The sequence below is a fragment of the Rutidosis leptorrhynchoides genome, chromosome 2 (genome assembly GCF_046630445.1).
Source record: "Rutidosis leptorrhynchoides isolate AG116_Rl617_1_P2 chromosome 2, CSIRO_AGI_Rlap_v1, whole genome shotgun sequence".
Taxonomy (NCBI): Eukaryota; Viridiplantae; Streptophyta; class Magnoliopsida; order Asterales; family Asteraceae; genus Rutidosis; species Rutidosis leptorrhynchoides.
Genome location: NC_092334.1, coordinates 471573079 through 471645167, shown reverse-complemented (window position 1 = coordinate 471645167; position 72089 = coordinate 471573079). Strand labels below are relative to the sequence as shown.

Here is a 72089-nt window from a genome sequence, read left to right as displayed (position 1 = left end):
AGTTTACTTGTCCCGTATATTACCTTTCAGTAAACTACCGTCCGGTTGTAAAGGAAAGCGTTGAACAAGCAACTGTTAAGGCAATGTCTCCTGACATGCTTTTAATTATGGTTTATAACGTGTCGGACGCAATTACTATGCTTGGTAGGAGCAATAGTAAAGCTCACCCTTATGATTTTTTGGTCTGGCACAAGGTCCTGTCTTTGACCACTATGCAACCACCGTTCTTACGGTTGACACCCGATTTAGTTCAGGTGACCTAATGAATTCCAGGTGAATTCCTAGAATTTTACGTTCAAAGGTAATGAACGCATTGAAAATGGGTTTTCAGAAAACAAATCGGTTTATAATTTTGATCAAAATATTTTCTCGTTCAAGCTCGAGTTTAGATATCATTGAATTCCATGAGTTTGTAATTCTCAATCTTTAAGGTCAATCTCAAGGATTGAGTAATATCAGGCTTAAAAGCTGATTTTTGATCTTTTAAGGAGATTATCCTTTCTGGGGATCTGATTTATTAGTCTTATCCAGCTAATTTGCATGGTGCCCCCCCATTTTACGAGATAAATCCTTCTCATAGTTAGGATAAATCTGACCACTTGGCGACCCTGTTTAATGCTGAGGTCCGTGGATTTCCTGCTGATTTTAGTGATGACTTTTCTAGATTTTTCATCAACCTACAGCTGGTCTGGACGACAACTTCTTGACCTAAATCAAGAAGCGCGTGTCTTTTTCGGAAGACTTTACTTCCTTTTAATGATGGAATTGATTCATCGTGTAGATCCGTCTCTTCTTTTCTTTCATCGGGTAAAACAGTTTAGTTTAGTCCAAAGCAAAAGTATTTTCAGTTATTTGTACAAAAATATGTGATATATGTTTTGAATAACTTGGAGAATTTTCTCACACTTGGCTTTTATTTTCCTTTTTATTGTCCTCTATTCCATTTTAAATGAATTTTAACATTTTGGTTTGTTTCTCAATTTATGTCCTTTCCGAGGTTACAATAATTTCGGTGTTAAAACCTAGTTTTATCGTTCATAAATATGTATAAACATGATTTTGAGTTCAATTAATTGAAAATTTTGAAAAATTTTACTAGAATTGGGTAGTCAGTATATAAGACTAGGGCTGTTCTTTATTATCAGAGAGCACTAGATTCTAATACAACTACTGCTTTACTAGTATTTTTAATGGTAACCCAGTGTTTAAAGTAAAAATTTTAAAATCCGAAAGAATTTAACCCCTTCCCACACTTAAGATCTTGCAATGCCCTCATTTGCAAGAAATCAGTAACAATTTAAATTATTGAGGGTGATTTGTGTGAAAATGATTAAATTTTTACCAAAGTTTCCAAACATATTGGCGTTTGTTTGCTGAATGATAAATGGTGCACATCATTTGTTCATTCCGTCTTGTTGTTATTTCACATATATTTTGCATCTTGTCGTCAAAATTAGTTGCTTTTGCTGAACTTAATGCCAGTCTTTGAAAATGCGTTGTTTTACCCTGTTGTGGACATAAGATAAACTGCAAACATATATACATATTTTTGAAGTTTGGTATATTACCCCACATTCAAAATTATTTAAATCTAAGAATAAAAGTTAGAAAATTATAAAAACTATTACAATATTAACATAAGTATTAAACATATCAACATTACAAATTACAAAATAAATAAAACTAAGTAGACTAGGGATGATACTGATACCAATAGGGGTTCCAAGCATAACCATAGGTGCTATAGAATGCTTCGGCAGGGTTATACATAGGATACGGTGGTTGCATCTCTATAGACCAGGGAGGGAATATGGGTTTTGGTGTAGGAATATAGTTTCTACCTATATGTTGGCAATGAGCTATGATTTGGTTTTGATGAACTTGCCAATCTTCAAATGCTCTCTGTCTAGCATTTTCGTACTCCTGTGAAGCTATAAACCTTTGCATTTTCTTGCATTTCATTTCCCCCTCCTACATTACCTTGCTGTTGGTTTCTCTCAACCTGTGGATGTCTACCATGGTATTGTACTGCGGCGTTATTTCGCCTCTTCAAAACTTTCGCACCATGGTATACATTTAAACCTATAGTATCGCGGGGTTCTGGTTCTTCGACTAATAATCCCCCCCCCCCCCGACTTATATCCACACCGAGATATTCAGCAATCAAAGTAATAAAAATACCACCTCCTATTATGCTATGCGGTCTCATCCCCCTAACCATAGCTAATAAATAATAACCCACACAATACGGTATACTTACAGCGCTTTGTGGGTCTCGAATACACATATGGTAAAACAAATCCTGTTCATTTACCTTTTCCTTGTTCTTACCTCTTTGTGTAATCGAATTAGCTAAAAACCTATGAATCACTCTTAATTCAGCTCTATCTATATCCAAATAAGAGTAATTCCCCCCTTTGAATCGGTGATGGCTAGTCATTTGACTCCATACACCATGTGTATCAAAATTTTCATCTATCTTTCTACCGTTTAGTATCAACCCTCTACAATCGGCAGATGCTAACACCTCAGACGTATATATACGTAAAGCCTGAGCCATGTCTAGTAAAGACATGTGGCGCATCGAACCTCCTAACAAAAATCTAATAAAAGATCGATCGGTTAAACTAGCTACCCGATCATTTAATTCTATACTACACAACAATTCTTCACACCATACTTTATATACAGGTCTACGCATGGTGAATAAACGTACCCAGTCATTAAAAGTAGAATTACATACCTCTGTGCAAGTAATTCCCTAATTGGCCCGGCCAATTATACAGCTTCTAATGGTATTTTGGACCCTAGGTACCTCAACAACTTTAGAATGAAGAGTATGCAAACCCCTTTGGTATTTTGGATAATCTATCCAAAGTCTGTCAAATCTCAGGTTCGGATGCAAATCTTCCAAGTGCATATCAGAAAATGTCATGACTGGATGAGGTATATCTTGCTTGTAGTAGTTATCCACCTCCTGTTGTTCCGCATTCTCAGCAGGAGCATTGCGAGCTTGGGATGAAGATTCACCCCTTTCAGTCTGCAAAACACATCAAACACAATTTTTGTGCATCCAAATATGCATTAGTGTCAGCAAAATCATCAATCAAAATAATTACAATGACATGATCAATTTATATCAAACTTAAGCTCATTTTCACATTTTTATCAAATCTACACTTTTTCAAATAAGCATATATGAAAATGTTCGCCAAGTTCATAAGCATTCAACTCAAATAACATGTCAAAATAATCATTACTAGCAATTAAACAAGTTTCAAATGGCATTATCTCTCAAAAATCAAGTTCATGAATTTTTAGACTTGAAAAAGTCCACTTTAATTCTCAAAATCATGTTTATGCTTAAAGTTTGGATCATTTAACTACCTAAACATGTTACACTACTTAATTTAGCAACAATTCATGACAAAAATCGGTCATAACCTGTTTATATCAAAAAGCCCCAAATTTGCTCAAGAACACAAACCCTAGATTACTCAAAATTTGAAGTTTAAGGCTTCTAATCATGTTAAATAGCATCAATCTAGGTTATACAAGCATAATACATAAACAATTTAAGCATAATTACACTAAAAAGCATCAAAATCAAATTGGGGAAAAAATTGCTCAAGAACACTAATTTTCGGATTAAATGGTGTTTAGGTGTAGAAATTTACCGTTTTTCTTGATTAATTCCTTGATAGCATCCTTCTCAACATGATTTTAGTAAAAGATTTGATGATTAACGGTTAAAAATTGTGATTTTGGGGGTGTATTTTCGACTTTTTTCGCAGTATTTTCGCTGTGTTTTTGAGTTTTGTGGTGTACAACTGATTAGTTCTGCGTTTTATTTTTTTCTGATTTTTTTTCTCCCGCCACTCGCGGTGTTTAAAGCTTCAAACTCCGCTAGTCGCGGAGTTTGTTTTTTTTTTATAACATCTTATACTAATTAAAACAATTAATTAATTAATTTAAAATTTTGTTTCCTTTGTTAATTAGGACGAGGTCGTTTCGGATCGATGTCCTAGTCCGTCCCTCGACAAAATTTTAAAATTTGTCTTTTTGTAGCGATTGTTTTAAAAGTTAAGATTTTTGGGTTTTTAATGTTTTTGACATACTTTAATTCAATAAGATTAAAAATAATGATAATAAAAGTTCTCGTCCCTCCCTTGGGTAAAGCAATTTCGGTTCAAAGACCTAGTCTTCAACTTACGACGAATTTTAAAAATCATATTTTTAACTTAATGAGATAAAGTAAATTTTTGTTTTTAAATTCACACAATTTAAATATAAAATTCAAAATTAATATTAAAAATTCACACCAAACTTAAAATTTAAAATGCATAAAAATAAAATTCATATTTTAAAAATAAAAAATTTACACCAAACTTAATTTAAAAATTCATATTATAAATTCACACCAAACTTATATTAATTTTTCAAATATTTACAACTTTAAATATATTGTTTTTACAAAGTTTACAATATCAATTTAAGATTTATATATTAATTTAAAAAAACATGGTAAAAATAAAATTAAAAATCTTTTTGGCTTTTTATCCCACTTTAATCAATCAAATATTATCAAAAATATGCGCCCCTCTTTTCGGTAAAGTAATTTCGGTTCCAAGACCTAATTTAACTCATGACGAATTTTTGAAATATTTTGGGTTGATTGATTAAAGATATTTATACCTTAAGAATAAACGTTAAATTTCGCGGTGATGTAATAAATTTTTGAATGATATCAATAATTTCGGTAGCCAAACCTAATTTTATTCAATACCAATTTAATACTTTATAGCGAACAAATTAGCGTTTATTATCAAAAGGTTAAAAATAAAAAAATAAAAACTGTACAAACATACATGTGAAATAGATTTCTTAGTTATATGATCTATCCCATTCATAAGATAGTCGGTTTAATTGGTTTTTCATGGCTACATAGGCGTAACCTCGAGCATTCAGTGTCTTTTCTTCTAAACATATGAACGATCCGTCTCTGCATAAAGTAACAAATTCGGTATTTGAATAGGTTTGATTATTTGAACATTTACCTCCATGTGACCATTTTCCGCATTTGTGACATCTTTCTAGGTGTCGTGCTCTTCTTTTTGCTGCGGATTTTGATTTTCCTTTACCAAATTGTAACTTATTATCTTCGCATCTGGATTCTTTTCTAACTCCGTTCATTCTTTCTCTGATTACTGATACTATTTCACTCGGTAGTGTGTCATTATTACGTTTAGTGATCAAAGCGTGTAGCATTAGACCATGGTTTAGTTCACAGGCAGTCTTCATTTTGTAAAAACCTAAAAAAAATAAAAATTCAGAATGGGGGGCGAAGACTAGTTCTTTAGGGTCTGCTAGGGAAAGACCATTCGGGTTCCATTTTCGAGAACTACACGAAAACAGACAATCTAACTCTAACAGAAATACATATTATCCTTTAAAGACTTGATTCTCTCCACACTTAGTTAGCTATGGTGTCGAAATTGTGATTAACTTCGTTGTCGACTTCCATCGGACTATCTATGTAGTGTTTAACTCTGTGACCATTAACTTTAAATTCAATTCCATTTGAATTTATCAATTCTACTGTTCCGTATGGGAAAACTCTTTTGACTATGAATGGTCCAGACCATCTTGATTTCAATTTTCCAGGAAATAGCTTGAATCGTGAATTGAAAAGAAGGACTCTGTCTCCTTCCTTAAATTCTTTTGAACTTCTGATTCTTTTATCATGCCATTTCTTCGTTCTTTCTTTATAGATTAACGAATTATCGTATGCTTCATGTCTTAATTCTTCTAATTCGTTTAGTTGACTTAATCGTAGACGTCCAGCTTCATGTAAATCAAGATTACATGTCTTCAAAGCCCAAAATGTTTGTGTTCAATTTCTACTGGAAGATGACATGCTTTTCCATAAACAAGTCTAAAAGGTGTGGTTCCAATTGGAGTTTTGTAGGCTGTTCTAAAAGCCCAGAGTGCATCCTCCAATTTAATGGACCATTCCTTCGGATTTGATCCTACGGTTTTCTCTAGAGTACGTTTTAAAGCTCGGTTGGTATTTTCAACTTGTCCACTTGTTTGTGGATGATATGCGGTGGAGATTTTATGAGTTACTCCATATCTTTTAAGAACTTTCTCAAGTTGATTATTACAGAAATGAGTACCCCGATCACTTATTAAAGCTTTCGGTGTTCCAAACCTTGCAAAAAGACGTTTTAAAAAGTTGACTACAACTCATGCATCGTTAGTTGGGAGAGCTTGTGCTTCCGCCCATTTAGATACATAATCAATGGCTACGAGTATATATAGATTATTATGAGATTTTGGAAATGGACTCATAAAGTCAATACCCCAAATGTCAAATATTTCACATACTTGGATGACATTTTGTGGCATTTCATCATGTTGACTTATTTTTCCGGGTCTTTGACAAGCATCACAGGATTTGCAAAGAAGGTGTGCGTCTTTGTAAATTGTAGGCCAATAGAATCCAGCGTCATAAACTTTTCTTGCTGTTAGTTGAGGCCCATAATGCCCTCCAGTTGGTCCTGTGTGACAATGGTTTAAAATTTTACTAGCTTCATCTCCAAATACACATCAGCGTATTATTCCATCTGGACAACTTTTAAACAGGTGTGGATCTTCCCAAAAATAGTGTTTTATATCACTGAAGAATTTCTTTCGTCTTTGGTACGATAATCCTTTTTCAAGGAATCCACAAACTAAGTAGTTTGCATAGTCTGCAAACCATGGAATTTCTTTATAATCTATCTTCAATTCATTTAAAACTTCTAATTCGGGATTTTCAAGACTATACAAGACAACTTTCCTGATGAATATCTATTGAAGATAGATTATAAAGAAATTCCATGGTTTGCAGACTATGCAAACTACTTAGTTTGTGGATTCCTTGAAAAAGGATTATCGTACCAAAGACGAAAGAAATTCTTCAGTGATATAAAACACTATTTTTGGGAAGATCCACATCTGTTTAAAAGTTGTCCCGATGGAATAATACGCCGATGTGTATTTGGAGATGAAGCTAGTAAAATATTAAACCATTGTCACACAGGACCAACAGGAGGGCATTATGGGCCTCAACTAACAGCAAGAAAAGTTTATGATGCTGGATTCTATTGGCCTACAATTTACAAAGACGCACACCTTCTTTGCAAATCCTGTGATGCTTGTCAAAGGGCCGGAAAAATAAGTCAACGTGATGAAATGCCACAAAATGTCATCCAAGTATGTGAAGTATTTGACATTTGGGGTATTGACTTTATGGGTCCATTTCCAAAATCTCATAATAATCTATATATACTCGTAGCCATTGATTATGTATCTAAATGGGCGGAAGCACAAGCTCTCCCAACTAACGATGCACGAGTTGTAGTCAACTTTTTAAAACGTCTTTTTGCAAGGTTTGGAACTCCAAAAGCTTTAATAAGTGATCGGGGTACTCATTTCTGTAATAATCAACTTGAGAAAGTTCTTAAAAGATATGGAGTAACTCATAAAATCTCCACCGCATATCATCCACAAACAAGTGGACAAGTTGAAAATACCAACCGAGCTTTAAAACGTATTCTAGAGAAAACCGTAGGATCAAATCCGAAGGAATGGTCCATTAAATTGGAGAATGCACTCTGGGCTTTTAGAACAGCCTACAAAACTCCAATTGGAACCACACCTTTTAGACTTGTTTATGGAAAAGCATGTCATCTTCCAGTAGAAATTGAACACAAAGCGTTTTGGGCTTTGAAGACATGTAATCTTGATTTACATGAAGCCGGACGTCTACGATTAAGTCAACTAAACGAATTAGAAGAATTAAGACATGAAGCATACGATAATTCATTAATTTATAAAGAAAGAACGAAGAAATGGCATGATAAAAGAATCAGAAGTTCAAAAGAATTTAAAGAAGGAGACAGAGTTCTTCTTTTCAATTCACGATTCAAGCTATTTCCTGGAAAATTGAAATCAAGATGGTCTGGACCATTCATAGTCAAAAGAGTTTTCCCATACGGAACGATAGAATTAATAAATTAAAATGGGATTGAATTTAAAGTTAATGGTCACAGAGTTAAACATTACATACATGGTCCGATGGAAGTTGACAATGAAGTTAATCACAATTTCGATACCACAGCTAACTAAGTGTGGGGAGAATCAAGGGGTCTATGTATTTCTGTTAGAGTTAGATTGTCTGTTTTCGTGTAGTTCTCGAAAATGGAACCCGAATGGTCTTTCCTTAGCAGACCCTAAAGAACTAGTCTTCTCCCCCCATTCTGAATTTTTATTTTTTTTTTAGATTTTTACGAAATGAAGACTACCTGTGAACTAAACCATGGTCTAATGCTACACGCTTTGATCACTAAACGTAATAATGACACACTATCGAGTGAAATAGTATCAGTAATCAGAGAAAGAATGGACGGAGTTAGAAAAGAATCCAGATACGAAGATAATAAGTTACAATTTGGTAAAGGAAAATCAAAATCCGCAGTGAAAAGAAGAGCAAGACACCTAGAAAGATGTCACAAATGCGGAAAATGGTCACATGGAGGTAAATGTTCAAATAATCAAACCTATTCAAACACCGAATTTGTTACTTTATGCAGAGACGGACCGTTCATATGTTTAGAAGAAAAGACACTGAATGCTCGAGGTTACGCCTATGTAGCCATGGAAAACTAATTAAACCGACTATCTTATGAATGGGATAGATCATATAACTAAGAAATCTATTTCACAGGTATGTTTGTACAGTTTTTATTTTATTTTTTTTTTATTTTTAACCTTTTGATAATAAACGCTAATTAGTTCGCTAAAAAGTATTAAATTGGTATTAAATAAAATTAGGTTTGGCGACCGAAATTATTGATATCATTCAAAAATTTATTACAACACTGCGAAATTTAACGTTTATTCTTAAGGTATAAATATCTTTAATCAATCAACCCAAAATATTTCAAAAATTCGTCATGAGTTAAATTAGGTCTTGGAACCGAAATTACTTTACCGAAAAGAGGGGCGCATATTTTTGATAATATTTGATTGATTAAAGTGGGATAAAAAGCCAAAAAAAGATTTTTAATTTTATTTTACCATGTTTTTAAAATTAATATTTAAATCTTAAATTAATATTGTAAACTTTGTAAAATCAATATATTTAAAATTGTAAATATTAGAAAAATTAATATAAGTTTGGTGTGAATTTATAATATGAATTTTTAAATTATGTTTGGTGTGAATTTTTGATTATTAAAATATGAATTTTTAATTTTATGCATTTCAAATTTTAAAGTTTGGTGTGAATTTTTAATATTAATTTTGAATTTTATATTTAAATTGTGTGAATTTAAAAACAAAAATTTACTTTATCTCATTAAGTTAAAAATATGATTTTTAAAATTTGTCGTAAGTTGAAGACTAGGTCTTTGAACCGAAATTGCTTTACCCGAGGGAGGGACGAGAACTTTTATTATCATTATTTTTAATCTTATTGAATTAAAGTATGCCAAAAAAATTAAAAAACCCAAAAATCTTAGCTTTTAAAACAATCGCTACAAAAAGACAAATTTTAAAATTTTGTCGAAGGACGGACTAGGACATCGATCCGAAACGACCTCGTCCTAAATAACAAGGAAACAAAATTTTAAAATTAATTACTTAATTGTTTTAATTAGTATAAGATATATATATATAAAAAAAAAAAAAAACCAAACTCCGCGACTCGCGGAGTTTGAAGGCTTAAATGCCGCGAGTCGCGGGAGGACCAAAATACAGAAAAAAAATAAAAACGCAGAACAGCTCAATTCACAACCCACAACACAAAACACAGCGAAAAAACTGCCGAAAAAACCCACAAAAACACCCCCAAAATCACAATTTTTAACCGTTAATCACCAAATCTTTTACTAAAATCATGTTGAGAAGGATGCTATCTAGGAATTACTCAAGAAAAACGGTAAATTTCTACACCTAAACACCATTTAATCCGAAATTAGTGTTCTTGAGCAATTTTTTTCCCAATTTGATTTTGATGCTTTTTAGTGTAATTAGGCTTAAATTGTTTATGTATTATGCTTGTATAACCTAGATTGATGCTATTTAACATGATTAGAAGCCTTAAACTTCAAATTTTAAGTAATCTAGGGTTTGTGTTCTTGAGCAATTTGGGGCTTTTTGATATAAACAGGTTATGGCCGATTTTTGTCATGAATTGTTGCTAAATTAAGTAGTGTAACATGTTTAGGTAGTTAAATGATCCAAACTTTGAGCCTAAACATGATTTTGAGAATTAAAGTGGACTTTTTCAAGTCTAAAATTCATGAACTTGATTTTTGAGAGATAACGCCATTTGAAACTTGTTTAATTGCTAGTAATGATTATTTTGACATGTTATTTGAGTTGAATGCTTATGAACTTGGCGAACATTTTCGTATATGCTTATTTGAAAAAGTGTAGATTTGATAAAAATGTGAAAATGAGCTTAAGTTTGATATAAATTGATCATGTCATTGTAATTATTTTGATTGATGATTTTGCTGACACTAATGCATATTTGGATGCACAAAAATTGTGTTTGATGTGTTTTGCAGACTGAAAGGGGTGAATCTTCATCCCAAGCCCGCAATGCTCCTGCTGAGAATACGGAACAACAGGAGGTGGATAACTACTACAAGCAGGATATACCTCATCCAGTCATGACATTTTCTGATATACACTTGGAAGAGTTGCACCCGAACCTGAGATTTGACAGACTTTGGATAGATTATCCAAAGTATCAAAGGGGGTTGCATACGCTTCATTCTAAAGTTGTTGAGGTACCTAGGGTCATAGAATGGGGACCCTTAGAAGCTGTAGAATTGGCCGGGCCAATTAGGGAATTACTTGTACAGAGGTATGGTAATTCTACTTTTAATGACTGGGTACGTTTATTCACCATGCGTAGACCTGTATATAAAGTATGGTGTGAAGAATTGTTGTGTAGTATAGAATTAAACGATCGGGTAGCTAGTTTGACCGATCGATCTTTTATTAGATTTTTGTTAGGAGGTTCGATGCGCCACATGTCTTTACTAGACATGGCTCAGGCTTTATGTATATATACGCCTGAGGAGTTAGCATCTGCTGATTGTAGAGGGTTGATACTAAACGGTAGAAAGATAGATGAAAATTTTGATACACACGGTGTGTGGAGTCAAATGACAAGCCATCACTGATTCAAAGGGGAAAATTACTCTTATTTGGATATAGATAGAGCTGAATTAAGAGTGATTCATAGGTTTTTAGCTAATTCGATTACACAAAGAGGTAAGAACAAGGAAAAGGTAAATGAACATGATTTGTTTTACCATATGTGTATTCGAGACCCACAAAGCGCTGTAAATATACCTTATTGTATGGGTTATTATTTATCAGCTATGGTTAGGGGGATGCGACCGCATAGCATAATAGGAGGTGGTATTTTTATTACTTTGATTGCTGAATATCTCGGTGTGGATATAAGTCGGGGGGGATTATTAGTAGAAGAACCAGAACCCAGCGATACTATAGGTTTAAATGTATACCATGGTGCGAAAGTTTTGAAGAGGCGAAATAACGCCGCAGTACAATACCATGGTAGACATCCACAGGTTGAGAGAAACCAACAGCAAGGTAATGTAGGAGGGGGAAATGAGATGCAAGAAATGCAAAGGTTTATAGCTTCACAGGAGTACGAAAATGCTAGACAGAGAGCATTTGAAGATTGGCAATTTCATCAGAACCAAATCATAGCTCATTGCCAACATATAGGTAGAAACTATATTCTTACACCAAAACCCATATTCCCTCCCTGGTCTATAGAGATGCAGCCACCATATCCTACGTATAACCCTGCCGAAGCATTCTATTGCACCTATGGTTATGCTTGGAACCCCTATTGGTACCAGTATCATCCCTAGTCTACTTAGTTTTATTTATTTTGTAATTTGTAATATTGATACGTTTAATACTTATGTTAATATTGTAATAGTTGTTATAATTTTCTAACTTTTATTCTTAGATTTTAATAATTTTTGAATGTGGGGTAATATACCAAACTTCAAAAATATGTATATATGTTTGCAGTTTATCTTATATACACAACAGGGTAAAACAACGCATTTTCAAAGACTGGCATTAAGTTCAGCAAAAGCAACTAATTTTGACGACAAGATGCAAAATATATGTGAAATAACAACAAGACGGAATGAACAAATGATGTGCACCATTTATCATTCAGCAAACAAACGCCAATATATTTGGAAACTTTGGTAAAATTTAATCATTTTCACACAAATCACCCTCAATAATTTAAATTGTTACTGATTTCTTGCAAATGAGGGCATTGCAAGATCTTAAGTGTGGGAAGGGGTTAAATTCTTTCGGATTTTAAAATTTTTATCTTAAACACTTGGTTACCATTAAAAATACTAGTAAAGCAGTAGTTGTATTAGAATCTAGTGCTCTCTGATAATAAAGAACAGCCCTAGTCTTATATACTGACTACCCAATTCTAGTAAAATTTTTAAAAAATTTTCAATTAAATGAACTCAAAATCATGTTTATACATATTTATGAACAATAAAACTAGGTTTTAACACCGAAATTATTGTTACCTCAAAAAGGACATAAATTGAGAAACAAACCAAAATGTTAAAATTCATTTAAAATGGAATAGAGGACGATAAAAAGGAAAATAAAAGCCAAGTGTGGGAAAATTTACCAAGTTATCTTAAACATATGTCACATATATCTGTAACAAATAACTGAAAATACTTTTGCTTTGGACTAAACTAAACTGTTTTACCCGATGAAAAAAAAGAAGAGATGGATCTACACGATGAATCAATTCCATCATTAAAAGGAAGTAAAGTCTTCCGAAAAAGACACACGCTTCTTGATTTAGGTCATGAAGTTGTCGTCCAGACCAGCTGTAGGTTGACGAAAAATCTAGAAAAGTCATCACTAAAATCAGCAGGAAATCCACGGACCTCAGCATTAAACAGGGTCGCCAAGTGGTCAGATTTATCCTAACCATGAGAAGGATTTATCTCGTAAAATTGGGGGGCACCATGCAAATTAGCTGGATAAGACTAATGAATCAGATCCCCAGAAAGGATAATCTCCTTAAAAGATCAAAAATCAGCTTTTAAGACTGATATTACTCAATCCTTGAGATTGACCTTAAAGATTGAGAATTATAAACTCATGGAATTCAATGATATCTAAACTCGAGCTTGAACGAGAAAATATTTTGATCAAAATTACAAACCGATTTGTTTTCTGAAAACTCTATTTTCAATGCGTTCATTACCATTGAACGTAAAATCCTAGGAATTCACCTGGAATTCATTAGGTCACCTGAACCAAATCGGGTGTCAACCGTAAGAACGGTGGTTGCATAGTGGTCAAAGACAGGACCTTGTGCCAGACCGAAAAATTATAAGGGTGAGCTTTACTATTGCTCCTACCAAGGATAGTAATTGCGTCCGACACGTTATAGACCATAATTAAAAGCATGTCAAGGGACATTGCCTTAACAGTTGCTTGTTCAACGCTTTCCTTTACAACCGGACGGTAGTTTACCGAAAGGTAATATACGGGACAAGTAAACTGGACGTGTTGCTTTCCAAATACAAGGTTAGCAAGTGGGTGACACAAAACCATAAGTTTTGAGCTAAAATTTTCAAATCTGAAACCCACCAAACCCACAAAAATATTTTGCAAACACCGGTAAAGGGTTATTCCGGAAAACTTATCTAGGGTAAAAACTAGATTTAATTTTCAAAAGATCAAATGTTTTCATAAAGATCCAATTTCCTTAATGGATCTAAATTTTTATAGTCATGTGGGACTGTAAACCATATCGTTACTACCATTGTTTATACCGCCGTATGGAAATCACTGATGTACAAAGTGTGAAGAATAAAGAAGTGATTCTAGTATTTCAAGACGATATTGCTTGAGGACAAGCAACGCTCAAGTGTGGGAATATTTGATAATGCTAAAAACGAACATATATTTCATAGCATTATTCCTCAAGAAAGACAAGCTTTTAGTTGCAATTGTTCTATTTACAAGTGATATTCGTTTAAATAATAAAAGGTGAAAACAAAAGACAGATTCGACGAATTGAAGACGCAAACGACCAAAAAGCTCAAAAGTACAAAAGACAATCAAAGAGGTTCCAATTATTGATAAGAAACGTCTCGAAATTACAAGAGTACAAGATTCAAAACGCAAAGTACAAGATATTAAATTGTACGCAAGGACGTTCAAAAATCCGGAACCGGGACATGAGTCAACTCTCAACGCTCGACGCAACAGACTAAAAATTACAAGTTAATTATGTATATAAATATAATATAATATATAATTAATTATATTAATTATATATATATTATATTTATAAATAAAACCGTCGTCAAGAAAGACTCCAAAAGGGACTGAGCTGTAATTTCAATCTCCGCGACTCGCGGAGTTTGAAGGCCAAAAATGCCGCGAGTCGCGGAGCCCCAAGTTTTGAAAGTCCCTATAAAAGCAACCGAATTCTGAGCATTTTTTAATCATCATATATCTCTCTCTCTCTCTCTCAATATATCGTATATATTTATATTTATATTTTAATTTTAATTTTAATTTTAATTTTAATTCTAATAATAAGGGTATGTTAGCGAATGTTGTAAGGGTGTAAGTCGAAATTCTGTCCGTGTAACGCTACGCTATTTTTAATCATTGTAAGTTATGTTCAACCTTTTTATTTTAATGTCTCGTAGCTAAGTTATTATTATGCTTATTTAATCCAAAGTAATCATGATGTTGGGCTTATTACTAAAATTAGGTAATTGGGCTTTGTACCATAATTGGGGTTTGGACAAAAGAACGACACTTGTGGAAATTAGACTATGGGCTATTAATGGGCTTTATATTTGTTTAACTAAATGATAGTTTGTTAATGTTAATATAAAGATTTACAATTGGGCGTCCCTATAAATTACCATATACACTCGATCGGACACGATGGGCGGGGTATTTATATGTACGAATAATCGTTCATTGAACCGGACACGGGAATGGATTAATAGCCACTAGAATAATTAAAACAGGGGTGAAATTATGTACAAGGACACTTGGTATAATTGATAACAAAATATTAAAACCTTGGATTACACTCAGTCGACATCCTGGTGTAATTATTAAACAAAGTATTAAACTCTTGTTACAGTTTAAGTCCCCAATTAGTTGGAATATTTAACTTCGGGTATAAGGATAATTTGACGAGGACACTCGCACTTTATATTTATGACTGATGGACTGTTATGGACAAAAACCAGACGGACATATTAAATAATCCAGGACAAAGGACAATTAACCCATGGGCATAAATCAACACGTCAAACATCATGATTACGGAAGTTTAAATAAGCATAATTCTTTTATTTCATATTTAATTTCCTTTATTTTATATTTAATTGCACTTCTAATTATCGCATTTTTTATTGTTATTTTATTTAATTGCACTTTTAATTATCGTGCTTTTTAATTATCGCAAGTTTATTTTATCGCACTTTTATTATTCGCAATTTCATTATCGTTATTTACTTTACGCTTTAATTTAAGTCTTGTATTTATTTTTAATACTTTACATTTGGTTTTAACTGCGACTAAAGTTTTAAAATCGACAAACCGGTCATTAAACGGTAAAAACCCCCCTTTATAATAATAATATTACTTATATATATTTGTATTTTTATAAAAGTAAACTAATATAGCGTTAAGCTTTGTTTAAAAAGATTCCCTGTGGAACGAACCGGACTTACTAAAAACTACACTACTGTACGATTAGGTACACTGCCTATAAGTGTTGTAACAAGGTTTAAGTATATCCATTCTCTAAATAAATAAATATCTTGTGCAAAAATGTATCGTATTTAATAGTATTTCCTGCTAAAAATTAATAGTATTTTATATACACCTCGCGAAACATCAGGTATTTCCGGTGGTTTAAGTGTTGTACCACTTCTTGTGGTAATAGCTTTAGCTGTTTCATTCCGGGGGTTAGCATTTGTATCACTAGGTAGACTTCCCGGTTTTCTTTCACCTATTAACCTTGCTAGGTTACTTACTTCTTGTTCCAAGTTTTGAATAGAAGCTTGTTGATTTCTAAATGCTTGAGCATTTTGTTCATTGGTTTGTTTTTGAGATGTGAAAAATTACGTTTGAGTTTCAACTAGCTTCGTCATCATGTCTTCTAAATTCGGCTTTTTATCATCGGTTTGTTGTGGTGGTTTGTTTTGAAAATTAGGTCTTTGCTGATTGTAAGTATTATTGGATACTTGTTGATTGCTAGGACCTTGTTGGTTGTTGTATGGAATATTTTGGTTATAATTCTGGTTTTGATTGTAAATTGGTCTTGGCGGTTGATAATTATTCTGATAATTATTTCCAGGCCTTTGGTTTATGTATGAAATATTCTCTCTTTGTTCCATTGTTAATTCAATACTGAGACAATCTTTTGTCAAATGTGGTCCTCCACACTGCTCACAACTAATTCGTATTGAGTGAATATCTTTAGTCATCTTTTCCATTCGTCTCTCCACAGCATCTATCTTTGCGGAAATGGAATCTAAGCCATGGCTAGAATCGGCTCTAGCTGCTTTAGATGATCTAACGATATCTTTTTCTTGGTGCCACTCATGTGAGTGGGAAGCAGTGTTATCAATAATTTTGTAAGCATCAGTTTCGGTTTTCTTCATAATAGAACCACCAGCTGCTATATCTATATCTTTCCTTGTAGTGATGTCGCATCCTTGGTAGAATATTTGTACTATTTGACAGGTGTCTAAACCATGTTGCGGACATCCTCTTAATAACTTTCAAAATCTTGTCCACGCCTCATATAGAGTTTCATTCGGTTTCTGTGTGAACGTAACAATTTCTGCTTGAAGTCTTACGGCTTTAGATGCCGGAAAGAATTGTTTAAGAAAATTTTCAACTAAAACATCCCATGTATCAATCGCCCCTTCAGGTAACGATTCCAACCAATCTTTGGCTTCTCCCTTTAAAGTCCAGGGAAATAACATGAGATATATCTGTTCATCCTCCACTTCTCGGATTTTAAATAGTGTGCAGATCCTATTAAAGGTACGTAAATGTTCATTTGGATCTTCCTTCGGCGCACCACTAAATTGGCATTGATTAGTCACCATGTGTAGAATTTGTCCTTTGATTTCATAATCTGGCGCATTAATGTCTGGATGAGTAATTACGGTGACCTTGGCCAGTGTGTTTAGCTCTCATTCGGTCTTCCATACTTAAAGGTTCCAGATTCTCCATAATTGAACTTGTTGAATCGGAATCACTAGAGGATTCTGATTTAATGGTTCGTTCCTCAACAATCTCTGTTTGAATGATTGGTGGTTCCGGAGGAAAGTTTAGTGGTTCAGGATCTACGAATCGTTCCTGAATATTCTCCGGATTCTCAATTGTGAGGTCGGGTTCAAAAAATGGATTATCGGAAATTTGAACTGAAGTACTTGGTCGACTGGATGACGATTCTAAAGAGAAATCAACGGCAGTAATATTTGCTAAATGTCTTGATCTAGTTACAGGTGGTGAATGTACAAAAGGTGGTGAACGTCTTGCTCGGTGCATTCACTGAATATCCTATTAGTTTTTAAAAGGAAAGAAAAATTATAATAAGTTATCCAATCAATAGACTTTTCTGATTTTGCCCACGTTTCGAATAGCCAAAAGATGCAGCAGAGGGGCAGGATTCGTTTGGTCTCAATATAATTGAGGACTGTTTGGCTCCAATAACCCGGTCCACGTACAAATCCAACTATTACTACGAACCAGAAAATTTTGATGTCTATCAATTTAACCACTTAAAATAAATTTTCGTAATTTTAAGAAATTTAGATAAGAAGTAGAATAAAAATCTATGTCCTAAAACTAGAATAGCGAGAAATAAGAAAGAAAAAGAGTTCGTCGGAAAAAGGTCGAAAAAGAAAATTGGTTGAAAAATAAAAGGTGACGGAAAAATAAAAGAAACTTATAAAACTTAAAAATACTTGACTAACCTAACCTTATTACTACAACTAACTTAAAATTATAATCGCAAATTGAGATTACTAATTGGAATGATAATTGATACATAGGTAAAAGTCGTCTAAAAATATTAAAGTTTACAGGAAAAACTAAATCCCAAATGGAAATAACTTAAAAAAAGAAACTAAAACTTAAAAAGGCGTCGCAAAATTCTAAAGCACCTAAATCTTAGTCTAAAGAAAAAGCACTTAAGGAATTCTACGGCAAAGCCTAAAAATCTAGAAGTAAAAATAACTATGGTAAAAACTAAGTTTAAAACTAAATATGAGCTAAAAATACAAATATTACGCTAAAACAATTAAAAAGGGATAAAATATAAAAATATACAAAAAGTTGTAAAAAATACAATTTTTATAAAAATATTATTTTTATATTAATTATTTATTAAAACTATTAATTTTACAATTTAATTAAACTTAATAAACTAAATATACAAATTAATTAAAACTTAAATTAAATACTAAATTAATTAAATATTTAACCCTAATACAAATTAATTAATAATAATTAATAATACTCCGTAATTAATGCAGATTAGGGTTCTGTGTGGCCCGTGTCAGATGGCTCCACGACTTCCGGTATTCAAAGCATCAAACTCCGCGAGTCGCGGGGATCCAGAATTCAACTCAGGTACAGTTTTTTATTTGACGTTTTTTTTTTCTGTTTTTATATTTTCTGTTTTATATCAAAATATTTGTATAATAAAAACTTATATTTAAAAACTTAAATAAAAATAGAACTACTTTATAATTTTAAAAATATCTTAAAAATAGATTTATATTTAAAAATAGATTTATAAATATTTATATTTTTGTTTTTCTTTTAATATTTTTGAATATTTAAAACGTATTTTTATAAAAACGAATTTTAATAAAAGTTAACTAAAAATCCTTTTTTTTTAAATTAGCGTTGCGCTTCAGGCTTTTAAGAGTTCCCCGGCAGCGGCGCCAAAAATACTTGATGTTTTAGCAGAGTAGTATATAAAATAGCTATATTTTTACTAGGAAATACTATTAAATACGATACAATTTTACACAAGATATTTATTTATTTATAGAATGAATATACTTAAACCTTGCTACAACACTTATAGGCAGTGTACCTAATCGTACAGTAGTGTAGTTTTTAGTAAGTCCGGTTCGTTCCACAGGGAATCTTTTTAAACAAAGCTTAACGCTATATTAGTTTACTTTTATAAAAATACAAATATATATATATAAATAATATTATTATTATAAAGGGGGGTTTTTACCGTTTAATGACCGGTTTGTCGATTTTAAAACTTTAGTCGCAGTTAAAATCAAATGTAAAATAATAAATACAAGACTTAATTTAAAGAGTAAAGTAAATAACGATAATGAAATTGCGAATAATAAAAGTGCGATAAAATAAACTTGCGATAATTAAAAAGTACAATAATTAAAAGTGTAATTAAATACAATAACAATAAAAATGCGATAATTAGAAGTGCAATTAAATATAAAATAAAGGAAATTAAATATGAAATAAAAGAATTATGCTTATTTAAACTTCCGTAATCATGATGTTTGACGTGTTGATTTTAGTTTTATGCCCATGGGTTAATTGTCCTTTGTCCTGGATTATTTAATATGTCCGTCTGGTTTTTGTCCATAACAGTCCATCAGTCATAAATATAAAGTGCGAGTATCCTCGTCAAATTATCCATATACCCGAAGTTAAATATTCCAACTAATTGGGGACTTAAACTGTAACAAGATTTTAATACTTTGTTTAATAATTACACCAGGATGTCGACTGAGTGTAACCCAAGGTTTTAATATTTTGTTATCAATTATACCAAGTGTCCTTGTACATAATTTCACCCCTGTTTTAATTATTCTAGTGGCTATTAATCCATTCCCGTGTCCGGTTAAATGAACGATTATTCGTACATATAAATACCCCGCCCATCGTGTCCGATCGAGTGTATTTGGTAATTTATAGGGACGCCCAATTGTAAATCTTTATATTAACATTAACAAACTATCATTTAGTTAAACAAATATAAAGCCCATTAATAGCCCATAGTCTAATTTCCACAAGTGTCGTTCTTTTGTCCAAACCCCAATTATGGTACAAAGCCCAATTACCCAATTTTAGTAATTAGCCCAACATCATGATTACTTCGTTTTAAATAAGCATAATAATAACTTAGCTACGAGACATTAAATTAAAAAGGTTGAACATAACTTACAATGATTAAAAATAGCGTAGCGTTACACGGACAGAATTTCGACTTACACCCTTACAATATTCGCTAACATACCCTTCTTATTAGAATTAAAATTAAAATTAAAATTAAAATTAAAATATAAATATATAATACGTTTTATGAGAGAAGAAGAAAAAAGATGATGAAAATGATCAGAATTCGGTTGGCTTTATAGGGAGTTTCAAACTTTGGGTCTCCGCGACTCGCGGCCCATTTTGCCTTCAAACTCCGCGAGTCGCGGAGTTTATAAATACAGCTCACCAGCTTTTGGCTCTTTGTTTGCAGACGATTTATTTTATAAATATAATATATATATATATAATTAATATAATTAATTATATATTATATTATATTTATATATATAATTAACTTGTAATTTTTAGTCCGTTGCGTCGAGCGTTGAGAGTTGACTCTGGTCCCGGTTCTGGATTTTCGAACGTCCTTGCGTACAATTTAATATCTTGTACTTTGCGTTTTGAATCTTGTACTCTTGTAATTTCGAGACGTTTCTTATCAATAATTGGAACCTCTTTGATTGTCTTTTGTACTTTTGAGCTTTTTGGTCGTTTGCATCTTCAATTCGTCGAATCTGTCTTTTGTCTTCACCTTTTATTATTTAAACGAATATCACTTGTAAATAGAACAATTGCAACTAAAAGCTTGTCTTTCTTGAGGAATAATGCTATGAAATATATGTTCGTTTTTAGCATTATCAGGTTTGCAAAGTAAGGTTAGTACTTCGGTAGCTTGAATAAACCCAGGAAGATGTTCTAGTTTGTGTCGTATACTGTAGAACTCCATTCCTTCATTAGGAACACCCAGAATTTCACCAAACGTGCTGAGAGGAAATTCCCACCACTTTTTGTTAAGATGAAATCTTATCATCTTAGTTTCTGTGTTGAAGCTATAGTTGACATAGAACTCTCTTATCAACTCAGGATATATAAGCCCATTAATTAGAACGAACGAACCAAAATCCCTCTGAAATAGCTTGTCAATTACTTCAGGGAATGCTTCAAGACTTATGATTCTTCCTTCTGCTATTGTTCTTGTTTTGAGCCATTTCTTGTTATATGTCGTACGTTGTCTCGCATCAGTTGGAGGATTATATCTATTCTCTCCTCCTCTAGATTGAGCATCTCGGGTCCTTGCCATTTTCTACACAATGATACTTCAAATTAATTCAAAGTGTATAATTTCAATTGTAGGCAACACATTTTGCAAACTTTAATCATCATCAATACTTAGGTGTTTTAATGTTAATATATTCTTCACATTTTCACTCTTCATTAGTGTCAATGAGTTTGCAACTAGATTAAAATTTTCACAAATTTCATATGTGTTTTAGACTTTTGAGATCATCATCAACACATGTTTTGACATTCAACATTATTACACTCAATTAGCAACAATGTCATTTATATCATATGAACAATGCTTCTATGAAAATCTAACCTAGATGTATAATGAACCCTAGAATTATCCAAAGTTAAATCAATGCGTAGATATACAATAATCATTACTACAATCGTTTCTAAATTGTTCTTCAAGAACAATTTCAATTGTTTGCATCAATTTAGGTTTTGATTCATTCTAGTTAGGGTTTCTTCATAACCCTAATTCATCATACAAACACAATTGAATATTAGGAAAGTAAGGATTAATCATACCGAAAGTAGGAATTGAAATTGAGGGAATGAGCGTTCTTCTCCGTGCTGTCGATCTCCTCAGCCGTGTGTAGGTGTGTGTATTTTGAAGTGGGTTAAAAGAAATAAAAGTGAGGGTTTAATTTAATTTAAAACAGAATCAGACCATGCACGGTCGAAGCACGATCGACCGTGGTGTTAGCCGTGTATATATTTTTCCACGCACAGGACAGGAGTCTGCGGTCGAGTATACGGTCAGCCGTGGTGCTGCCGTGGATCCTTCTGATCACTTGTTTCTTCACTTCTTCTTTCTTCGAACGCATTTTGACGATTCTTAGGTTCTATAGAATACTTGAGGACAAGTTTTCTTTTCCTAACATTGAATGATTACATCCTCCCGATGTTTAATTATCAATGACACATAATATACTATATCTATATGTATATTTATATTCAATCACACATAGTATACACACAACGCATCAATCTAGTATTCAGCATGCAATACATGTTTTCACATAAACACACAATCCTAAGGAAAGTAAGCTTCCTACACTTGATCTTTTAAAATCATTTTTCAAAAACAATTTGCATTTGTAAGAAAAACCTTTCATTTATACAAAGTCTTGTGACAAGGTTATTTTCATTAGCATTTTGATCATTGATTTTGATTGATTTTAAGATTACCGAATCCTTGACTTATCCCTACCATGGAATTGCTAGCTTGATCCATTTTTCCCATGTTTTCAATTTTCGTAATAATAGACAATGGACTTTGATTACAAGATTTGTGTTTGCTAGTGTCGCGACATACATTCATTTTATGTTTTCCTCTTGATGAATCACAAATAATTATCCTTTCAAGTTTTCTTTTCAAAGAGTTATTTTCATCAATTAAAACTTTGTTAAGTTGTCTAACTTTGTGTAATTCTTTCTCCAAAAGTTTTACTTTGTCACGACTACTATCATACACAAATTTAATGGACTTGTAATCATCTAACAATTCTTCATAATTAGAAGGATAGAGTACATATACCTCATTGCAATCCATGCTTGAGACATCATCTTCTTTGAATGGAGATTCAACCTCTTCTTCACTTTGACCATCTTGATCCACAGCATTCCAAGAACTCATGAGACAAAAGTCTTCATCTTCATTCAACCCTTTTGCTTGAAAATCACCAACCTTTTTCAAACCCTTCTTTATTCCTCTACCCTTTAAACTCCCAGAGTTTAAATCTTCTTGAGAACATAGTGAGTCCCAACATTCTTTTGCACTTTCACATGAGATTATCTTTAATCTTTCTTCACTAGGAAGAATTCCATGAAGTAGTGAAATTGCATCAAATTGTTTCAAAACATCATTGTTTTAAAAAGTTGACTTCATTAGTCTTGAACTAGCTTGTGGTACAAAGTCTCCTACTTTGATTATTCTCCACAAGTAGTAATCCTTGGATTTGAGATAAGACTCAAATCTTGATTTCCACAGATCAATATTCATCTTATCAAAGATTGGTGCTTCTTTCACCAATTCTTCCAAATATCCCATAGTTTGAGTTGATCCGAGAATCGTTGACTCAAGTTTTTGCACAAAATAAATTTTGACGCTTTCGCGATCGTTTGTAGCGCAATGATTTGAGCAACCGCTCTGATACCAATTGTAAGTAACTAGAGGGGGTGAATAGTTACTTAATACGTTTTTACCAATTTTTCGATTGATCACCAAATTCGATTTTACTTTGATCAACCAACTCAACTCAAACTTGATGTGTGTAGTGTATATGTTCAAATGATAAATAAGTAATGTAAAGAACATAGAAACAAGGATTTATAGTGGTTCGGGTGGATGTTAACTAATCCACCTTAATCCACTCCCCGATTACACTAATCGGGATTTGTTGCTTCACTAAGCACTTTTCTCCAAACCCGGTGGAGATCCGATTTACAAGTCTTCAATCTTCTTTAGTAGACAACAAACCTAATCTTTCTATCCCTTTGAAAGATCAACTCCAACCTAGATCAACTTGTCTTCACCTTGGACAAGTATTAATCTCCAAATAAGATTAATCAACTTCCTAAGTCCCTTTAAGGAAGTAGATCACTAAGCTAGCCTATGCTTCCACTAATTGAAGTTACAAGCCTTATACACTCTGCAATGATGATCCTAACATAATACTAGGACACACATTACATTAAGTAAACTCACAAGATAAATGATTTTGATTAGTAAGTTTACAACAACCCAATTCTATATCTATAAGATCATAGAATCTTCTCTTGCTTGATCACATTTGAGTAGTAGTTGATGCACTTGTGATCACTGGAGATAAGCCTTTGAAATGTGCAAGAGGGTCAGCTTCAAATGCTCTTAAATGTTTGCCTTTTATAGGGGGTTCAAAAAATAGCCGTTGACACACGGTTGCCTGCATGGTCGACCGTGGTGCGACCGTGCGTGCTCCAGTCCAAAATTGGTATCCGTTGTATAGCCGTTTGACTCAGATTTGAACACCACATTTTGGCACCTTTACTCCTTCTAGCACCTGCAAAAGAAACCAAACATCCTATACAAGTACTATATTCATTAAGTGTGTGAGATTTGGTCTTATTGCATGAAAGTGACTAATCATTCCAAAAGTGGCAAACCCAACATTCTTGGAGAAGTGTCTTGATTGATATTTAGGGAAATTTCAGTTTGGTCAAGACTTAGTTAGTCACATTAATGCTCTTGGTTCAATTCTAAAGGCTAGTCACTATATCATTAACTTCCTAGTTTCAATTAATCACAAGTCATGTTTCATTTGAGTTTAGTTAGGGATTAATTGAATAATGTCTCTATAAGATAATCATGAAGTCTGTAGAGACATTAAGGTTAAGTTATTCTTGAACAAGCAATCACACTTAGTTACTTAGAATAGACCAAATAGACAATTGACTATAGTTTCATTGTGAACCATTTTACACTTAATCTATTGGAGTAGGTTAGTTATTTGAATCCTAACTAATGAGCACATGGCAAACATATTAATCAAGTTGACAAGTTTATGAGTATTAAGCATTATTAGCAAGTAGCAAGTAATACTCACATAGCAAGAGATAGTTATTCTAGGATCAATCATATATGTGACACCCCGTACAAAATTAACGTGTACGGATCATCAACAACAGGATCATTACAAGGTCAAACACTATATGCTGTTTTAAAATAAGTTTGCATTCATAAGAAAAGGTGACGTCATAACCAACGTCAAATGTTTAACATACGATAGTGTGCTTCTACGAATAGAAGGCAATAATAATAGTACGTGACCCAATGGTCATTACAAATTCATTGTTTCAAAAGTAACATAGTTTGAATGCAAAATAAATGTTTCATGCGGAGACATCTCTAATAGAAGCAGCGGGTGTCTACACAACAATACTACAACAGCGGAAGCAACCAAACCTCTAAGCACCTGAGAAAACATGCTTAAAAATGTCAACACGAATGTTGGTGAGCTATAGTTTAAGTATAACAGTAATGTAAGGTAGGCCACGAGATTTCAGTGTTTCAAAACAGTATGAAAAGTATATGTTCAACCGTGGGCACTTGGTAACTAACTTAACGTAATATCACCCCCTAAAAGTACACTTGGTGAGTGCGTAAGTTTACGAAGTATTAAACACCCGTTAAATGCTAGTGCTACTAGCCCGAGTGGGGATGTCAAACCCTATGGATCCATATCTAAGATTCGCGTTCACCGGTTCAAAGACCAATGACTAAACGTTACCGTGCTAAGGGGAAAGTTTATGCCGTTGTATAACCCACACATATATAAAGTTTAAGTACTCGTGCCTAGTATGTAAAACGTAAAACGCGCATGTAATCTCAATTCCCAAAATAGTTAAAGTAAAAAGGGATGCTATAACTCACAATGAAAAGTAGTAAAGTCGATGCGAGATAAGTAAGCAAGTAGTTGGTCCGAAAGGTCCTCAACCTAAGTCAAAAGTTAATAAGTTAGTAAATCATTCCCAAAGGTCTAAAAGTATGTAAATTAGGTCTTAAGTATCATCATCATTCATCATAAGTCAAAAAGGGTAAAGTAAGTTTCAATCAAGAATAGAGTTCAAAACAAAATCTGACTTCGTTCAGTCGTCACAACCTCTTTACAAACTAAAATGAGGTGAGACCAGTGGCCATGGCTCCGTATATGAGTCCCCTAGTTGCTGACCAATTTACAGAACCAAAATCGTCTTCGTTTGACGGTGGCGACGGTTTAAGTGCGAGTAGGTCAGAAATTTCAGCACAACGTTACAAGGGTGTAGTGACTTTCGGAAGGCTATAAATCCTAAACCGTAACTCGGATTAAGACGAGGCCTAAATGGAAAATCATATACACGAACCGAAATAACTGGAAATAAACTTTCCAGTAGCCCAGGTAGCCTGTTCAGAGCCAGAAAACTGTAAACAAAGTGCTCCGGTGGGTTCTTGGTGCTTGATGCTCATCACGATTCTCATCCTTGATGCCTATAGCTTCAAGTGTACAACTCGTTGATGTGTTTGCATCATATTAACCAAGGTTTGACCATCATGACACTAGTGTATGTCTAAGATATGTAGCACAACTCATTTAAGGGTTGTAGGAAGTTTGATGAACCAAAGTTACATCAAGATCTTAGATCCGACACATACATGAGTTCTAATGATAATGTTAAGCTATAAACTTGAAAGTAAACTAAATAAACAAGATCTTAAGTTGTAGAACCTAGATCTTAGTTAGATCTAAAAGATCCTAGACTAACAAGTCTAGATCTAGTGTTCTTAAGTTAGATCCTAAGTTATAGAACTTGGATCTTTACTTTAATAAAACCATAAGTTATGAAAATTAGATTTTCATCTTGTAAAATGTATATAAGCTTATAAGCCCTTGTTTACAACAAAATTGGAAGACCATAAGTTATAGAAACTTAGATCCAACATAAGTGTATGAAGTTATAACTAGAAAGTTAAACTTCTATGTTCTTGAACTTACAAAGTTTAACTTTTGTTTCAAGAAAAATGAGATCAAGATTAACTAGTAATACTTGACCAAATAATACATCACAAAAATAAATAAATAAAATGAAGAAATAACTAAAGTTACAAGTATTAAGTTCATGTTTGTTTCATACTTAAGAAGATTCAAGTCAAGGCTTGGATCTTAGGAAAGTAAACTTTAAGTTTACAAAACATGAACACAAGTAAGATCTTAAGGCTCATGAGCTTTAGATCTTTATAACATTTTAAGTGTAGAACTATAAGCTAACAAGCTTAGATCCTTGTTCTTGGTTCTTCATCAAACAAAGATGGAAGTAACAACATTTATGAAGATACAAACTAACAAGTTTGATCTTTTAACAACAAACAACAACTAGTAACAAGTAAATGATGATGATACATTTCGGTTTCAAGGAAGAAAAAAGAAAGAAAATAAAGTTTATTACTTACAAAGTTTGAGAGAAAAGTTGAGAGAAAAATAAAGTGGTGTAAGTATGTGTGTGTAAAATGAAGTGAAGACTAGTAAATAAGTAACAAAAAAAAAAGTTTGAACCTCCCTCACCCACCATGGATGCCGACGGTTTTGGTGGCCAAAAAGGGAGGTCAAAACTCAACTTTCATGCATGGGATAATGGTGTATGCTAGTATGAGGTATAAGGTTAAATGTATGGGAAAGAGGTCTTGCATGCTTGAACATTTTTGCCTCCTCATTAACATAATTAATCCATGTTTAACTTAATGTATCATTAGCATAAAAATGGGCTTACTAGTAGTCCATCAAGAAAAGTAGGGTGGGCTTCCAAGTCCAAAATATAAGCCCAAGTAAGTATGCAACAATTAAATAAATAAAGCCCAAGTAATTAACTACTAACATTAGTTAATTAAAAATGAGTAATAATAATTAATCATGAACGTAAATAATATTCTAAATATTATTTGAGAAAAACACGTGTGTCACAAAGACAAGTCGGGACATGGAAAGTCAAGTACGGTAACAAGTAAATGTATAAGAATACATTTATTAAAGCGTAAGTATTAATAATAAATATTAATAAATAAAAGTCAGAAAATCCAGAGTCGTTACAATATAGATACTTGCACAACTTATAATTCAAGCACTTAATAAGTTTAATGTGCAATATAACACATTACATGATTAATGTGTAAGCACACATTAATGTCTAACACATGCACAAGGGAAGAGCAATCTCTAGTTGGGGCTTGGTGACCATCCTAAATGTATCTAAGTGTGTTTTAGGATTACAAGTCATTTCTAGTTTAATCTTGAGAGCATGGTTCTTCATTTAGCCTTAATTAATCACTAAGTCATTTCTAATAGCAATTATTGTTCTAGTGATATTGGCTTAAGTGTGTTGGTACTTGATGACCATACTAAGGATATCTAGATAATAATTAAGATCACAAGTTGTTAATTAACACTTATGTGTTATGCCTAATCTTGGTTAATTTGTCATTAAGATGGCATTAGGCGTAATTAATCACAATTAGTGTTTTTATGACCAAAACACAATTGAGTATGGAGAAGGCATCTATTCTAAGAATGTTGAGAAAGGTTTCATGAATTATAGATGTCGGGAACTAGTCAAACTTTATTTGGTCAAAAATGGTGACAGAAGAAACTGCGGTCGCACTGCGGTTGATCGTGGTGGCGACCGTGCAACTTGTTTTCACAAAACTGCGTTGCAATTCAGTTTGGGGTTTCACGGTTGACTATGCGGTCGACCGTACCTCGACCGTGTGTTTTCCTAAACTTTTAATTTCATTCTTAATCCTATGTTTGACTTGGTCGTTTGCAAGATAAAGTATGGATTAGTGACCTTGCGTGTTTTATGTTAAGATGTCAGTCATCACTTATGCATATGTATGTGTCATCATCAAAACATATTCTTTGGTTAATTACACTTTGGTTAATCATACTTAAGTTTATTGTTTAGTGTATTAACCCACATTCAACCAACAAAATGGTACATAATAATTAAAACAATGTAACAAGGGCGTACATTTTCAAATAAGAAGACATCTTCTCATCTATCTCACAATCAACACATCAATCTCACCTGCACCCCTGACCCCACCTCAACACTAGTATCTCATCACTGAAGCGACCGTAGTCGAAATTTGCTCCGGTTGTCGCCATTCCATCTCATATATCTTTTTCTCCAAATCTCGTAAGTACTTCCATCACTGGATATTACATCAGACTTTATCCATCTCGATACTTTGATGCGATGTTCTTGACTTGTCACATTCAATCCTGAAATCATCGAACGGAGCTCTGACAATGCTGAGGGTCAACGGGGCATCCGCAGGGTTCGATCGATTGCCATACCTGTCTTTATCACAACATCTCACACAAAAGCTTAGTAGATAATTCATTAGTACCTATCACTAACCATAATTATCTAATCACATGGCACCTACATTCACTTATCCCTTTCTCCCACTTATATGTTTGACACAACTTGGGGTTTGGGAACATGACACTCACGTGTACATGCTGCCAAACCTATGCTCTGATACCAAGTTTTAACACCCTGATTTTTTTATTATTAAATACACAACGGGAGTTATATACATATATTAATCACATATAAAGTCATATTACAAAAAGTCACTGGTGTTACGTTATTACTACAACCATTTAAGTATATTGTTTTTTTTACAAAACATCAGAGTTATGCACTGTGTCAAACATCTTCAGCTGCCCCGCAAAACCCACCAAAAGCTGCTAATACACACCTGAAGGGCAAAACACTGTGGGGTAATCAGCATAACCCTAAGTGAATGGCAATATCTAGGTGGACATCACTACAAGCATCAAGCACAGCTTAAAGGCACTGGTCACTAATCACTAAAAGCCATACGCAAGAGGACCGGCAACCCATAGCTTATCAAGCTCGAATATACCGATAGTCCACACTACTGAGTCACTGGTATAGTCTTCCAGACGTGACACACTCGTCATTTATACTATACCACTAATTCGTAACACTTGGACCCAATACTATTACCCTAAATACACAAGGTAAATAGCATTGACCTCTTACGTCGGAATTCACCATCGACGTTCACTGGTGCGTACATAATCACATATAGTCACGATACTTGTCACAGACTCATTACACAATCTAATTATAAGCATGACACGGATCACTATATAATCATGTCCATAAAGATAGTCCCACTCACCGATACCAGCACAACTCAGTGATCTAATGTTACTGAGTCTTCACTTCCACTTTATCACCTAAAAACAATACGCACAAGTTAGTAAATCGTATTTCACTTACTAACTTTACTATAATATCAAAATCACTTAATACAATACAAGCGATACATGTTGTCTCATACACAGCACCATAGTGTATATGTATATATATATATATATATATATATATATATATATATATATATATATATATATATATATATATATATATAAATATAATGCACATACTCGAACCTTGAGCTCTAGATACCACTTGTTAAGATTTAGGAGCTAAACAAGACAAGTGATTTATACTAATTACTAACCCACGAACGAAAAATGAATAATTAAAGCAAAGCAATAAATAAATGACACAGGATTTAACGTGGTTATCTCCCAACTCCAAAATACGGAGAATGGTTTAGTCCACGGGCGCAAACCAGAGATTTTTCACTATTAATTTCATGCACACATGTTAGGTTTACAATAGGGTGTTTATATAGGCATATCTAAACAAGGAAACAATTTAAAGAGCAAGAAAACGTGTTTTTCTTCGTCAGGATACCGGATAGGCTTAAGCCACGCCGCGGCTGGAAGAGCCGCGTCGTGGCTTAAAGCATGATTTCGAAACTGACCACATTGCAACCTTCGAACCTCAATACAAATGTTGAGCCATGACGTGCCTTAATGAGCCACAACGCGCCTTAACACTAAAACGCACTTTTCTTGTTGTTTTGATATTTTTCACACATACAACAAAGACAACCAAATGTTGGGAGAACAATGACATTCGCAGAATTTTTCAAGAATCAGAAAACACTGGCAGCAACAAAACACCTCAAGCCGTTGCACACGGGATCCCGAACCACAAACAAGCCACAACTACCGGGTAAAATACCAGATCCTCAACAGGAAAATCGTCGCCTAGTTCAACAAAAAGACAAAACCTGAGATGAACAAGATCGACAATGAACCCACGGCTATGAACCCAAATACCAACATCCAAAACCCCAACAAAAACAACACCACCCAGCCGTGAAAATAGCATCCACCATAAAACCACCGCAAACGCCGGCACCACCACCACCCGAGACATACTGCGGCCACCAACAACTAGGTGGTGAACCGTCACGCCTCCGGCGAGAGAAGCCGGTAAACCACCACCAACCAACAATGCCAGGTGGACACCACCAACTTGGTGGTGAACCGCCACCCGTCGGCTAGAAACCGAAACACCACCACTAAACGAACAAAAACCAGCAACAGCACCCCACCCCTACTGCCACCATAGGACGAACACCACCAAATGGGTGGTGAACCGCCCACCGACGTCAAGAAAAGTTCGGGATACCAAGGTCCGATGAGGAAGCAGTACAACGAGGCTAAATCTAGAAACTGGGCACACAAACCTGTGAGAGTATGAGAAACCAACCACGAAGACCCAACCCTCTACAAGAACGATGACGGCCTATCCCACATCGGATAGAGTAAAAAAATATTAGTCCTTTATAAGCTTAGAGTTGTAGCTAATTAGTATCTCCCACCATGGTTTTAGTTATTAACCTGGAGATATTCGATTAGTCCACTACTTTAGCTTATGAAAGGCGATTGTCTCTCGGGTTGCGACGGGCATGCGGCTCGTGCATCTCTTGAGACCGATCCGAGGGTCGTCAGGAATTTAAGTGGGGGAGTTTGTAATACCCCATCCCACATCGGATAGAGTAAAAAAATATTGGTCCTTTATAAGCTTAGAATTGTAGCTAATTAGTATCTTCCACCATGGTTTTAGTTGTTAACCTGGAGATATCTGATTAGTCCACTACTTACGCTTATGAGGAGCGATGGTCTCTCGGGTTGCGACGGGCACTCGGCTCGTGCAGCTCCTGGGGCCGCTTTGCGGGTCGTTTCAGAGAGTACTCCAGGTTGGCGGATCAACTTCAACTCGCCGAAAGAGGTAGAACAAGAGCGTCCGAAAACCGAACAAGAGAGAAAGAAAAGGTGAGAAAGGGAGGGAAAGAAGAGTGAAGAGAGGCACAAAACCAAACCTCTGACAGGATGCCGAAGGCCTGTGATGGCACCATAGAAGTCTAGGGTTTCGGCAAGGAGGAAAGTGTAGAGAGGTAGAAAATTAAATTGACGATAAATTTAATTAAATCATTAGCATTTGGTATATTTAGTAGTGTAAAATGTTATTGAACCGTGTAAAATTGTAATCTTTATCTTCCAACTCCTATTATTAATTACTGTTACTTTTGTATTTATCGATCCTTAACTGTTCTAACTTCCAAAGTCATACTTTATGGCTTTAGATTACCTAAGTACACTTTATGGCATGTAGCTGCAGAAGTCTAACCGGAAGAAATGGGCTAAAAGCCTAAAATTGCATTTATGCTCAATTAAAAGCATACAAACATGAATAGCCATCATTCCAATATATAAACAATTTATAACTAAAAACAACATTCTAGCTTAATAAAATCACCAAGTCTTTTTAGTAGACTCTAGTCATTCACAGGGTCGTATGTGTACATACGAGACATGCCAGTTCTTCAATCCGCAACTTGTCGAGCTTTATTTGCTGAAATAACAGTAAGCAGCGCGTAACAAAATACGCATATGTAGCCCAAGATCAAAGAAGCTTCAACTTTGTTACAAAATTTCCCGAATTTGTCACAAATTGGCATCCAATTTGTGTGGCTATTCCCATACTTGCCCACTTGAGCAAAGGTAGTCGCAGCTCCACATCCACCAGCCATCAACAACGTTAACAACTAGACGAAAACATCAAATGACGGATTAAATCATAAAAATTAATTATAATTAAATTGACAGTAACAAAAAGAACTTGTTATTTCAGATTTCATTACAGATGTGATTACCTCGTTTTATTATATTAGAGACGTAGTTAATTTTTTTTTTTTTTTTTTTTTTTTTTAACTTGTAATTTTTTTGAATATCATAAATTTGTATGTGCATAAAGGTATTTTTTTTACGTCGAAAAGGAGAATATTATTAATAATAACGATAACTTCATCAAAACAATGAAGAATATCGATAACAAGTACAATGACGGATCTAGTCGTTCATGAAAGAAAACACATACAAGAGACTAAAAAGTCTAAAAGCATAAAAGGAAGGGACTTTGATCCCAAATGAACCGAAAGCTTGGAGACAATGCATCAAATTGAGAATAGAAGTCCAAAGGAAGACTTTTAGTAAGATATTTCGCACAATAGTTTTTAGTAAGATATTTCGCACAATGGTTGATCGGCATGTGAATTTACCATTAAAGATGATCGGCATGTGCATAAAGGTATATGGTGAATAATAAAATTATAAGTATTAATGTAAACAATACTGTAATATATAAGAAAAGTTTAGTTTCATTAACTACTTAATATATAAATATGTACTTTAGAATAAGACGTGTCATGAAACAATTGTCTTTTTTAATTGCAAAAATGAATGGTTTATTTTTTGCACTTGCACTAGATAGTTTCAATTTAAAAAAAAAAAAAAAAAAAAAAAAATCAATAATTTTTTTTATCTTAGTTACATAAAACCATTCATATATTATAACTAAGTTAATAATGAACCTGCCAAATTAGTTTGGTATCACGACAATAATATTTGTTGAGAATTACAGATTCATAATAAACTAGAATCACATCATTCAATTTTATAGCATTATGAATAAAATTACAAAGCATAAAATGATTTGTAACTTTATTATATCTATAATCAATTAGAAAAGCCTTGAATAAAGTTTGGTACCACGTCGAAAAAGTTGATTAGACTTTGTTTAATGTGATAGTGACATGCCTCTCTTAGCGAGAGGTCAGGAGTTCAACTCTCGTAAGGTGCAACATTGCACACAAGGTTACCCCCTTTACCCTTGAATTCCATCCAAGGGTGTCTTTCGCACATCGCGTTGCAGGGACAGTGGGGGAGGGGTTTTTTACCGCCCATGCCCTCGGATTGGGCCGGATTTCCTCCTAAGCAGCAGTTGGGGGCGAGTTATGCAACTGTGGAAGATGAACCCGTGGGCGATTAAGTCTCTTGAGTGATCCCGTACTGCTGTTCAAAAATAAAAAGTCTTTGGTTTACCATTCATAACCAAGTCCTCGCAAAGTTTACAATTTCAACCCTCAACATTTTTACTATTTGACTGTTTACAACTTTTTTTTTTCAACCCTAACCTAAATTTACAATTTAAACCATCAATCTTTTTATAAATCTTTCAACTTTTGTTTTTTTTTTTTACAATTACTTTTTACAATTTTTTTTCTTTACCAACATTATATCATATACTCCGTATACAATTAGTTATCATATAATCAAAATAAAAAACTAAAACGACGATAAATTTTACTTACAATTGTAAGAGATATTTGATATGTTGAAACGGATTATTATGATTATGTTAAACGCATTAACGTTAAAATACTTGTAATAAAAATACATAGTTTGTACTACAGAAAGTTTCTAGCAGGCAGCAGAGGGATGGTTGCCGCAACACGCGGCTGACCACCCTACTTGTTTTACTCAAAGCTAGGATAACTAGAAAGTTTCTAGCAGGTAGCAGAGGGATGGTTGCCGCAACACGCGACTGACCACCCTGCTTGTTTTACTCAAAGCTAGGATAACTAGTAACCAAAAACGTCCACTTTAGTAACTAGTAGTAGCAACTATGGTGTAAAATTATTTTACTTTCTTTCAAACTTTCAATATCATTTCAGTTAAAAAGTTGTAATTGCAATAATACAAGCATTATATATTATATTATTGTTTATTATAATTATATACTTATACTATTCATATTATTCAAAACTATAAATGAACGTAGTATAAGTTAAATATAAAACATTGCACGAAAATGTACCAGATCATGAAGGAACAAGAAGAAATAGTTGATGGAACTCGAGAAATTTCGACCAAATGTGAAAGCCGGCAGCAACGATAACACAGAGAAAACACAAACAACGATATTCACTATTCCGTAAAACCTGAAACAAATCAAACAAACGAACTTACTCAACAAGCATCATTGTTAGACAACATTATCATTTAATAACTAAAAAAAATGAAAATGACAACCCTTAGACTGGTTGCCCTAACAGACTATCATTAACAAGTTCTTAAAAACCAATGACCCAATGAGTCGGGCCTTGGCCTAGTGATAAATGTTAGATGTGTATTAGTGTAATAGATTTTAAGTTTAGAACTTATACTAAAACTCTTTTAAAAGAGTAACATGTATAGAATGATAGCTTACTTAAAAGCGGGAGAGTAAGAGTAACGAGCGTCTAAACTAATTCCATAAAATACTTTGGACTGTCGAGAATCGAATAGTAAAACAGCAGCAACGAGTGACGTGGCAGCAGCGATTATTCGAAGCCAAATTTGGGAAGCCATAAAGGACAAATGTGCGATAGGTGAAGGAATTGGTCGGAGTACATTTAAGGTTTCCATTTGTTTCTTTGATGTTGGTGAACGAAAATACTATGTGAAATAGTGATTTACTATGCAGAGCCGCAGAGGTTTTGGTAGGTATTTATAAGACGTTTTTTGAGGTAGTTATTTTGTAGTAGTAGAATAAAAGAGATAATAACGTGGGTGAGATTAAAATGGGGAATTGTATGTGGCACGTTCGAGTGGTTTAATTTCAAATTAGATAAGTTTTTGGTTGGTAAAATAATCTTTCTAATTGTATGATTTTAGATACTCCACTTACATGGTTTAAAGTGTTATGTTGTACAATTACACTTTAAACCCTGTATTGTACACATCGCTTTTATAAAATGGTCAATTTCATGTCTCATATGTAAATACTCCATAATTTATTTACCGTTAAACAAACGGTTAGTTACTTAAAGAACTGGAGTGGCTCGTCGGTGCTTACGTTTTCATGTGGAACGCCGAACAGTCATTGCCTAACTACTCCCTTCCAGAGTCATCCTCAGTCAATGACGGAATCAGAAATTTTTGTTACTTTCTTTTACTCGAGGAGAAAACTTCATCTAAAAACCTGTGTCAAGCGGTTGGTCCTGAATTTTTTTTTTCTGCCATGTGCGAAACAATTAAAAAATGACCCTATTAACTTAAAAATACGGAACATAATATGTTTAAAATATAATCAATTATATATAGATCATTTACACATTGATTTTTAGTATATAAAGTATAACAATTTAGAAGATATAACTATGTGTAAACAATGATAACTTACATAATGATTTGCGTCAAACATAATTTTAGAAAGAAAAAAAAATTACTGTATTATTGAAGCATGACCCAATTTTGGCAAAAATAGTATAATGTTACAAATAAATTAAAACTCTTTACGATACTAGTAAATAATTGATATTAGAAAATGATCATGTTTTTAAACTATAATGTTATATTCAACTAAATTATTTTTTTGAATAACGATTGGGATCACTCGAGGGAGACTAAACCACCCGTAATTATTACACTATCATTTATTTAAATGGTATAATAACTAACCCTGTATAATCACTACTAGAAAAAGAGCTTTTTCAGACGACACCTTTCCGGACGACATTTATCGTCCACAAAAGTCCGCTAAATGACAAAAAAACAGCTTTTCAGTCTCGCTTTTTGACCAGACTTTTCCGGACGACTCCTTGTCGTTCGGAAAGGTGCCCGACAGAATTTTTGGCTCCAAAAAATTGGCTCCAAAAAAAATTGGCGGGAATACCTTTCCGGACGATTTATCGTCCAGGAAGCTTTCCGGGCGATTTTTAGTTCCAAAAAATATTTAACTTTTCACGAAAAAACTGGCGGGCTTATCCTTTTCGTTTCCCTCCATGACCTTTCCGGACGATTAGTCGTCCGCAAAGGGGTCGTCCGGAAAGATAAAATACAATAAGGACAGGAGCAGCTGCACTTTTTCTCACTTTTACCAAAAAACACATCTAAAATTACTCCGGCGATTTCAGGCGATTTGCTTAGATTTCAAGGTATTCAAAACACAATCCAACCTAATCTTCCATCCCAAAGTGCTAACAAGGTATGTCTTTTTTTTTTTTTTTTTTTTGAAAAGTTTGGTTGTTCATTTATTTTATATACACAATTACATGCTTCAATTATGTACTCCATTTTTGTTATTGTATACACCACGAACCCCTTTAACGAAAAAACCCCTTTTGAAATCTTGAAATAAATTAGGGTTTATTTTGATTCACGCTTGTTAATTTTGTAAGTTTTTTTGTTAAAGATTGAATCTTTGTATTGTTGAAGCTTGATTAGGCTATTGAGATTAAGATTCTTGAATCTGACTTTCTAGGGTTTAGGGTTTGATCTGACAGTGGTTTGGGATTTAGTAGTTTAAATGCATGGTATAAAAAGATTTAATTTTGTATGTTCTAAATGCAGTGAAAGCCCCTTTCTTTTAGCCTTTATTGTGTGTAAATCGAATTTAATAAATTCTATTAATCAAGATTCTTCATGGGGGTCGTTTGGGTAAGATATTTACATCCCATTGTGTTGGAATTTTCAAAGGACGACAAGGTCAGTTTTAATGGCTAATGAAAACTGTTTTTTAAATGTTTGTAAGTGTGATTTATTCGAAAAGGGCTACATGACCGTTGCTCACCAGAACAATTCATGAACGTTGCTAAGTTATCGATGGTGCCAAGGTACACATGATTTTATTTTGATATCTGCATGTTTTTAAACAGTACAATTTTATACCTTTCGTCTATTTTATGTAACTGCTATGAGTATTTTTTTCTTCCATTTTGTATGACTTCATTTTATACACTTGTAAATGCAAACTGTGTTTTTAGAACCACAAACACACGCTAATGAAAACTGTTTTTTATATGTTTGCAAGTGTGATTTATTCGAAAAGGGCTACATGCTTGTGCAAGTAGCAAATTTTATAGAATAATTTAAGCCACTAAGAGGAATATTTATATGACATAAGACAGGAGCAAGTTTGATACTTTTTAACTACATAAAAAATAATATATGTAGGAATGAATCAGAAAATAATATATCGAGGTCACCCTTACAACCTTGAGGTTGAAGGTTCGAGTTCTTCTTAGGCACTTGGTGGTATATATATTCGTGTTAATATTACGTGGGTGTATGAGTTTGCCTTTCAAAAAAAAGTTCTATGCAACAATGAAAATGAGCCCCGAGTTTGCTTGTAATGTCAACAAATTAGATTAGGGCGAAATTATACAAATTACATTTTCAAAAAAAATATTTGCTGTTATGTTTGAATATTTTGAAACTCAATTTATTGAACAGCAATGGGACTCGGATTTGGTAGAAGCAAGGTACACAAAGGATCTTGATGAAAACCTTAGCATTATACAGTTAAAGTTTGGGGAGAGTTCTAAGCCACTTTTTCATAACAGAAAGTTCATCGTGTATGAGAGACGAGAAACAATGGATGATGGGACTCTGGTAATAATTCATCAATTATGATTAACTTCAATTGTAAACTATGCTTATTTACTTCTCTTTTGTTAGTTTGATATATATATATTTTTTATATTTATATTATCTAAAAATAAATAAATGAAAGTGCTAATTGTGTTGATCAGGTGGTAGCAGTCGCTTCATTGCCAAAAGAGATAGCAGCAGGATTACAACCAAAGCAAAATAATTCAATAAGAGGGATGTTATTGCAATCAGGATGGGTTGTAGAAAAACTTGAGGGAGGATCAATGCCAATACTCTCGGTAGTTCCAATGACAATAATCCTGGTAGTTCCAATTTCAATACTCCAACTAGCCAAAACGATGTGGACGATGACGACGAAGGCTTTTCTGGTTTGTAGTTTGTTGGATTGTCGTTTGTTTGATACATTGTAGTTTGTTGCACGAAGGCGTTTAGGGTAAAACTATTTTTTGAATGTTTGTTTGATGGAACGTAGCTCGGTTTGAATAATTATTGTAATTGTTGGATTTATTTAATATTATTGTCGGTTGTTGAATTCCATCCAAGGGTGTCTTTCGCACATCGCGTTGTAGGGACAGTGGGGGAGGGGTTTTTTACCGCTCATGCCCTCGGATTGGGCCGGATTTCCTCCTAAGCAGCAGTTGGAGGCGAGTTATGCAACTGTGTAAGATGAACGCGTGGGTGATTAAGTCTCTTGAGTGATCCCGTACTGCTGTTCAAAAATAAAAAGTCTTGGGTTTACCATTCATAACCAAGTCCTCGCAAAGTTTACAATTTCAACCCTCAACATTTTTACTATTTCACAGTTTACAACTTTTTTTTTTCAACCCTAACCTAAATTTACAATTTAAACCATCAATCTTTTTATAAATCTTTCAACTTTTGTTTTTTTTTTTTTACAATTACTTTTTACAATTTTTTTTCTTTACCAACATTATATCATATACTCCGTATATAATTAGTTATCATATAATCAAAATAAAAAACTAAAACGACGATAAATTTTACTTACAATTGTAAGAGATATTTGATATGTTGAAACGGATTATTATGATTATGTTAAACGCATTAACGTTAAAATACTTGTAATAAAAATACATAGTTTGTACTACAGAAAGTTTCTAGCAGGTAGCAGAGGGATGGTTGCCGCAACACGCGGCTGACCACCCTACTTGTTTTACTCAAAGCTAGGATAACTAGAAAGTTTCTAGCAGGTAGCAGAGGGATGGTTGCCGCAACACGCGACTGACCACCCTGCTTGTTTTACTCAAAGCTAGGATAACTAGTAACCAAAAACGTCCACTTTAGTAACTAGTAGTAGCAACTATGGTGTAAAATTATTTTACTTTCTTTCAAACTTTCAATATCATTTCAGTTAAAAAGTTGTAATTGCAATAATACAAGCATTATATATTATATTATTGTTTATTATAATTATATACTTATACTATTCATATTATTCAAAACTATAAATGAACGTAGTATAAGTTAAATATAAAACATTGCACGAAAATGTACCAGATCATGAAGGAACAAGAAGAAATAGTTGATGGAACTCGAGAAATTTCGACCAAATGTGAAAACCGGCAGCAACGATAACACAGAGAAAACACAAACAACGATATTCACTATTCCGTAAAACCTGAAACAAATCAAACAAACGAACTTACTCAACAAGCATCATTGTTAGACAACATTATCATTTAATAACTAAAAAAAATGAAAATGACAACCCTTAGACTGGTTGCCCTAACAGACTATCATTAACAAGTTCTTAAAAAACAATGACCCAGTGAGTCGGGCCTTGGCCTAGTGATAAATGTTAGATGTGTATTAGTGTAACAGATTTTAAGTTTAGAACTTATACTAAAACTCTTTTAAAAGAGTAACATGTATAGAATGATAGCTTACTTAAAAGCGGGAGAGTAAGAGTAACGAGCGTCTAAACTAATTCCATAAAATACTTTGGACTGTCGAGAATCGAATAGTAAAACAGCAGCAACGAGTGACGTGGCAGCAGCGATTATTCGAAGCCAAATTTGGGAAGCCATAAAGGACAAATGTGCGATAGGTGAAGGAATTGGTCGGAGTACATTTAAGGTTTCCATTTGTTTCTTTGATGTTGGTGAACGAAAATACTATGTGAAATAGTGATTTACTATGCAGAGCCGCAGAGGTTTTGGTAGGTATTTATAAGACGTTTTTTGAGGTAGTTATTTTGTAGTAGTAGAATAAAAGAGATAATAACGTGGGTGAGATTAAAATGGGGAATTGTATGTGGCACGTTCGAGTGGTTTAATTTCAAATTAGATAAGTTTTTGGTTGGTAAAATAATCTTTCTAATTGTATGATTTTAGATACTCTACTTACATGGTTTAAAGTGTTATGTTGTACAATTACACTTTAAACCCTGTATTGTACACATCGCTTTTATAAAATGGTCAATTTCATGTCTCATATGTAAATACTCCATAATTTATTTACCGTTAAACAAACGGTTAGTTACTTAAAGAACTGGAGTGGCTCGTCGGTGCTTACGTTTTCATGTGGAACGCCGAACAGTCATTGTCTAACTACTCCCTTCCAGAGTCATCCTCAGTCAATGACGGAATCAGAAATTTTTGTTACTTTCTTTTACTCGAGGAGAAAACTTCATCTAAAAACCTGTGTCAAGCGGTTGGTCCTGAATTTTTTTTTTTCTGCCATGTGCGAAACAATTAAAAAATGACCCTATTAACTTAAAAATACGGAACATAATATGTTTAAAATATAATCAATTATATATAGATCATTTACGCATTGATTTTTAGTATATAAAGTATAACAATTTAGAAGATATAACTATGTGTAAACAATGATAACTTACATAATGATTTGCGTCAAACATAATTTTAGAAAGAAAAAAAAATTACTGTATTATTGAAGCATGACCCAATTTTGGCAAAAATAGTATAATGTTACAAATAAATTAAAAGTCTTTACGATACTAGTAAATAATTGATATTAGAAAATGATCATGTTTTTAAACTATAATGTTATATTCAACTAAATTATTTTTTGAATAACGATTGGGATCACTCGAGGGAGACTAAACCACCCGTAATTATTACACTATCATTTATTTAAATGGTGTAATAACTAACCCTGTATAATCACTACTAGAAAAAGAGCTTTTTCAGATGACACCTTTCCGGACGACATTTATCGTCCACAAAAGTCCGCTAAATGACAAAAAAACAGCTTTTCAGTCTCGCTTTTTGACCAGACTTTTCCGGACGACTCCTTGTCGTTCGGAAAGGTGCCCGACAGAATTTTTGGCTCCAAAAAATTGGCTCCAAAAAAAATTGGCGGGAATACCTTTCCGGACGATTTATCGTCCAGGAAGCTTTCCGGGCGATTTTTAGTTCCAAAAAATATTTAACTTTTCACGAAAAAACTGGCGAGCTTATCCTTTTCGTTTCCCTCCATGACCTTTCCGGACGATTAGTCGTCCGCAAAGGGGTCGTCCGGAAAGATAAAATACAATAAGGACAGGAGCAGCTGCACTTTTTCTCACTTTTACCAAAAAACACATCTAAAATTACTCCGGAGATTTCAGGCGATTTGCTTAGATTTCAAGGTATTCAACACACAATCCAACCTAATCTTCCATCCCAAAGTGCTAACAAGGTATGTCTTTTTTTTTTTTTTTTTTTTTTTGAAAAGTTTGGTTGTTCTTCATTTATTTTATATACACAATTACATGCTTCAATTATGTACTCCATTTTTGTTATTGTATGCACCACGGACCCCTTTAACGAAAAAACCCCTTTTGAAATCTTGAAATAAATTAGGGTTTATTTTGATTCACGCTTGTTAATTTTGTAAGTTTTTTTGTTAAAGATTGAATCTTTGTATTGTTGAAGCTTGATTAGGCTATTGAGATTAAGATTCTTGAATATGACTTTCTAGGGTTTAGGGTTTGATCTGACAGTGGTTTGGGATTTAGTAGTTTAAATGCATGGTATAAAAAGATTTAATTTTGTATGTTCTAAATGCAGTGAAAGCCCCTTTCTTTTAGCCTTTATTGTGTGTAAATCGAATTTAATAAATTCTATTAATCAAGATTCTTCATGGGGGTCGTTTTGGTAAGATATTTACATCCCATTGTGTTGGAATTTTCAAAGGACGACAAGGTCAGTTTTAATGGCTAATGAAAACTGTTTTTTAAATGTTTGTAAGTGTGATTTATTCGAAAAGGGCTACATGACCGTTGCTCACCAGAACAATTCATGAACGTTGCTAACGTTATCGATGGTGCCAAGGTACACATGATTTTATTTTGATATCTGCATGTTTTTAAACAGTACAATTTTATACCTTTCGTCTATTTTATGTAACTGCTATGAGTATTTTTTTCTTCCATTTTGTATGACTTCATTTTATACACTTGTAAATGCAAACTGGTTTTTAGAACCACAAACACACGCTAATGAAAACTGTTTTTTATATGTTTGCAAGTGTGATTTATTCGAAAAGGGCTACATGCTTGTGCAAGTAGCAAATTTTATAGAATAATTTAAGCCACTAAGAGGAATATTTATATGACATAAGACAGGAGCAAGTTTGATACTTTTTAACTACATAAAAAATAATATATGTAGGAATGAATCAGAAAATAATATATCGAGGTCACCCTTACAACCTTGAGGTTGAAGGTTCGAGTTCTTCTTAGGCACTTGGTGGTATATATATCCGTGTTAATATTACGTGGGTGTATGAGTTTGCCTTTCAAAAAAAAGTTCTATGCAACAATGAAAATGAGCCCCGAGTTTGCTTGTAATGTCAACAAATTAGATTAGGGCGAAATTATACAAATTACATTTTCAAAAAAAATATTTGCTGTTATGTTTGAATATTTTGAAACTCAATTTATTGAACAGCAATGGGACTCGGATTTGGTAGAAGCAAGGTACATAAAGGATCTTGATGAAAACCTTAGCATTATACAGTTAAAGTTTGGGGAGAGTTCAAAGCCACTTTTTCGTAACAGAGAGTTCATCGTGTATGAGAGACGAGAAACAATGGATGATGGGACTCTGGTAATAATTCATCAATTATGATTAACTTCAATTGTAAACTATGCTTATTTACTTCTCTTTTGTTAGTTTGATATATATATATATATATATTTTTTATATTTATATTATCTAAAAATAAATAAATGAAAGTGCTAGTTGTGTTGATCAGGTGGTAGCAGTCGCTTCATTGACAAAAGAGATAGCAGCAGGATTACAACCAAAGCAAAATAATTCAATAAGAGGGATGTTATTGCAATCAGGATGGGTTGTAGAAAAACTTGAGGGAGGATCAATGCCAATACTCTCGGTAGTTCAAATGACAATAATCCTGGTAGTTCCAATTTCAATACTCCAACTAGCCAAAACGATGTGGACGATGACGACGAAGGCTTTTCTGGTTTGTAGTTTGTTGGATTGTCGTTTGTTTGATACATTGTAGTTTGTTGCACGAAGGCGTTTAGGGTAAAACTATTTTGTGAATGTTTGTTTGATGGAACGTAGCTCGGTTTGAATAATTATTGTAATTGTTGGATTTATTTAATATTATTGTCGGTTGTTGAATGTCTAATATTATTGTAAAGCAGGTTTTAATATTGAAATGTGCCGGTTATACGGCTGGAAAATATACAGCAAAAAATTATTTTTCAAAAACAACAGTGGCCTTTCCGGACGACAAATCGTCCGGAAAAGTCGTCCAGAAAGCTTTTAATTTAATTAATTTTTTGTTTAATATTAGTTGAATATTTTATTATTATACCTTTCCGGACGACAAGTCTTCCGGAACGGTCGCCCGGAAAGGCCGTCCAGAAATACATTTGAAAAAGTCAATGTGGGCCCCATTATCGTCCGGAAAAGTCGGGTCAAGTCGTCCGAAAAACCTTTAGGCACGAAGCTTTACGGACGATTTATTGCGGACGACTAGTCGTCTGGATTGACCTTTGCGGACGACTAGTCGTCCGGATTCGTCGCCCGGAAAAGTCGTTTTTCTAGTAGTGAATCTCATCATTTAATAAAATCTGATTTTGTATATTTGTGTTTAGATTAAAACTTGATTGAATTCGTGTTCTAAAGCTTGTAATTGATATATGTAGTAGGTTATGAGTATGTATCTGTATGTATGAAAGATGATTATGAACATGAAAATGATACAGATCAATAGGGTAGCATGATGATCACTAAGTGTCGAAATTACATGTGTGAGAGGAATTAGGGAGGGAATTGGTGAGTCTGTGAGGGAGTTGGTTTACAAAATATGAGGGAAAAGCTTAATCTCTAAGCTAGATAAGGGCTATTTATACTAGCACATTACAACAACAATTCATATCTATTTTAGACCTAATAATTTGTATACAACAGAAAGATATATATATATATATATATATATATATATATATATATATATATATATATATATATATATATATATATATATAGCCAAAAGTTCAAACGAGAATCAAAAAAAGGGGCGAGAACTGCGACAACCACTAAATTACAAGTATTTTCATATTTGAGAAGGTTGAATCACATATAAATGTTAATGGAGAGTAACATTGAACAAAAAATAGTGAAAAAATCTATAGTTTAAATATATAATCTAATATATAATTTCTCGTTCACATGTGCATATGTGTTTGTTTAACATGCGAACATTTCATATAATTCACAACTGAACATATAATTTGTGGTTGTGAACATTTCTTTGCCAATGATATGAACATTAGATAACAATTATATATATATATATATATATATATATATATATATATATATATATATATATATATATATATATATATATACATACATACATATGATCACTAAGTGTCGAAATTACATGTGTGAGAGGAATTAGGGAGGGAATTGGTGAGTCTGTGAGGGAGTTGGTTTACAAAATATGAGGGAAAAGCTTAATCTCTAAGCTAGCTAAGGGCTATTTATACTAGCACATTACAACAACAATTCATATATATATATATATATATATATATATATATATATATATATATATATATATATATATATATATGTATGTATGTAATAATATAAAATAAAATAAAAATTTTTAGAAAAGGCAAAATGTTATTAAACACAAAGGATATGTACAAAGATCACGTAGCATATTACTCCCGGTATAAATTTCTTTCAAGCAAAATAAAATAATACGTAGTATAAATTTCTTTCTTACTCAACAGTGCGGATGAAGATTATGGCTATAAATTGGAAGAACACGAAGACCGTTCAAACTATGAAAGCAGATTGAAAATTCCTTAAGTTGTGCGGTTTCGTTGTGTGTCATATGTGATGTTTTGGTTATTTTTTTGGTTTGTTGGCTTTAGAGGCATGTCTCTTTAGTCGTTCTTGTGGTTCATTGTAAACTTTGTCTATATTAATATATTTAACGGGCGAATACCCTTTACTCAAAAAAAATTTCTTTCTTTTAAAAGAAATTATAAATATAAATTACCCTACTTCTATTAACGCAACTACACACCCACCCTCATTGATCCACGTCATCTCCCTCCTCTCACAATAGATACTACTCACATTTCGGTTGATTCTCACCCACACAATTTTTATTTTTTTTTACTCTACCATCTACTCCTTTACATCTCCACCCACACCTTCCACGTCTTCTGTCGCCTTTTGTCTGACACATCTTCTTCAACCCTTTCTTTCTTCATTTTATTTTTTATTTTTCCCATACCTAAACGATATTTCAAATCTAATTTCTAATTTCTAATATATATTTCATTCTAACAGGAAAAAACATGAATCACTGTGGATTTCATCGAAACAACACCTTTGTGTCATCCCGTGAAGAGATGAGGAGCTCCGTCTCTGTTTCATTATCATTCGAAAATTCCGTCGAGCATATGGTTTGCCCTAAGCCTAGGCGACTCAGTTTATTCAATCCCACCGTTAACGAGCCTGTTAGCCCTCTCAGTTGGTAGATGTGGTAATTTTTTGCTTGAAACATTTCCAGTTTATCAGTTAAGTTTTAATTTTTTTTATTACTATTATTAAGTTTTTTTTGTATCTATCTATTTATTTATTTACTCCGTATTATTTTGCTTTTTTGCACGTACCAATCACAGAGTTTCGAATCGAAAGCTGGCCCTGAGCTTCTTGACATCATATTTTCAAAGGTAATTTATTGAATTTGCTTTATCATTAATTCAATATTAATGGATATATTAGTTGAATAATCAATTTCTGATGTGTATGAATTTAATTAAAGCTACTTAATTAACTACGTAACTTTTTGGTATATTGTTTATTAATTATAGGATGGCAGTAATGTTGGATAAGATCAACCATACTTTTTGGTTTTAAATGAGTTGGGGTTTATTTATTGTTTGAATAATTTGATTTTGAACCTCTTTTTTTAAAAGTCTGATGTTATCTGCTATGGTTATTTGTGGTTTATCAATTTACAGCATTTTGACCAACAGTTTCGTACTTTCATGGACAGGTAATTACGATTTCTACTTTATCATTTTCGGTTTCTTTATTTTCTGTATTTGGTTTCTTATGGTTGTTTTTATTGTAATATGCCATTTGTACTGGTAGTTTGTTTTCAGGTGTGATATGCTAAACAGCATACGATATGGTGGCGATGGGAACGACGGTGATAGGTTTTTTTCAGCTCTGATGGGGCAAATTCTGGATGTGCTCTAACCAATCGATTAATTTATTTGAAGTAAGTGATACAATAAATGCATCATTTTTCATTCATTATTGTGTTACAATTTGAATTTTTTATATGAAATTATGTGTAAAACTGCTCATTTGAAGTTATTAATTTGAAATTATGTGTAGAACTTATGACTATAATTAAATAAATGAGTAATGAAATATTGCGACATATGCGTTTTTCTAATTTAAACCGAGCCAATTTAGGGTTCAATGTATCCAGGTTAATCTTCGTTCCCTCTTATTTCGGTTTTTTCACTGCGTTGTTTGTTGATGTTATTCCAGATTGGCTTTATGTTTTTCTGCTAGTTGAAGGTTTTCGTCGTTTGCAGATTTGATTTTCAAATATTCACATATATCTGCCGATTTTAAGATTGTTTGTTCATCTAATTTCAAGGTTTTACTCCATTTTTTTTGTAGGATTGCTTATTTGTTGTTCGTGTGTTACTTTCGACAAGGTAATACATTTTATTATTGTTTTTTTCTTTCTTTCAAGGTTACTTTACAGTCATGTATATCTATGTAGTCTGTTATATTTATTAAATCATTTTTTTATTGAAGTTCAAAGCTGCAATATATGTTTGCCGGAGTTTTACTTGATGTTTAAAGCTGGAATTCAAGGCACCCTGATATGACTGAAACACATGGTTTTATTTATGCGGTGTCGTTAGGCCGTAAGGCGTCTGAATCAGCTATTCAGAGGGAGAACATTGTTTATTATTTATATTTTGCGATGCCTAAATTTACTTTTAACTTTCTTATGTAGAAGGTGTAAGTTAACCTAGGGTCGTACTTTTGAATGGTTTAACGAATTTAATATCAAGTGGATAATTGTCTTTGGTTAAATTACCTGGATAAAGGATAATAGTTGGTTTTAAGCTAATAGTCCTAATTGCGGAAAAGTAAAGATGATAGAGAGATATCCGGAGTATGCAGATCAGGGAAATGTTGACCAAGATATCAGTTTGGGCTAGGGAAAGGTAATTATGTTTATGTTAAAACTATGCATAAAATAGTGTAGATCTGGTTAGATGAGCCAATTACACAAACCTACTTATCTCTAGACTCTCGGAGTTCTCGTTGAGTAGTGAAAAGTATGTCACTTGGTTGTATAATTGAAAATGTAACTATACCTTGGAGATTATCCTCAGTAAAGCACTAGGTTTATTAGTGAGTCGAGTTCTAATCCAAACCCTCGTTATCAGTTTTGGTAACTGAATAACAACATGCTGTGTTGAGTGAACACTGATCACAAACGAAAGGAGTCCGTCGGGTTAAGTTGACAAAACCTTAGTGAAAACTAACAACCATTTCATCATACTAATGAGATCATATCAATCTAAACATTATACAGCATTACAATTGACATACTGAAAGTAAAGCAGGTAGCAACCTAATAGATACCTAAACAATTGATATAACTTAATCCTAGGGCAATAATCAAACAAGAACATGCAATAGGTTTAGGTCACATACTCAAGGCACTAACTAGATCTTAACATCCCGTCGGCTCCTAAGAGGTCTCTTTGGAACAGTCAATAGGCATACTAGGTCATTTATGTCTCAATTCCTAAGTTCCGTGTCCTAAAAGCGCATTAGATGCCTCTCGAGAACTCCGACCATACCGAGTTCATAGAATCTTTAGATACAGTATAACCAGGGGTCTTAATCTGATGAAGTAGCCAAGTTCATATAGGTGGACAAGTACTATGACAACCCGGAAATTTCTGACTAAATTTAAACCTGACCTCGACTAATTTTGACGATTCACGAACCATTATTCATTAATATTAATTCGTTATATTAATATTATTATTAATATCATTTTTACAACTATTATTACTACAAATATTATTAATGTTATTATTATTGATAATTATTAATAATATTAATAGTATTTTCACTTTTACTAAAATCATTAAGATTTTTATAAATACTTAATATTAATATAATGAAATATTATTATTATTATTACCATTATAAAACAATTTATTAATATTTCATTAATATAATTATTATTATCATTATTATTAATGATACATATTAGTAACATAATTATTATTATTAGTATTATTATTATTAATATATTTATTAATAATATCAATTAAATATAAAATTAAAAAGTCAAAAACAATACACCAATCTTATATATTTTTTAAATTTGCTTTTATATATTTTTTTATATTAAAATCGTGATCCACCTTTTTACTATCTGCTCCCAATTTTTATTATTTTTTTTCTTTCAGCATTATTAAATCTGTTTTATTTTTATATATACCTGCTCCAATATTCAGTATTCCATCGTGATTTTTTTTATTCCTCCTGTTCTTGACTAAGTGTCGACACCCATAATTCTATATAACAATTCCAGTTGATTGATACATACGACATATCCACTACTGAAATTCAAAGTTTAAAATAGAAATTTATTTTTTTTCTCTGTTCTTGAACTTTATAGTCAAAACTCGAATTTAATCAATTTTCAAAATGTAACAATGCAATCATGTTAGAAATCTTCTACTCAAACTAACTGGAAAGTTTCAAAGTCCAATTTTTAGTATCGAGTTCTAATTTTGAAGTCAAACTTTATATCAAAAAAAGTCAACTCCGTGTTCATCACGAAATTCGCTATTGTTTTGATGTTTTCAGTCAAATTGACGCTTGATAAAGTTTCTAGGAATGATTTGGAAAATATTTCGTGAAGGAATCATAATCTAAAACGATTGATAAATTGAAATCAAGAATTTTATTTTTAAAAAAGTAGCGACAGCAGGCAGCTGCCGTTTTTTTTTTTTTTTTTTAATTTTTGATTTTTGATTTTTTTTGTTATTAATTAATAACAAACACTACCAAATCGTTCCGGTTCCATGTGCAAGTTGTAAATCATAATTTAGATTAGATAATAGGATTGCTTCGGTCGACTGTTATGATGAAGAGGAAAAAAGATAAGAAACAGAAAGAGATATTAGATATATACATATAGAATGGGTATTTAATCAGGAAAACATAAATGGAAGAATGGTTTAAGGGGTGTTTGGGTGAGCGAGAGGTCGTAGGTTCGAGTCCTCGCCATGACATCTTTTTTTTTAGGGAAAGCTTATAAGGTAGTTTTTCTTAATATCATCATCATCATCATCATCATCATCATCATCATTATTATTATTAATTATTGTTATTATGTTAGTTATTATTAACAATAAGATTATTATTTTCATCAAAATAACTTATGATATTATCATTACTAGTATTATCCTTAAGTAGTATTAATATAAAAACTATCATTAGTAATACGATTGTTATTATTATTAATTATTAATAATTATTAACAAAATTATTATTTTCATTATTATTATTATTATTAAACTTACCATTTTTATCAAAAACTACTATTATTAATAAAAGTAATATTTCTATTAAAATTATCATTTCATTACTGGTATTAATCACTTTTATTATAAGTATTACTATTAATATCATTACTGTTATCATTATTAATATAGCTATTACTATTATTATTATTATCAAATTTTTGTATTAACATTATTAATAAAGTTATTATTATTAAAAGAATTATTATTAGCAAAACTATCATTTTAACATTTATATTGAAAACATCATTTTAGTACAATTATCATTTTTATTAAAGTTATTATAATATCATTTTATCAAATAAATACTTATATATAGAATATATATAAAAGTATATATATAGAAATATATAACAACTAAAATATATATATAAAGTTATTCGATTACGAGTATATGTGTTAATATATATACTTGATATATGTTCGTGAATCCGAGGTCAACACAACTCTGCATTTGTTCAGTGCCATCCTATGCACAATTACTACAAACTATCATATCGTATCGTGAGTTTTCATATGCTCCCTTTTACTCTTTACATTTTTGGGCTGAGAATACATGCGTTACTTTTATAACTGTTTTTATGAAATGAATACAAATACTAAAACTGATTTTTCGTGAGTTTATTTGATTCCCTTTTACTCTTTACATTTTTGGGCTGAGAATACATGCACAACTTTTATAACTGTTTTACACGCTAGACACAAGTACCAACTTTAAATTATGCTATACCCGGCTATGTCCGACTAAATCCCTAACTGACAAGTATAAACACAACTTGTCTTTGGGGCAAACTATGAACAACTTTTGGATCTACGTGATCTACTAATTGGTCCCTGCGAGACCAAGCTTATGAATAACTTTTGGATCTGCGTGATCTACTAACTGGTCCATGTGAGACCAAGCTTATGAACAACTTTTGGATCTGCGTGATCTACTAATTGGTCCTTGTGAGACCAAGCTTATGAACAACTTTTGAATCTGCGTGATCTACTAATTGGTCCTTGTGAGACCAAGCTTATGAATAACTTTTGGATCTGCGTGATCTACTTTTTGGTCCCTGCGAGACCAACTTTATGAACAACTTTTGGATCTGCGAGATCTACTAATTGGTCCCTGCGAGGCCAAGCTTATGAACAAAAGTCTTGTGGTCTAACACTATTACTGAAATCATTATTATGACAAACCTATGAACTCACTCAACCTAGTGTTGACTTTTTAAGCATGTTTATTCTCAGATACTTAAATATTGCTTCTGCTGTATATCTGCTGTTTTGATGATGATTGCTTTCCATGCTTGGAGTCTTCATTACATATCATACCAATTAAAGACATTTAATGCATTGTTCATTAAATACAATGTAATCTATTTATCTTCTGCTGCAAAACTCAATAAAACGTCTCATATAGATTCGTTCTCGTTTGTACAACTGTGATTTGATATATTTAGTGACGTTATTCTTCCAGGCCCTATCTGGAGGATGTCACAGATTGGTATCAGAGCAGTGTTGTTGTAGAGAACCAGGATTGCATTTTATGTGTGTCTTATATAATTAGGTACCTTAGCAATGTAGGACTACATCGTTCCTTGACTATAGTGCCTTTAATTGTTGCCTTTAATTGTCAAATGCTACACTATACTTTAGAAACTTTACCTATCATAGAATACCGAGCTAATCTAAGAATTCTGCTCACTTTCCTAAGTACTATCCAATTACGCCACTGCATTTAAACGCGACACCAAGATTTCAAAAATTCTTGACATTCCTATGTCATTTATCATGGTTTTGTGTATTACATATGTATTACATGAAACATTATCCATGATTTTTGAAACTCCTATAATTGTTACTATTCATACTCAAACGTATATAACTCCCTGTTATATATCACGTACCTATATGCCTTATGCCTTTATGCATCGGTTTGCGAACTGAAAAATGTCATTGGGTTATCACAGTATGCGAATTGAAAGTCTTTAATCGAAAGATTATTAGATTACATACTTATCATTTTTTGATCTCGACACGTCATACTGCCATTATTGGAGTATAGACAAATCATATCTTATCATATCTATCCCAATAAACTTTGTCTAACACTTTTCCTAAATTTTCTCCGTAAATTACGAAAATCTTTTGCTATATATACATATTCAAGGAGACAAATATATCATTCAGTATTCAACAACTCATCTCATATCGAAACCCTTATCCGATCACATAATATGGACTTCTAAACTGATTCCTCGAGCTCCAATGGCAGTGTAACCGGAATGAACCAACCAATTAGTCATCACCTTTTCTGGATGAATTGGGGGTGGGTTCGTAGTCTACTTAATCAATGGAGAAGTGAAGAAGATGATCCTTTTCACCCACCAAATTGCCTTATTGGCGAAGAACCTGAAGCACTTACCGGCGAACCAATCCGGAACACTATTTTCACCCTCATTTTCAGGATATCCCGTCACGAATATATGATATCTAGAATCTCAGATCTTATTTATCCACTCGTCCGAACCGCCAATCATCCCGGAGTAAGAGAAGAAGTCAACGAGCTTCGCGCTCGAGTGGTGGCTCTGGAGAATATGGTGTGAATTCTACAAGCATCAGCAGCACCAGTAGCATAACCAGCATCACCACCAATACCACCAGTACCATCAGCATCACCACCAACAGCACCAGCTTTACCAACAACAACATCCGCATCTCACACCTCAAAATCACACTCAGTACCTCGAACATTAACATCATACGCCCCATAGATACCAAGGAATATTAGTAATAATGAGTTAAGATGTATTGACTCATTCTTCCTGAAGAATTATATATGTATACTTTATATATATATGGTTTGGAACAATAATAAATCTTTTTGTACAAAGCTATTACGTGTGAATCTTAACTAGTATGTACTACTTGGTTAATTCATATCACTAATATGCTATGATGTACATCCTTTGTTAATGACTTAACAATCATTAATCACTGCTTCAGCACAATAAACTCCATTTCATAATAAACCAAGTGTATTATTCAAATACATGTTTGATTTTACACTTCTGTTTTCGATGTACTCGAAACTTTCTAGAAAACATTATTCGTGCCTTGTGAATTTCACAAGAGTTCCACGAGCACCAACATCATATACCGAGGTATATCAATAACAATGAACGATGAAGTATTGATTCATAATTTCATTTAATCCGTGACAATTATGAAATCTCTAAAGTTTTGAAGATTATTTATTCTCGTTTCAATCACAAATCAAATAAGTTTAATATTATATTAACTCATTAAATTTATATTATATCTGAAGAATACATATAGAACGTATATCTTCATAAAGATTGTAATATTCTTTTGTACAAACTGTTAATTGTGAAAATATTTTAACGGGTAGGTAATACCCAAGAAATATTTAGATTTCACATTAATATGTTACATTGTACATTCTTCTATTCTGATTCAGCAGTTATTAACTATACTACTTACATTCACATGATATATGTATACGTTCACTAAAGAACAACCATTTTCAATTACATATTCTGATTTTAACATATCAGAATCCAAGAAAAGGTTTAGCAGGTGTTATCTTCCTAAAGATCACTACATTCATGAATTATATTCATTCGTATTCTATGATGAATTATCACATCAAACCACCGAAATTATCATTCATTACTTTTGAAATCAACGACGCCTATTCGTCAACCATTAGATCCGTTGACGATTACAATTAGCGTTTAATCATCTAAAAATAAAATTTCTTGAAACCATCTCGGATTGATAACCAACGATTCAAATATGGTTGCATTAAATGCAGAGGAAACATTGTAGAAGGTCTTAAGGGCCAAAAGTTTGATGATAAAGAATGGTGTAAACTCAGATTTGGAACTGGAAAACGGATTGAGCATATTAACAAATCTTTTGGAAGTATGAATTGAGGAAGAAAGTATAGAAGTGGTAAAGATAATGAAACGAAAGAAGCTAATTTATAGCGAAATTCCAAACACAGCAATCGAGGTAATTCACCGCATTTAATCAAAGAAATCTCAAAATTCCTTAATTACCGGAGAATCAAATCTTATAAAGATTTTGAAGATTTCTTTAAATCCCTTGAATTCTGGAAATCACCCGTGACTACGTCAAAAGTTAAGGCAAACATTTAATTCTCATTCACTATTTTACGATAGCTTCGTTTATACGTTTCCTATAATCGAATCGTTTTATCCATACTATTCAAAGGTGATAAAACTTTATTTTTCAACTTATATTCATCATTCTTGTTATAAACAATGACGATCTCTATCAAATTTCATGACCGTGATTTTCATGAACTCCTCTCTATTTTGTCTACCCTAATATTGTGGCATAAACGCTCAAGGTTTAAATGAGCTCAATATTATTCATAACACATTTCATGTATCCAATTTACTGAAATGACTTGTATAACGTCATCATTTTGAATGATCTCCGCATTAATAATAAAATGCACTTCATCGAAGAACCTGTAGAATTTATGGTTCGTATGATTTAAACGCTTAAAACAGATCCGTTGGAATTCACGCATGGCCCCTAGTATACCTGGGAACGTGAAGACCAAATAAAACGTAAATATCCTCGTCTATGTACGAACAACGCCGACTGATGGCAACAACTAAAATTTCGGGACGAAATTTCTTTTAACTGGTAGGTACTATGACAACCCGGAAATTTCCGACTAAATTTAAACCTGACCTCGACTAATTTTGACGATTTATGAACCATTATTCATTAATATTAATTCGTTATATTAATATTATTATTAATATCATTTTTACAAGTATTATTACTACAAATATTATTAATGTTATTATTATTGATAATTATTAATAACATTAATAGTATTATCACTTTTACTAAAATCATTAAGATTTTTATAAATACTTAATATTAATATAATGAAATATCATTATTATTATTACCAATATAAAACAATTTATTAAATTTCATTAATATAATTATTATTATCATTATTATTAATGATACATATTAGTAACATAATTATTATTATTAGTATTATTATTATTAATATATTTAATAATAATATCAATTAAATATAAAATTAAAAAGTCAAAAACAATACACCAATCTTATATATTTTTTAAATCTGCTTTTATATATTTTTTTATATTAAAATCGTGATCCGCCTTTTTACTATCTGCTCCCAATTTTTATTATTTTTTTTCTTTCTGCATTATTAAATCTTTTTTATTTTTATATATACCTGCTCCAATATTCAATATTCCATCGTGATTTTTTTTTATTCCTCCTGTTCTTGACTAAGTGTCGACACCCATAATTCTATATAACAATTTCAGTTGATTGATACATACGACATATCCACTACTGAAATTCAAAGTTTAAAATAGAAATTTATTTTTTTTCTCTGTTCTTGAACTTTATAGTCAAAACTCGAATTTAATCAATTTTCAAAATGTAACAATGCAATCATGTTAGAAATCTTCTACTCAAACTAACTGGAAAGTTTCAACGTCCAATTTTTAGTATCGAGTTCTAATTTCGAAGTCAAACTTTATTTCAAAAAAAGTCAACTCTGTGTTCATCACGAAATTCGCTATTTTTTTTTATGTTTTCAGTCAAATTGACGATTGATAAAGTTTCTAGGAATGATTTGGAAAATATTTCGTGAAGGAATCATAATCTAAAACGATTGATAAATTGAAATCAATAATTTTTTTTAAAAAAAAGTAGCGACAGCAGGCAGCTGCCGTTTTTTTTTATTTTTTTGATTTTTGATTTTTGATTTTTTTGTTATTAATCAATAACAAACACTACCAAATCGTTCCTGTTCCATGTGCAAGTTGTAAATCATAATTTAGATTAGATAATAGGATTGCTTCGGTCGACTATTATGATGAAGAGGAAAAAAGATAAGAAACAGAAAGAGATATTAGATATATACATATAGAATGGGTATTTAATCAGGAAAACATAAATGGAAGAATGGTTTAAGGGGTGTTCGGGTGAGCGAGAGGTCGTAGGTTCGAGTCCTGGCCATGGCATCTTCTTTTTAGGGAAAGCTTATAATGTAGTTTTTCTTAATATCATCATCATCATCATCATCATCATCATCATCATCATCATTATCATCATCATTATTATTATTATTATTATTATTATTATTATTATTATCATTATTAATTATTGTTATTATGTTAGTTATTATTAACAATAAGATTATTATTTTCATCAAAATAACTTATGATATTATCATTACTAGTATTATCCTTAAGTAGTATTAATATAAAAACTATCATTAGTAATAAGATTGTTATTATTATTAATTATTAATAATTATTAACAAAATTATTATTTTCATTATTATTATTATTAAACTTACCATTTTTATCGAAAACTACTATTATTAATAAAAGTAATATTTCTATTAAAATTATCATTTCATTACCGGTATTAATCACTTTTATTATAAGTATTACTATTAATATCATTACTATTATCATTATTAATATAGCTATTACTATTATTATTATTATCAAATTTTTGTATTAACATTATTAATAAAGTTATTATTATTAAAAGAATTATTATTAGCAAAACTATCATTTTAACATTTATATTGAAAACATCATTTTAGTAAAATTATCATTTTTATTAAAGTTATTATAATATTATTTTATCAAATAAATAATTATATATAGAATATATATAAAAGTATATATATAGAAATATATAACAACTAAAATATATATATAAACTTATTCGATTACGAGTATATGTGTTAATATATATACTTGATATAGGTTCGTGAATCCGACGTCAACACAACTCTGCATTTGTTCAGTGCCATTCTATGCATAATTACTACAAACTATCATATCGTATCGTGAGTTTTCATATGCTCCCTTTTACTCTTTACATTTTTGGGCTGAGAATACATGCGCTACTTTTATAACTGTTTTTATGAAATGAATACAAATACTAAAACTGATTTTTCGTGAGTTTATTTGATTCCCTTATACTCTTTACATTTTTGGACTGAGAATACATGCACAACTTTTATAACTGTTTTACACGCTAGACACAAATACCAACTTTAAACTATGCTATACCCGGCTATGTCCGACTAAATCCCTAACCGACAAGTATAAACACAACTTGTCTTTGGGGTAAACTATGAACAACTTTTGGATCTACGTGATCTACTAATTGGTCCCTGCGAGACCAAGCTTATGAATAACTTTTGGATCTGCGTGATCTACTAATTGGTCCATGTGAGACCAAGCTTATGAACAACTTTTGGATCTGCGTGATCTACTAATTGGTCCTTGTGAGACCAAGCTTATGAACAACTTTTGGATCTGCGTGATCTACTAATTGGTCCTTGTGAGACCAAGCTTATCAATGACTTTTGGATCTGCGTGATCTACTTTTTGGTCCCTGCGAGACCAACTTTATGAACAACTTTTGGATCTGCGAGATCTACTAATTGGTCCCTGCGAGGCCAAGCTTATGAACAAAAGTCTTGTGGTCTAACACTATTACTGAAATCATTATTATGACAAACCTATGAACTCACTCAACCTAGTGTTGAATTTTTAAGCATGTTTATTCTCAGGTACTTAAATATTGCTTCCGCTGTATATCTGCTGTTTTGATGATGATTGCTTGCCATGCTTGGAGTCTTCATTAAATATCATACCAATTAAAGACATTTAATGCATAGTTCATTAAATACAATGTAATCTATTTATCTTCCGCTGCAAAACTCAATAAAACGTCTCATATAGAGTCGTTCTCGTTTGTACAACTGTGATTTGATATATTTAGTGACGTTATTCTTCCAGGCCCTATCTGGAGGACGTCACAAGTACTGATCACAAACTAGGTTGGTCAATCCTTAAGATGCTAGCGTACAAATCTATCGGGATTACAAGTTCAGTATGACGATAGTAACCATACTAATTTAACATAACTACGCTAACCCGAACTTCTATCATGGCAACATACAGACTAATTAAGCTAAAATGGTAATATCGTAATGCATTATCAAACATAAATGATAAAAATACATGTTTAATTAATAATCGTATCAATTCTTATCAAAGAAAGACAGGATTAACCGAGGCTTTTCAAACAGGCATAGGGCAATTAAACGGTATTCCCGTAGCAATCAGGGTTATGGATTTTCAGTTTATGGGGAGTAGTATGGGATCCGTAGTCGGTGAAAAAATTACCCGTTTGACTGAATACGCTACTAAAGAATTTCTACCTCTTATTATAGTGCGTGCTTCCGGAGGAGCACGCATGCAAGAAGGAAGTTTGAGCTTGATGCAAATGGCTAAAATCTCTTCTGCTTTATATGATTATCAATCAAATAAAAAGTTATTCTATGTACCAATCCTTACATCTCCTACTATTGGTGGGGTGACAGCTAGTTTTGGTATGTTGGGGGATATTATTATTGCCGAACCCAATGCCTACATTGCCTTTGCGGGTAAAAGAGTAATTGAACAAACATTGAATAAAATAGTACCCGAAGGTTCACAAGCGGCTGAGTATTTATTCCAGAAGGGCTTATTTTCATATCAACTAAATGTCACTAAATATTTGGTCGTATTACATAGTGATGGTTGTAGTATTTGCTAGGGAAAATTAGTGTAACATGAGACTTACTTGGGGGGTAAAATTTGTAAGCGTTTAAGGATAAAAGTTAGGTATAAATTGTAATTTAAGGGGTTAGATTGTACTTTGAAATTTAATATAATACCCATTATATAAAACTCACCCAAATTTTTTATTGGATTTATCTTTTTTCTCGCTGCGATTTAGATTTCTTCGTCATCACCGTTCAACTCGAAATAATTTTACGAACAAAACACAACTAATTATATTCGAAACGGAGCTTATTTTTTTTAAGGAAAACATATATATAATAATAAACTCAACTTATTATATCAAGTGAAGGCCTAAAGCAAGTGATAAGTTCATGAGTTAGTAATGGGAAAAGACCCGAGTTCAAGTCCTCTTGACCTCTTTTTTTCTCACTTATCGCTCAACATTAGTTTTATAGAAAACGTTAGAATGTTCCGCCGCAACGCGCGGTCTAAAATCTTTCTAGTTCGATCTAATCGTACCACGTAATCCTTTAAAAAGCGTTCTGAGTGAGTTATTTGAACTCCACACTTTCTTTCCTTTGAATCAAAATTAGAACATTAAGTTCAATTATTTTGAGCAAACAAGTAATTAGTATATCGGAATCCAAGTCAAAATTAGACGAAAGGGGTTTTCTTTGTTGACATAAGATCTAATTGTATAAAGAAGCAAAAGTAACAGAAAAACCTGAAAAAGCTGAAGAAATCTGCCCGAGATCGCAGGGACTCGCCGGGATATCCTCTGGAAAATAAAAGCTAAGCTAGCTACTACTAAAAACTAACTAAAAAGCTTGAAAATCTAAATTTGAAGTACAAATTGAGTGTGTGTAAAAATGAATGCAAAAAGCTCCTTAAATAGGAAAAATTCTCCTGGCATACGGCTGGCAGGCCGTATGTCATGGCCGTATGTCATGGTCGTATGTCAGGGCAAGCCGTTTATTGTGCCTGGATGCTGGCAGACCATTTCCCATAGTGGCAGGCCGTATGGCAGGCCGGATGGAATGCCGTATGGCTGCCCTGCTCTGCTGTTTTTCCTGGATCGTAACTTGATTTTCTGGGTCGTAACTTGTCATTCACCGTTTTCGCTCTAGAATATTCGTTTTAGCTCCGTTTTGCTTTATTCTTTTTGCATCGCCCTTGTAATTACTTAATCTACAAAATTAATCGAAAAAGTGATTATTTTGTCGACAAAGTTTGGAACTTTATGGATTTAGGGCTTAATATCGGTGGTTAAAAACGTGAATTTTTTGCCGATATCACACCCATAGGAGTCTAGACGAGCATATTTGACAGCTCATGTTGTGCAAACCCTTAGCCGAACACGAGGTTTCATTTTTGAATTTATATATTTATAAAATTATGGTTTTCCATTCTAAGTGTGTTTGTAATTATATAGAGTTCTTATTATAATATCATTTTGTTCATTTACAATTTATCTTAGTTACTCAAGTATTTAACTTAAAAAGAGACAACTTTAAAATGAACAAAATGAACGTGGTAGTCATTTTTACTTATGAGAAGTGTTTTTATGTGTAATGCATATTCTTGCATCTTGAGTAGTCATTTATGTGTTATTTTTCCCAAAATACTCTTAAATCTTATTTACTACCTCACACTTATTTTCCTCTTATGTTTTCTTTGATTATGTTTAGTATGTTTTAACCTGCAGGCGACCATAACACTTATGAAAGCATCCATTCACCACAATAAAGTAAGTGTAGTTTAGTTAGCAACTAGCAAGCATTGTTGTAGATTCATTTGTTGTTTGGCTCTTCAGGCTACAAAAGTTCATTTTAATCAGTGTTGTTTTCTACTGTTTAAGGTTATAATCAGGGTCGTTTTCTGCAGCCCAGTTGGTTAAGGGGTGGTTTTGTTCTGTGTGGCACCAATATGGAATGGTATAGAAAAGAGGTTGTGCTGAATTTGTGGAAACTGGTCGAGCAATAAGAAGCCCTCTGTTAATGAGTTCATGTAGCCCTCTGTTTGTAGCATTGGTGGTCACCGTTGGTCATTGTGTGAGTCCTCTTTTTTAACTTGAAAATGAAGGTGCATAGCTGTGACTTAATTACTTTAATAAACTCCCCGTTGTTAGCTCATGTAAACTCCCCGTTGTTTGTAGCATTGGTGGTCACCGTTGGTCATTGTGTGAGTCCCCTTTTTTAACTTGAACATGAAGGTGCATAGCTGTGACTTAATTACTTTAATAACTCCCCGTTGTTAGTGTTGGTTATTAATGCCCAAGACACAACTTATGTCTATACTACTAATGACGTTTGAACCTAAAGGGTCACACAATGAGCAAATAAATATCAATTATATATTTGAATATGATTCGTATATTACAACCTTATTATTCATGTTGTGAGATTGTTATTTAATAGAAATAATAATACTACAATAGTATGAAAATGCATACAAATATATAAACATGTATGTGTGTAAGTAACAAGTATATTACTTACTTGTTTCCATCTTATTAACTAAGTAAATACAATAGTTCTGTAAAATTGTTTGTATATTATTAACTAGTTGGTAGGTCATGCATGGATATACTTTACATTACATTATGTAAGAATACAAGTAAAGTAAAATGATGAAAGAATGTCTTTCATGATGACTTGTTGCCTTTCATGATTAAAGTGAAATGATTATGCATTGCTTTTCATAATGACTTATTTGTGTGTTCCTTTAAATGTATGAGAACATACGTACATTATTATAAGAGTTAGAAAACACACATTTGCAAGTATTATCAAAAGAGTTACTTACAATATATTCTAAGTTTTCTTTCAAGTTTGGAAGAGTTACTAATAGAACAATATAGTTTTAAAATAAGAAATAAGAAAGGTTGTTTCTTATACTTGTTTTCAAGGGTTGTGAAGGACTAGCATCCGGTTGATATTGGAGTTTGCTTTCATGTGAATTACCGATAGAGGGAGGATACTTTGGTTCCTAAATTCTTAGCATCCATAACTTCTCAAGTTCAAAGTCTTCAAAGGTTGTAGTCTTTAAACTCACTATGTATTATTTAGTTTTCTTAACAACATGCAATTGGATCCTTGGTGGGGAGTTTTTGAAAGGTTTAAAAATTGTTGTACATGCTTCCGCTGCTAAATAGTTTTATGAAAAATCATACAAACCCATTCAGTGGTATCAAGAGCCGCTTTTGCATGTGTTAAGAAACTTATGTTATATACAATAAGAACTTGTTCTTATTATTAGAAATGAACAACTTTTTCTAAAAAGGAAAAGTTGTAGATTTCTAAAATGCAACTTAGTTATTTTGTTTGCTAAAACCATTCTTTTTACATGCATGTATGGTTGTAGAAGTTGCTATATATATACTAGTTGATATATTAAGTTGCATGTGCATAGAAAGCCTTTAGACCATTTTGTGATGTTTGGTTGTGTTGAAATTCGATTGGGTTGTAAATTATTCTTTCATTTATAATGGTTTGTAATAATTTTATATTTTCATGTTTTGTTTATTTTTTGAGATGTAAAAGTACTAGTGTAGACTTGTATATTTTATCTATGAACTTGTATATTTTATCTATGAAAATGTAACAAGACATGAAGAAAATTCAAGGTGGAATTCTAAGCAATTTTGGAGTCATTTGCAACACCAAATGTTGACTAGGCAAGTGGGAGCTTCAAGACATCACAATGGAGCACGGATATTTGTTATGTCCTTAGATTGACCTGGTCCCTTCGTTTGGCTCACGAAAACCGATTAGGAAAAGGCTTGACTATGCACCTATTAATTGTTGTGTTTATGTTTGTATGTTGTATGATTGAATATAGGATATTTGCATGCTAGAAAAAATCTTTTTTTTAACAAATCAAACACAAATAAGAGTTTGGTAAATTTATATATAATTTTGAAAATGATTTTTCATAAAAGTATAAAATGAGTTTTAATAAAAAGGAGTTTTTACATAAAGCTCAAAATTGACATTAAAATTATGAATTTTTAATAAATTATGAATTTAATAAATTTAGATCAAACTCTTGTATAAAGTTTTAAATAAAATGAGTTTTATTAGAAACTAAAATTGGTCTTAAGTTAGCGCGCTCAATATATACATATTAATATAGGATATTAGTTTAAAATTGGACACGCCGTGAGTGACTAAAATAGAGATTCTATAAACTCAAGACCAACATATAAAATATGATTTTATCGAAAGTATACGTATAATATATTGTTGAATGCATGAAACAATTATTATACGAAATGTTTTGTCAAATTGAAATAATACAAAACATAAAATCCCTTTAAAATGTAAGTTTATGCCATCCTTTTTAAGACACTCGCTTGTCACTTGTACGTCATTGTAGAGAGAGCATCAGCCAACCACCACGGTCGTCTTGTGATTACCGAGATGGTGTTTCGCGATTCCCATGACAGTCTTGGGCTGAACATCATAGTTTTTAAAAAGGACAACTTAATTGGTGCTTCTTGTGGATAGAGCATCAGCCAAACACAAGAGGCCCAAGGCATAGATGGGATTAAACATACCAGTTGACAATTGTTGTTAAGGATCCCATTAAGATATAGAAATTGTATTAGACTTGCAATTAGTAATCGCTACCTACCTTGATTGATTTAAACTTAGTGGAGAGAGCATCAGCCAACCACTCAAGGTTAAATGTAACTTGGATTCTAGCCTTTAATAAATTAATTTTTCATAAGAAAGTTAGGGTAATTAATTATTAAAGGATCAAATATTAAAATACTAAAAGAACTTTGTTAATTTTGTAGATGTCACCCAATGCAACTGCACCCGTTCACCACCTTTCTCTAAGATCTGTCTTAGAGAAGGAAAAACTCAATGATACGAACTTCTTAGACTGGTATCGTAATTTGAGAATTGTTCTCAAAGTCGAAAAGAAGTCGTATATACTTGATGGACCCGTTCCCGAGGAACCCCCTGCTAATGCCCCTAAGAGCATCCGAGATGTTTGGACTAAGCACACGGATGACTCCACAGAGTAGCATGCCTCATGTTAGCCACCATGATTCCAGACTTGCAAAAGGACCTGGAACATCATGATGCCTTTGAGATTCTTAAGCAGCTAAAGGAAATGTTCCAACAACAAGCTAGGCAACAACGCTTTGAAACTGTCAGAGCGTTACACGCATGCAAGATGGCAGAGGGGACATCTGTAAGCTCTTATGTTCTAAAAATGAAGAGCTACATAGATCAACTTGAGAGGCTTGGATCTTCCATTGGTCCTGAGTTGGCAATAGACTTGATCCTCAACTCACTACCAAAGTCATATGACCAGTTCGTCTTGAACTACAATATGAACAATTTGGAGAAATCTATCTCGGAGTTGCATTTAATGCTTAAGACTGCCGAGAAGAATATTCCATCCAAAACCTCTGAAGTTCTCATGATTCGGGAAGGAAAAATCAAGAAGCCATAAGCCAAAGGCAAAGGTAAAAGCAAACCTAAGAGTCAAGGCAACTACAAAGGTAAAAAGTTTATCCCAAAGGATTCTGTCAAGAAGAAAGAAAAACCTGTCAAAGATGCCACTTGTTTCCATTGTGGAGAAATTGGTCATTGGAAGCGAAACAGCCCGCCTTACCTTGCAGAGCTGAAGAAGACAAAGGCTAGCAATGCTAGCACCTCAGGTATCTATATGATAGAACTATTTGCTTTCTTTAGTAATTCATAGGTATTTGATACTGGTTGTGGAACTCACATTTGTAATAATGTGCAGGGACTAAGAAAGATTAAGCAGCTAAAACCAGGCGATTTGATATTGCATGTTGGCAACGGAGCACATGTTGCGGTCGTAGCAATAGGCACTTATGAACTTTTGTTACCAAATGGCCTGTATTTAATATTAAATAATTATTATTATGTCCCTAGTCTAACTAGGAACATTATTTCAGCTGCACGTTTGTATGAATCTGGTTACTTGTATGCTTTTTCTAATTATAATATTTCAGTTTTCAAGAAAGATGTTTTTTATTTTGAGGCACGCCCTCACGATGGCATATATGAAGTTGACATACAAGATTCATCCAATAATAGTTCTATGTATAACATAAACACCAAAAGATCCAAGTGTGACTTGAATCAAACTTATCTATGGCATTGTCGTCTTGGTCACATAAACAAGAAACGCATAACCAAACTCCAATCTGATGGAATTTTAAAATCAACTAACTCTGAATCATTTGATGTATGTGAATCTTGTTTAAGCGGGAAGATGACAAAGGCACTTTTCTCCGGTTCCGGAGAAAGAGCAAAGGATCTTTTGAGACTTATACATTCGGATGTATGCGGTCCTTTTAGAACTATGTCAAGAAATGGTGAAAGATACTTCATTACATTTACTGATGATTTCAGTAGATTTGATTATGTTTACTTATTGAAACATAAACATGAGGCATTTGAAACGTTCAAAGTGTTTCAAAATGAGGTTCAAAATCAGCTAGGCAAAACGATAAAGGTTCTTTGATCGGATCGAGGAGGTGAGTACTTGTGTCAAGAGTTTGACGATCATCTAAAGAATTGTGGAATTATTTCACAACGCACTCCACCCAGAACACCATAACATAATGGTGTTTCTGAGAGGAGGAATCGAACCCTACTTGATATGGTTTGATCTATGATGAATCATACTTCACTTCCTCCATCTTTCTGGACCTATGCCTTATTATCTGCTGCTCGCATACTAAATATGGTACCAACCAAAAAGGTAAATAAGACACCATATGAGTTATGGCATGGAAAGGTTTCAAATTTATCTTATTTGAAAGTTTGGGGTTGCGAAGCTCATGTTCGACAAGAAACTTCCAACAAACTTGATCCCAGATCTATCAAATGCATTTTTGTGGGATACCCAAAGGATTCTATGGGATATTATTTCTACAATCCTATCGAGAACAAAGTGTTTGTTTTTAGACACGCTACTTTTCTAGAAAAGGAGTTTCTATTAAATAAAGCAAGTGGGAGTAATGTAGAACTTAAAGAAATTCAAGAACCACAAAATATCACATCTGAGGTTGGCACTAGCTATCAACAAATTATTGAAGAACCTGAAAAATTGGTTGCTCAGGAACCTGAAGTAACACAAGACATTCGTAGATCTAGTAGACCTCGTCATAGTCCCCAAATATATGACGACATTTTCTTAGTGGATCAAAGTGAGCCCACTAACTACAAAGATGCTATATTAGATCCTGAATCTAAGAAATGGCATGAAGCCATGAATGATGAGATGCAGTCCATGTATGACAACGAAGTATGGGACTTAGTTGATCTACCTCCTGACAGCAAGGCTGTTGGGAGCAAATGGATTTTCAAGAAAAAAACCGATATGGACGGAAATGTACATACATTTAAGGCAAGACTAGTGGCGAAAGGTTTCACTCAAACTCATGGTATTGACTATGACGAAACTTTCTCTCCAGTAGCCATGCTAAAATCAATTAGAATACTCATTGCCATAGCCCATATTATGACTATGAGATATGGCAAATGGATGTCAAAACCGCATTCCTTAATGGACACTTAAGTGAAGATGTCTATATGGAACAAACAGAAGGTTTTGTAAATCCTAAGTATCCTAATAAAGTGTGTAAGCTTAAAAGAGCCATTTACGGATTAAAGCAAGCATCTAGAAGCTGGAATCTTCGTTTTGACGAGAAAATAAAAGAGTTTGATTTTATCCAAAATGAAGATGAGCCATGTGTTTACAAAAGGGCTAGTGGGAGCATAGTAGTATTTTTAATCTTATATGTAGATGATATACTACTTATTGGAAATGACATCCCAACTTTACAAAAGGTAAAGTCTTGGCTTGGGAAGTGTTTTTAAATGAAAGACCTTGGCGATGCTGCTTATATTCTAGGAATAAAAATTCATAGAGATAGATCAAAGCGGCTAATCGGCTTGAGCCAAAGTGCATATATTGAAAAGATTCTAAAACGATTCAAGATGCAAGATTCCAAACGTGGATTTTTGCCAATGTCACATGGTACAATATTGAGCAAGTCTCAAAGTCCTAGCACAAATGATGAGTTTAGACGAATGAATGGAACTCCATATGCTTCTACAATTGGATCCACTATGTATGCCATGTTATGCACAAGACCAGACGTATCGTATGCTTTGAGCATGACGAGTAGATACCAACAAAATCCAGGTGAAAGCCACTGGATGGATGTCAAGCACATCCTAAAGTACTTGAGAAGGACTAAAGATATGTTCTTGATTTACGGTGGTGTGGAAGAAGATCTTACTGTAAAGTGCTACACAGATGCTAGCTTCCAAACTGATAGAGATGATTCACGATCATAATCTGGATATGTCTTTATCTTGAATGAAGGAGTTATAACTTAGAAAAGTTCTAAGCAGAAAGTAGTTGCACAATCTACTACAGAAGCTGAATACATTGCTGCATCAGAGGCAGCACAAGAGGCTGCGTGGATGAAAAAGTTCATTGCTGATTTAGGGGTGATGCCAAGAATAGAAGACCCCATAGAAATATTTTGTGACAACAATGGTGCTATTTCTCAAGCAAAAGAACCTAGATCGCTTCACAGCACTAAACATATCCTTAGGAGATTCCACTATATACGTCACATAGTGGAAAACGGAGATGTTTGTATTCGCAAAGTTCACACAGATCAAAACATTGCTGATCCTTTTACAAAGGCTTTGGCACAATCAAAACACGAGGGTCATGCTCGGTGCATAGGGCTTCGTAATGTTAATGATTGGAATGATTTGTAATTTAGTATTATGATATTTTGGAACATTTATGCAACATTTATATTAAATGATATGATGTATTTGGAGATAATCATACTCATTAATAATTATTGTGTTCTTTATTAGTATGTTTAAATCCTTGAATAACCCCGTTATTCAAAAACGTCCATAGTCAATCACAACTATGGGAATAGTTGTGAGTTAAGACTAATGTGAATAAGTTAGTTGACTTTCATGAAGATGAAAGTAGAGCAAGGGAGTTGCAACCAAATTCACCTATGTTTATTGAAGAATAAACATTGGACATGACCCGCTTTCAAGATCACTTCATGGATCGATGTCATAAGTGATTCTTGAAAATGGTAATATCTTTATATCCTTAGACCGTAGATACATATTGGGTCTTAAGTGTGAGGATTGTTATACTTTAACATAGTCAAACATTGTTCTTTAGCCAGACAATCATAAAAGCTATTGTTAAGTATAATATGAGACACATGAGAGATGTGTGTAGTCTAGACGAGACTTTTTCCTCTCATCTGGATGAGAGATTGACATCTATGGGCCCCTCGATGATTTAAATTGATTAAGATGCGTGGCCACGCTCAAACTATATTGATGTATCCAATGGTGTTTGTTTTATCACTTTCAATCTTGATCGAGTAACATAATGTATGAGCTAAATATGAGATTGATTACTATCCATGTCTCATGCTCAACGTGATGCCAGTAACAAAGGGATAACTGATACCTTACCTATATATTGATTTGAAGTTTAAACTTAAGAATCAATGGATGCTCGGAATGACACATTTTCAAGTATTGTTAGGGGTATTGGCATGTTGCTAGACGTTTACCACTGTCTGTGTTGACATATGTTGAATCTTGTGCAAGTGGGAGATTGTTGGTTATTAATGCCCAAGACACAACTTATGTCTATACTACTAATGACGTTTGAACCTAAAGGGTCACACACAATGAGCAAATAAGTATCAATTATATATTTGAATATGATTCGTATATTACAACCTTATTATTCATGTTGTGAGATTGTTATTTAATAGAAATAATAATACTACAATTGTATGAGAATGCATACAAATATATAAACATGTATGTGTGTAAGTAACAAGTATATTACTTACTTGTTTCCATCTTATTAACTAAGTAAATACAATAATTCTGTAAAATTGTTTGTATATTATTAACTAGTTGGTAGGTCATGCATGTATATACTTTACATTACATTATGTAAGAATACAAGTAAAGTAAAATGATGAAAGAATGTCTTTCATGATGACTTGTTGCCTTTCATGATTAAAGTGAAATGATTATGCATTGCTTTTCATAATGACTTGTTTGTGTATTTCTTTAAATGTATGAGAACATACATACATTATTATAAGAGTTAGAAAACACACATTTGCAAGTATTATCAAAAGAGTTACTTACAATATATTCTAAGTTTTCTTTCAAGCTTGGAAGAGTTACTAATAGAAAAATATAGTTTTAAAATAAGAAATAAGAAAGGTTGTTTCTTATACTTGTTTTCAAGGGTTGTGAAGGACTAGCATCCGGTTGATATTGGAGTTTGCTTTCGTGTGGATTACCGATAGAGGGAGGCTACTTTGGTTCCTAAATTCTTAGCATCCATAACTTCTCAAGTTCAAAGTCTTCAAAGGTTGTAGTCTTTAAACTCATTATTTATTATTTAGTTTTCTTAACAACATGCAATTGGATCCTTGGTGGGGAGTTTTTGAAAGGTTTAAAAATTGTTGTACATGCTTCCGCTGCTAAATAGTTTTATGAAAAATCATACAAACCCATTCAGTTAGCTCATGTACACTTCATGTTTTTGATACCTATTTTATGTAAGCTTTGTGCCAACTTTCTCCAAAAGTCCTAATAGAGCTGAAGAACCTCGAGACTAAAAGGTATAACTTATTTAGATTCAAATTATAACTTCTGGAATGCATGGTTTAGATGAACTATATCTATAGTATTTTATTAAATTTTGATCAAATTTTAGAATGAACTCTTATTTGCTAAAATATGGTACATGCAAAAGAAGATAAGTAAATTTATTTCTTTATGTTTATTGAACATTGAAAATATGAAAAGATCAGTTCCCAATCTTGAATGATAATATTTGATTAAATATATATTTGCAGGAACTTGAGTTGCATAACAACAATAAATTCCTTCGAGCAAAGATATATACATCGTTCGAGCAAAGGTATATACATCGATCTCCATATGTATGTAACATGGATTAGCAAACATAGTGAGTTAATTAATTTATTTTTTTAATTATTGTTCAGATAGCAGAAAATGAACGAGCTCAGCAGCAACAGCACACGAGCTTCATGCTTGGAAGTTCTGATTACGAGTGTTCTTCAACCTTTGAACGCATCAGGTGTAAATTAAATATTTTTTTTATGTTCTGTGCATTTAAATTTTTGACTTCTATTGTCTACTACATAAATAATTAATTTTATGTTATTACAGTGTGCTTGATAATGATGCGGGACATGCAAATGCTTAGCGGGAACTGAAAATGGTCCAAATTGCAAGCAAATTTTATAATTTTCAATAAAAACAAAATATCCAAGCCTGAATTCAATATGAAAGTAGGACTGAGCGTATGTATGTTTACTAGGAGGTAGTAACAGAATATAACGTCTCATTGTATTGGGATAGATGTGAAGAGGTGGTTGCAGGAACAATTTCAAATATTAAAGGTTTGGTCATTTCATTATGGGTATTTTCTACTTAAATTTTTGGACCCAGTTTGTCCACTTAATTGATATGGAGATCAAAATTTAGTGATATGAACACTTCTAATATAATGAAATATGAAATAGAAATATTATGCATGGGTTGAGAAGTTTATGACAAATATGAAAAGACATCAAGTTGTGGTAATAGGCAGTGGATCCATAAAAAGTCTTGAAGAAATTGGAAAGGACAGGAAAATGAGTAGAATAAAATCAAGAAAGCAAAAAACCCATCTTCCAAATCGCATCATGTTTTATGTAAGCTTTGCCTCCGGTTTTAGTGGTTCTTATGTTTCGTACTGTCTATTTCTATATGTATGATTGTTTAGTGTTTTATATTTTGTTTTGCCGCGTAGTTAAGCATCGTAAAGATAGGTGATGTGTGTATTTTAGGTTGTAGTAGGGGCATCATTTCCGGTTGTCGTGTTTTCTTTTTTGATCCATATCATTGTATGCATACTTATTATATATACTTATTTTATTTGCAGTTGCTTATGTGCTACAGCTGCTCAAATTTGTTCAAGAAACTGATGATGCATCTAATGACCGAGTGCTAAAATCCAATGTGGAAGCCATGAGAGTACAGGTGCCTGAATTGACCCATATACATATACATATAGACAAAGACAGTATACACATATGCATATACATACACATATACATATTTGCGTGTTATATTATAATAAGTGTGTACTTTTCTGTCTCGAGTTGAGTACACGTTTATAGGAGAACTAAATAATGTCGGTCAGCAACAATCGTTAACATAGAACATAGGCTTCAATAGAAGTTCCTTTCATGTTTGCTTCTTCTTAATGAATACTAAATTGATTTTGAATGAATCTATACACGTATACTACTGATCAAACAAATCTGTTCCAGAAGATATTATCAACTCATGTTTTCCCATGTCTATTTTCATACCCAAATTTTATGTATGCATGTTTTGTTTTACTTTGTTATTTTTGGACCCCTTTTTTGTTGTTTCGATTGTAATGTGTGTGTTGTCTTCCAGTTTCTTCAATGTTGTTGTATGATAAGTTCTGGAGTCTAATATTTTATTAGCT

General features: G+C 32.8%; 2 protein-coding genes and 2 long non-coding RNA genes across 5 annotated transcripts; 3 read left to right on the top strand and 1 right to left on the bottom strand.

The window, feature by feature from the left end:
• Positions 1 to 32827: 32827 nt before the first annotated feature.
• LOC139889381 (CASP-like protein 1F1) lies at positions 32828 to 35750 on the bottom strand. The gene is made up of 3 exons (XM_071872339.1): positions 35554 to 35750; positions 35161 to 35284; positions 32828 to 33049 (listed from the first exon to the last, which is right to left on the bottom strand). Exons 1-3 carry the CDS (start codon positions 35748 to 35750, stop codon positions 32828 to 32830), a joined length of 543 nt encoding a protein of 180 aa, XP_071728440.1.
• A 5227-nt stretch (positions 35751 to 40977) lies between these two features.
• Positions 40978 to 44240, top strand: LOC139889380 (uncharacterized). Its single transcript, XM_071872338.1, has 5 exons — positions 40978 to 40987; positions 42954 to 43018; positions 43637 to 43795; positions 43944 to 44105; positions 44214 to 44240. The coding sequence occupies exons 1-5, from the start codon at positions 40978 to 40980 to the stop codon at positions 44238 to 44240; spliced, it is 423 nt and encodes a 140-aa protein (XP_071728439.1).
• A 2261-nt stretch (positions 44241 to 46501) lies between these two features.
• Positions 46502 to 47467, top strand: LOC139892584 (uncharacterized). 2 transcript variants are annotated; one of them, XR_011774159.1, is made up of 3 exons: positions 46502 to 46730; positions 46870 to 46920; positions 47345 to 47467. It is a non-coding gene; the product is annotated as an uncharacterized lncRNA (long non-coding RNA). The 2 variants fall into 2 exon arrangements; XR_011774160.1 differs by having other exon boundaries at positions 46502 to 46764.
• A 22617-nt stretch (positions 47468 to 70084) lies between these two features.
• Positions 70085 to 70988, top strand: LOC139892583 (uncharacterized). Its single transcript, XR_011774158.1, has 4 exons — positions 70085 to 70182; positions 70420 to 70484; positions 70570 to 70664; positions 70757 to 70988. It is a non-coding gene; the product is annotated as an uncharacterized lncRNA (long non-coding RNA).
• The last annotated feature ends 1101 nt before the right edge of the window (positions 70989 to 72089 follow it).

Bases quoted from the DNA above. Each gene is read 5' to 3' on its own strand.
- LOC139889380 (XM_071872338.1), top strand. The intron at 43,019-43,636 runs GTACACATGATT...TTTATTGAACAG, and splicing joins ACGTTATCGATGGTGCCAAG to CAATGGGACTCGGATTTGGT. The intron at 44,106-44,213 runs GTAGTTCCAATT...GATACATTGTAG, and splicing joins TTCAAATGACAATAATCCTG to TTTGTTGCACGAAGGCGTTT.
- LOC139889381 (XM_071872339.1), bottom strand. From the start codon at position 35,750: ATGGAAACCTTAAATGTACTCCGACCAATTCCTTCACCTATCGCACAT. The intron at 35,285-35,553 runs GTAAGCTATCAT...GATTTGTTTCAG, and splicing joins TCTTACTCTCCCGCTTTTAA to GTTTTACGGAATAGTGAATA. The intron at 33,050-35,160 runs GTACATTTTCGT...GTTTTCGTCTAG, and splicing joins TCTTGTTCCTTCATGATCTG to TTGTTAACGTTGTTGATGGC.